The 60,948-nt window shown below is 34.7% G+C and overlaps 4 protein-coding genes and 1 long non-coding RNA gene across 15 annotated transcripts; 3 read left to right on the plus strand and 2 right to left on the minus strand.

Annotated features, from left to right (window-relative positions):
* Positions 1-6,406: 6,406 nt before the first annotated feature.
* Positions 6,407-8,118, plus strand: LOC123690553. Its single transcript, XR_006751177.1, has 3 exons — positions 6,407-6,503; positions 6,732-7,202; positions 7,673-8,118. It is a non-coding gene; the product is annotated as an uncharacterized LOC123690553 (long non-coding RNA).
* A 6,746-nt stretch (positions 8,119-14,864) lies between these two features.
* LOC110996270 lies at positions 14,865-28,590 on the plus strand. Its single transcript, XM_022263864.2, has 7 exons — positions 14,865-14,957; positions 15,532-15,596; positions 16,128-16,266; positions 18,208-18,304; positions 19,601-19,757; positions 25,134-25,250; positions 26,067-28,590. The coding sequence occupies exons 2-7, from the start codon at positions 15,540-15,542 to the stop codon at positions 26,250-26,252; spliced, it is 753 nt and encodes a 250-aa protein (XP_022119556.1). The 5' UTR covers positions 14,865-14,957; positions 15,532-15,539; the 3' UTR covers positions 26,253-28,590.
* Positions 20,589-22,865, minus strand: LOC110996260 (differentially expressed in FDCP 8 homolog). The gene has a single exon (XM_022263852.2). It carries the CDS (start codon positions 22,693-22,695, stop codon positions 21,379-21,381), a length of 1,317 nt encoding a protein of 438 aa, XP_022119544.1. The 5' UTR covers positions 22,696-22,865; the 3' UTR covers positions 20,589-21,378.
* Positions 28,591-30,422: 1,832 nt separating the features above from the next.
* On the minus strand, positions 30,423-42,316 carry LOC110996243. Of its 3 annotated transcripts, none has more exons than XM_022263823.2 (8): positions 42,204-42,316; positions 39,775-39,904; positions 37,551-37,675; positions 37,065-37,168; positions 36,505-36,653; positions 36,261-36,335; positions 35,758-35,873; positions 30,423-34,822 (listed from the first exon to the last, which is right to left on the minus strand). In XM_022263823.2, the coding sequence occupies exons 2-8, from the start codon at positions 39,896-39,898 to the stop codon at positions 33,944-33,946; spliced, it is 1,572 nt and encodes a 523-aa protein (XP_022119515.2). In that variant the 5' UTR covers positions 39,899-39,904; positions 42,204-42,316; the 3' UTR covers positions 30,423-33,943. The 3 variants fall into 3 exon arrangements, with proteins under 3 accessions (XP_022119515.2, XP_045490062.1, XP_022119522.2); XM_045634106.1 differs by lacking the exon at positions 42,204-42,316 and adding an exon at positions 41,781-41,845 and having other exon boundaries at positions 37,551-37,648; XM_022263830.2 differs by lacking the exon at positions 42,204-42,316 and adding an exon at positions 41,781-41,844.
* A 770-nt stretch (positions 42,317-43,086) lies between these two features.
* On the plus strand, positions 43,087-60,677 carry LOC110996278 (adenosylhomocysteinase-like 1). 9 transcript variants are annotated; one of them, XM_045634204.1, is made up of 11 exons: positions 49,866-49,932; positions 53,946-54,062; positions 55,085-55,287; positions 55,801-55,939; positions 56,221-56,391; positions 56,684-56,816; positions 57,358-57,484; positions 57,648-57,725; positions 57,803-57,982; positions 58,453-58,635; positions 58,878-60,677. In XM_045634204.1, the coding sequence occupies exons 2-11, from the start codon at positions 53,969-53,971 to the stop codon at positions 59,034-59,036; spliced, it is 1,467 nt and encodes a 488-aa protein (XP_045490160.1). In that variant the 5' UTR covers positions 49,866-49,932; positions 53,946-53,968; the 3' UTR covers positions 59,037-60,677. The 9 variants fall into 9 exon arrangements, with proteins under 9 accessions (XP_045490153.1, XP_022119569.1, XP_045490160.1 ...); XM_045634199.1 differs by having other exon boundaries at positions 49,874-50,037; positions 53,917-54,062; XM_045634203.1 differs by having other exon boundaries at positions 49,874-49,982; positions 53,917-54,062.
* Positions 60,678-60,948: the final 271 nt, after the last annotated feature.

Raw genomic sequence — 60,948 nt, forward strand, 5'->3', positions numbered from 1 at the left:
AAATTGGAAACAAGTTTCAGCCAATCACCATAGGACTTCTCTATACACCTGGCATCCTTTGTAACTAGCAGGGTGGCTTCCTGAGCATAGTGCGCATACTGCTGGAGTGTTTTCATTTATTGTGCATGTAGTAGTTTTATGTGCCCCAGCACACTTTACGCATCTGTAAGGCCTCATGCAGTTATTTTTGCTGTGCCCATATTGCTGGCACCTTTTGCATTGTACCACTGTCATTGTTCTTCGTGGGTCTTCTATAGAGACTTTCTGGTTATATATCACTTTTATTTCTTTGACAAATTTATTATTTACGTGTGGAGCCACATTTACAAAGAATGTATTTAGGGGCTCTTTGGTTCCTGGCTTCCGGGCAGTAACTATTTCTCCTTGTACTTTATTTCCAGTTTTTTCTACTGCTTCTATAATGGCATCTTTAGGTGTGCTAAAGTGAAGGTGTTTGATAACAATCCTCATGCATTTTTGGTCTTTGCGTGTAAATGTATGGCCTATAAGCCCTTTACTTCTTATGTGCTCGATTAGAATCTTATATTTGTCAACCGTGTTAGAGGAGATTATAAGCTGGTTTTTGGATACGATTTTAAAGGTGTAATCATTTTTTTCAATGACTTCTTCTATGAGTTGGGTTAGTTTTGCAAGGTCATTAACACCGTATAAAATTATTGGTGGAGGTTTAGGTGTTCTCTTAGCTGTGGCTTCCCCAACTTCGACATCTAACAGAGCAAAACTGTTGTTGGTATCTATATTCAATGAGGTATTTTGTTCAGGAGTATTTATATCTCGGTGTTTGTTAATGATTGCCTCTCGTTGCTGTGTCCTTTTGGCTTGAGGCCTTCTTGAGTCTTTTTATTCAGGAGACCGATTTCTTTTTTGCTTTGGCACTCGTTGCCAGGGCACACTAGGGTTGTTTAAATTTTGTTCCTGTGTAGGTGCCTGTGTAACAGGTATCAAATGTTCCTGCTGGACTTTGGAAACATCACTGAGTGAAGATGAACGAGTTCTATTAAATAGTGCAGGGTGAAAAAGCTGCTGAGTGAGAAGGAGTGTCCCATCTTAAAGCCTAATAAAACTGTGAATAATCCATCATCATATAGACCCATTTCATTATCATCATGTTTAGGTAAACTCTTTGAAAACATGCTAAAGATAATATTAGATAACTTTGCTGAATCAGAAGGAAAGTTACCAGATATTCAGTTTGGATTCAGGAAAGGTAGAAGTTGCTCTGAAAGCTTTGTATCTTTCATTGCTGATCTCAAAAAAGCTAAGATTAGTCACTCTAATGTTGTATGCGTCTTTTTAGATGTTAAAGGTGCATTTGATAATATTGATATTGAGACTCTAATCAAAGTTTTACATAAATTGAGTGTACCGGGAAAAACTCTAAATTGGATTTTTAAATTCTTGCACAACAGGACTTTATATGTTAAATTTATTAATAAGTTACATGGACCTAAACAGGCCAATAAAGGAACAATGCAAGCTTGTATACATCACAAATACTGGATCATGTATACCCCAGGTTAAAATATTGCAATTTGCAGATGACTTGCTTTTGTATAGTGAAAATCAAAGTTTAAACATAGCTGTTAATAGCATAAACACAGCATTAAATAAACTACAAACTTACTACGGGAATTTTTTGAAATTAGAAGTAAGTTCAGAGAAAAGCTCAGTATTAGTATTCAGTAAAGATCCATTTGCACAGACTACTGTAAATATTTCCTATAACAATAATAAAATCCCTATAGTTAATCACCATAAATTTCTTGGTGTAGTAGTGGATGACAAACTAAAATTTGATAAACACATTCAGTACATATGCCTAAATGCCATGAAAAGCATCAACGTAATGAGGAGCTTGGCAGGCACTTTTTGGGGCTCAGATCCAAAAACTTTGAACATGCTGTACAAAAGCATAGTCAGAAGTCATTTTGACTACAGTTCCTTGGCTTATATGAATGCAAATAGTACACTACTAAGAAAACTGGATGTAATACAAAATATTGGACTGAGAGTAATAAGTGGAGCTATGCGCACCACTCCTATAAACAGTATGGAAGTGGAAAACTGCATACCTCCACTGTGTTTGCGACGCTTACAGTTGGCTGAGCGATTTTGTTTGAAGGAGCTAGCAAATAAAAACAGTGTTATCCTTGTTAGAGTCTCTTATCCTATAGAAATAATAATTATTTAGAAATAATAATTTAGACTCTGTCAAAAATAAGTTTGACTTCTTACAATTTCTAAGTGATAAATCTGAGTTTTATATTATATATACTGATGGTTCCAAAAGTGAGACTGTTAAGGCAGCATACTATGACCCGCAAATGAAATCAACCAAATGCTGGAGATTACCTATAACTTGTAGTATATTCACTGCCGAGGCTTGGGCAATATTAGCTGCTTTAACATATTATGTAAATAATGTAAATATTTTGATTGTAAGTGATTCTAAGAGTGTCTTAACAGCATTGTGCAATTGTAGATTAGCATATAAACAAAATTCTATTGTATATAAAATTAAGGATTTAATCTACACATTAGAAAAGCATGTAGAATTTGTATGGGTACCCTCCCACAGTGGTATAACTGGCAATGAGGTTGTGGACGAGGCGACTCGTCGGGACCATGATGATGATTTAACAGACTCTTTCAAAGTGCCTTTCACAGACTATTATATGCAGATAAAGACTAATCTCAAGACAAGATGGAAAGAATATTGGAACTACAATATAGACATATTGAATAAAGGACATTGGTACTCAGAAATACAGAAAGATTTACCAAAGATCCCGTGGTATAACAGCTTTAAATACATAAATAGAAAGTTCATAACGTGCATTAATCGCTTACGTGTAGGACACTGCAATGTTCCAGCACATCTCAAGAGGAAGAACATCATTCTTAATGATAATTGTACATATTGTTCAAAGGAAAACGCAGATATTAAGCATGTCTTGTTCGAGTGTGAAACGTTTAACATCCAACGTTTATTATTTGTCAGTGTCATTGGTGATGTTGCTGATGAAAATTCATTAAGTTTTCCCCGCCGCCCTCAAGATTTATTATCTAATCGTGCCTTTTTCATACCTGTGTTTAAATTTATTTCAAACACAGTTGAACAGATCTAATTACTTTTCGATAGTAAGAATATTTGCAATTGTATAGTGTATTTTATTTATAATATAGAGTATTTTTGTATTGTCATTTAGTATAGATATCTTAAAGTTAATTTGCATTAACTACTTTATATTACTAATTGCTTAAGAATATTTTAAGTAAAAATGTTATGATTTAGAGTCCATTTCATACTTTTTAGAATTTTATGTAATTTTGTAATCTCTATGATTCCGACTGAAGGACTCTGTATCCATGGTTATGAAATAAATTATAAAAAAAAATGGGATAAGTCGGCCTCTATTCCTCCACAGTATGTACATCTGTTATTATCTATAATTTTAAAACGAAATAAATGGCTTGGAGTCTGACAGTGGCCAACCCTCAAATGAAACGATTAATAATGGTTATAAATTTACGTTCATGGGCTCCTTTAAATTTATCAAGGTGGCCCTCTCATAGGGGTATCAAGGGAAATGAAATTGTAGATGGTATAGTCAATTCTAATTATGATGAGGATCATAATATTTCATGGAGAGTTCCTTTTACGGATTTTCTTTTCGACTTAAAACAAATAAATCGCAAATTATGGGAAAGCTATTGGAAAAGTAAAGTTGATGTAAAGTTTACAATTCAATACCTCGATTTTGAGGTCGGGTAGGAGGAGAGGGAGGGTATACTTATCACCCCCAACCAAATTCAAATACCAGAAACAGTTATTTCAATAAAAAAAACAAAACATAATACCTATTACCTAACATTAACCGGGCCCATCGTCCTTAAAGTCATCCACATAAGCCGGACGTTTGATAAGCATAGTTCACCAAGTTTAAAAAAAAATCAAATAAAATCACGCATTGACAAGACTTAAAAGAAAAGATTATTTATTTACTCTATAGAACCAAAACAAATTGTTATTTTTACTTCTGTTTTCTTCTTCTGTATTAAGGAGGACATTTAAAATAACAGATAACAGAAAGTACTGCTCGGGGCTCAGTTATTGGACCATTACATTACCTTACCAACGATAACACATCACATAACATAATAAAGTATTGCCAGATATTACAATATGCAGACATTATCCTTACTGACTATGCCAATACGATACTTAATGTCGAGAAACATATACTGCTCAAAACAATTAGCGGAACAAGATTTTAAAGTAAAACTAAACTTTTTACTTAAGGATTTAATTATTACTGTCAACTAGATAATGTTAAGGCATTGAAGAAAAATCGAAGAAAATAAAAAACAAAAGAGCATCGGCGTCTTGGTAAGTAGTCCTATAATAAAGTGGCAGTGTGTCTAGAAATAAAGTGACGTCTTTGAATTTTCATTACTTTCTAATCACAGAAAACACATTTTAAGTAGTTTTTTTCAATCTTTTGAGTATTAATATAAATTGAAGTGAGCCTTTTGAGTATTGTTATTCATTGAAGCGAGTGAGTTTAGGTCATAATGCCAGATCTGACTGAATTGCATGTCTCCCGAGCTATCGCTTTGCTTGAAGAGGGTCGAACTATGCGTTATGTAGAAAATGATCTAGGAGTAGCCCCTTCTGTTATCTACAGACTTTGGAAGCGATACCGTGAGACGGGAGAATACTCACGAAGGCGTGGTCAACGTCGAAAGAGAAAAACTACATGTTTGCAAGATCGCTACATCGTCAACTGTGCTTTACGTAACCGCACCACAACTGCAAGAGATCTACAAAATACACTAAGGACGGCTACAGGTGTAGAAATTTCCGACCAGACGGTAAGAAATAGATTATTGGAAGCCAATTTGAGATCACGCCGTCCAGTTCGGGCTGTGCGTCTAACAATTCAGCATAGACAAGCTCGCCGACAGTTCGCGCAAAATCACGCTAATTGGCAACTTCGACATGGAGGCCAGTGCTTTTAACTGACGAATCACGATTTCGTCTAACACGTTGCGATGGTCGTCTCCGTGTTTACAGACGCCCAGGCGAGCGATACAGTGCAGCAGCAGTCCAGGAATATGACAAATTTGGATGTGGCTCTGTGAGGGTTTGGGGCGGAGTTAGTTTGGACGAGCGCACAGATCTCGTCGTTGTTCCCGGGCGCTTGTGTGCTCAAACTTACATTGAAAATGTGCTCGAAGATCATGTTTGGCCCGCAGCATATGGTATGGGCCCAGATTTTCTTTAAATGCAAGATAATGCCAGGCTACTGCAGCCATCACGTCAGATTACTTACGAAAGCAGGAAATCCGTGTAATGGAGTGACCTTCCATGAGCCCTGAACTAAATCCAATTGAACACATTTGGGACTTCCTTGACAGGCGCATCCGGAAGCGATTGTACCTCAAACACTGCAGCAGCTCACTGAAGCGTTGATTGAAGAATGGTAGCGAATTCAACAAGAAGATATTCGGAGGATCATACGAAGCATGCCGCGTCGTTGTCAAGCCGTGATTAGGGCTCATGGAGGCCACACACGTTACTGAAAGTCACTTAAGACGAATATTTAAACGATATAAGAATATTTCTTTGATGGACCTTTTTTATCACCAATTAGTTTTTCGTTTACAATGCACATTTTATTTTATTTTTTAATAAAAAAAATACAAATTGATTTTTTTTATTAATTGTAGTAATTAACAAATTAACAAGGTAAAAAATAGCGTACAAGTTAATTTAAATCTAATTATAGTTTAAGCAATAGACAGGAGAAAAATCTTGTTCCGCTAATTGTTTTGAGCAGTATATAATGACATGTAATAAAGTACATATCTATACTAATATTATAAAGAGGAAAGGTTTGATTTTTTGTTTGTTTGTATGAATTGAATAGGCTCCGAAACTACTTGGCAGATTTGAAAAATTCTTTCACTGTTGGAAAGCTACATCATTCCTGAGTGGCATAGGCTATATTTCATTTTCAAAAAAAATAGGCATCCTTACTAAAATTACGATAACATTAAAATTTGTTTATTATTTGATACAATTCTAACAGATGGCGCTGAGTTAAAGGTAGTTTAGTTTAGGTCCGTGTCGTGGTACCAACGTTTCACATAAGTTCTCCTACGGTTTCCCTTGATTAATTTACTACTATGTAATATAACAAAAACCTTAGCCACAGCAACGCTTGGCCGAGTCTGCTAGTTCAATATAAAACGATAACACATACACACATTGACATACAAAAAACCCAAGATGCACACTCAACGTCTAAAAAACGTCCCCAAAAAATGAGCGCAACATTTTAAATTGTGCGGTCATTTCAAATACTCTCGCGTCGCTCGCGTCTAGGAGCAGACGTTAAAAATGTCAAAGTGTTCTGTGAGAAATTGTAAAAATATTACGTCAAGAAGGCTAAAAAGGATGGGATATCGTATTTTCGGTAAGTAAAAAACTTTATTCATTAGTTTTTGTTGTTTTATGACTGATTAAACAAGCAATGTGTGATTTTTATTTATTTTTTCTAAAAACTTCATTCAACGCACAAACTTCTATACGGCCAACTTCAATGGCTGCTTGTTCAGTGTTAGAACAACGCATTACAGGGTCTATACCAGGATAAACTTTCCAATATGACCCGTCGATTTTAATGCTCAATTTTTTTTTGTAGATAGTACTCACCATAAGAAAGCGTTTTGTAAAGTATTAAGTTGAAACTTACGGTTCATGAGATATATTTATTTACACTTTCCATACAAATGGACAAATATCATGCCTAAGCACGCCAACAATAACAATTAACACGATGAATTTGACAAGTAACTGATGTCATACGTCAACCATTGCACGTATCGATTAGTGAAGGATTCGAAAAATTTGACGTATCGATACTACTAAACTTTCCAATATGGACCATAGATTATTTGTAACTTATGATCAAATTAATTTATGTATGACTGTGTTTATGATAATTGTGTAATGTGTACTTCATAATATTTTTTTTGTATATTTAATAATATTATATTAATAAAATGATTAATTAAATCTACTATTTATTCAATGACTGCCTAATAAAAACGTAGTAACCTTAAATACATGGCTAAGCAGAAATAAAAAATATATATGCTGTGTTTCTATATAGGTAGGTAAATAAAAGAACAGAATAATAACTAATACAACATGATTTAATGTCAATAATAAACTTATAACACACTACAAAATAACTTTCAGTAATACAAACTCAAACTTAAGTATTATAAAAGCTAATCAAACCCAGCCTCACATAGAGCTAATCAATTACTACCTACTTTATTTTGTAGACAAATATATTTATTTATTTTAATATATTTTCTAATCAGTTATGAAAAAGTAATTGTTATGAACAAAAAAATTAAAAAGCTTAATAAGTACTTAAACTATCATGTACATAATGATGGTATTTTATACTTGTGTAAAGCAGAATAATGTTTTTATTCAAAACCTTAATGTTATACCTATAAATAATTATAAATTTTGGTTATTCGGGCTGTGATATCATTTATTATAAATTGAAGAATAAACGAAATTCAATTATTTGATAATATCTGCACTATTGTGTCTTTCTATATCCAGGGTCCTTGTCGTTGATATAAATGTGACATTCTTCTTCAAAGGCAGAAAAATCTAACCAGGATTTTTTGAACATTGGAACCTACTTATAAAATAGGATGAATCTACTGGAGACAAGACATGATGAAGAGTGGATTGAAAAATTGGTTCTGAGATAAAAATTGTAACCTGACACCTTCAGGAGTGATTTGAGAGCGGAATCCACTGTGAGATTTTGTAAAGTGAGTTACAGAATCAACCGGCAGTCTTCTTTTTATTTTAGTCGCATTTTAAAAATGACCCTGTTCTAATAAGTGGTTGATTTTTTTATTTGTGTTTTTTAATTGACTGTGACAATTCAAAAGTGCCTGTAACTGGCCTACTTGATTTGATTTTTGCAAAATAAATACCATTCATCATTATCATTTTGAACCAAATATTTGAATAAACAATTTTAACAGTTATTATTGTTTTTTTGATATACCCATAGGCTACCCAAAAACATATTTATGCACAAATAAAAGTATATTTATGTGTTCAAAACACAATTTAACAAACTCTTAAAATACTAAATAGTAATGTATAATAACTAGCGACCCGCCCCGGCTTCGCACAGGTGCAATGCTGATACTAAATACACTACAGAAAATCTGTGAACGTTGTATATAAAAATGTGGGTTATCCATAAGAGATAGACATATACCATCTGGGACTTTTAGGACTTTGGGACTGTAGACCTTTTCAATGTGTACAATACTTAGTACATTATTTTGATAAAACTCGTAGGGTTCAGCCTGCATTTGCAATGTAAGCGGAAAAAATGTAATTATTTACGACATCACATTAGAAACCTCAAAAATAACAGTACTTCTCCACTATTTAATGAATGTTATTATATATATAAACCTTCCTCTTGAATCACTCTATCTATTAAAACCGCATCAAAATCCGTTGCGTAGTTTCAAAGATTTAAGCATACATAAGGACATAGGAACAGAGAAAGCCACTTTGTTTTATACTATGTAGTGATAAAAAAAGTCATGTTCGACTCCACTCAATACCTTGTCCTACCGACCACGGTCGGTCGTAAAATTACACTGCGTTGTAAGAACAACTTTAAACAATTCGCATAAGGTTGACTTTGCAATAAAATATGCTTGCAACTTATAGAAAGACAGAAATAGTGTTTCGACTTTCGGGACACTTTCAGCGTTACTTTTATTCGAGACTGTGCATCTTGGGTTTTTTGTATATCAATGCATACACAATATCGCTAGTGTGAATAGCCTACATTCTTACACAGGTAGGGCTATTCCAAATGAAAATTGAAGTCTAAATTTCACCCGCCTAGAGATAGCGTTTTCCACATTTTCCTCTGATCTTTATGATACAATTCTTATATGTTCTATAATATTCAATTCATACCAAAACAAAATTTCGATAAAAAATATAAAACTCGTTCCCAATCCGCTGTTTTGTTTACGAAAATGTGATTTGATCGCGCGTGTTTTTAGTTAGGGATCTATTTAAGTTTTTCGTTAGCCTTATCGGAGGGTCCATAGCTACAGCCGTAAGCGGTGTTGGTGAGAAAGCCGCTCTAAGTACTCGCCACCAATATGTTTGAAGCGACAAAGCAATCCATAATATTATATACACTGATATCTAATGCCAGAGAATGAAAGAGACTTCGGTCTCAACAACGCGGTGGTAACTGATTCGACCTTCTTTTGGCCAAAATCTTGAAGAAAGCCATTAGATGTCTCTGCGAATATGACTTTCTTCACTTAGCCTACCTTTTTAGTAGCCACATACTTATGGAAAATCGTATGATGTTTCCAATTTTCTTCTCCATAAAACATTCTTCAGAGTTCAAGGAATAAATATTTATTAGTAGGGACCGTTCGCTTTTCCGGAATTAAAAACTAAGTACTAAATAAAAAATACTTCGTTACTAGCATTCCACCCAAGTTTTGCGAACAATAAATAAATAAATATAATACAGTACATAATATAATAGAATATTAAATTTTATTATTGTGTTTAATAATTAATCACATAATATATACAATTATGACTACTGTAAATTCAGTCTGCGAACATAATATGTCGATAGCCAGCATTCAGCAGGCGCAACTCACGCTCTGGATAACGGGGATCTGTGCAAAAGACTAATTCTTGCTCTTGGTATTGCAACCTAGGCCTTCGCCACATATTATACAATTATTAAAGCAAAAGTAAAAAATTTCAAAAACTACACAAAATTGTATCAAAAATTCAAAGCTCGTTTATCAAATGCTGAATTTGGACATTGGTGAGCTTTGACTAAAAGTTTTCGGTTCCCCGAGAAGGAGGGACAAATGGAAGGATATCACATGACTGGAGTATCAAGAGGATTTACGAAATTCAAATTTTCATAAAAGGGGCAATCAATCTGATTGATAAATATATTAAATGCTTAATATACATCAATATACACCAATTTTATTTTATATCTTAAAGTAGTGAAATAAGTAATATTGTTGATAATTACATACAAAATAAATAAAGATTTTAAATAAATTATATCCACATTATCTAACCCTCATTTATTAATTTTTTAAACAAATAAGTCCAATCCCACAAACATTCTATTACTATGAATATTTAAATAAAAGTAAACATTAAATGTAGTTAGGCCTTTGCGTTATAAAAAAAGGTAAAGCACAAAGTTATTAAAAAAATTGGCGGCAAATTATAATCCTGTCACGCCTACGTCCACAGACTATTAACTTTTGCGTTGCAAAAAGCGCCACCTAGCGGCGTTTATGAGTTCTATACAAAAGTATAGCAAGAATGTGACGTTCTACTGGTGGAATAATTTAATAAAATCTTAGCGTCGGTAATCTATGCGTGTATGTTGGAACTGCGTAGAAATTTTGAATTCTGCTACAGTCAAGGCTATGTTTGCAATAAGAAATTGCAATTTGCATTCAATTATTTTGTAAAATATATTATTTAAAATTGTTATTGATAGGAGAATGATGACATGACAATTTAATTAATCGCATACAACAAAATAACTGTATTTTGGTGACTGTTTTAAAAATATATTATGTTATATAAAGCGTTACTTATTTTAATTAAATAAAACCTTTTACTAGAAACACGTAAACATGGATTATAGAGTGAGAATAAACAATGTTTTTGTAAATTTGCTTCGCTAATAGCAGTGTGTTAAGGATACAACTATGTATCCAAAAGATTTGCTCAAATATGATTTTATTTAATATACTTAAGGATACGTATCTATGTTACGTCTTTAACTCGCTCGTAAGTCGTACTGTGAAAACAACGTGATGCAACCGAAATATATTAGCCTAGCTCCGTGTTTCAGGGACACAGAAACTACGCGCATAAATCACCTGAGGCCCAAACCTAATAAATGGCGCAACTGGTTTTCTTAAATGTCACCTTGGATGTCCCAAGTTGGAACATGAAGAAAATGATACCAAGGGGTACAAAGCATTTTTTCGATTATTTTCATTTCAGTTATTGTATTTCAGTTACGGTATTTCATTCAGTATACGCAGTGGATTATATTTTAAAGCCGTGAAAAATCTACACCCGGTCTTCCTTAAAAGATCAAACCTCCTATTTTTTCAATAGTATCCCAACTAAAATGTGTCCAATGAATGCCCTTATGTGTAAACTACCTATCCTAAAAAAAAGAGAGTCAAAGGAGCTACTTCGGTTTGTGAGAAGAAATCTCAATATGCGTTTAAAGAATTGGTTTTTTTCATAATAATACCCATACATGACGAATTTATTCGGCACATCCAGATGGTGCTGCTTTACGGCCAAACACCACACCGGTTCCCCGAGTAACACGGACTCCCCAATTACTAAGCAGGCATATCTGTATATATCTTACTTCGTCGAAAAACTCTGTTAGCGCGATTCAGACGGCGTGCGCTGATAGGCCGAAAGGATGACGTGTAATAAAGCATGACCACTTTAAATAGGACGATTTCAGAAAACCCTATGGACTGGTTTAGTTATATGATGATTTTGTGTTAATCAGTTTTTTCTATGGCGCGTAAAACTATTATAATACAGGGCTCAAGGACGACCTTATATGGAATACTGGTCACATCTCTGGGCCGGTGTCTTTCAACTTGATCGCATTTATTCTCTCTCTACGCAGAGACATTGCGTCTCTATGCGTATTCTAGAAAGTTTACAAGAGTGAGTCTCTGACCCATCCAGGGGTGAAAGGTCATTGAATCAAGTAAGCCAATAAATGAACATATTATATCAATTCCTTGTATACTTCAGTTAAAAATCATGTTAATGTTAATCTATACTTTTAAAATGTAATACTTAACTAAAATATATTATTAAAAGGAGACCCTTTAGGCAAGGTTCCCCCTTTGAATAGCTAGAGTGAGTGATTCTCAACCACTGTGCCGCGGCACTATTGTATGCCGCCAAATTTCAAAAGTGTGCCGCCAAATTTCGCAATTATATAATAATGGTAATATTATTAAATGATACCATATTGGCAACATTTTATATAGATCGAGATAACTAAGAGCAATCTTTGGTGTCGGCGACATTGGAGTGACGTTGCTACTCTGTGGATGTGAAAGACAATAGGAGTAAAAGGAGTAATAGAGAATAGTACAGTTTTTAACTATGGTCAGTAAGGAAAGAAAAGTTACTTTGAAATTACGAGTTTTATTGTGCCTACAAATCAGTTTTTCTCACAATCATTTAAAAGGAAAATATTTTTAACATGTATATATATTTAAATCCACAAAAATACGGATATTCTTGGAAATCAAAATGAGTTCATCCTCTTCATTCAAAGTTAAGTCAAATACAGAAGTATCTGTTATGTATACTTCTCTCGTCAACTCATTTTGCTTTCCAATAATCGAGATTCAATTTTAAAACATTCAGAAGAATCAATTAATTCAGTTTGGATTAACATCAGATGCGATTACCTATCCAATGATAGCCAAAAAAGCTTTAAACATATTATTACAATTTTCTACATTTTATTTGTGTGAATTCGTATTTTCAGCATTATAGCCAACATTAAACCTTAAAAAAATCAAGATTATTAAATGCAGAAGACGATGTGAGCGTTGTCATTTTTACGACCAAATAAAAATTAAATTATCAAAAAACATCAAGCTCAAATTTCGCATTAAAAATATTTTTATTATCAGCTTGTCATTAATCCCTTAATAAACATTTACATAGTTATTATTGTATATATTAGTTCTTTTCGTATATTTAACATTTTTGTCATAAACTATTTATGCAGTGTGTTGTAGTAAGTAAATAATTTTTATCTTTTTTTTTATGTGCCGCCAAATTTTGAAATCGTTAAATAAGTATATGCCGCAACAAAGAAGGTTGAGAATCACTGAGCTAGACTAATTCTTTGTCCGAAGTAGCAGCCAGCTCTTCGGTCTCCTGAGATGTTGACTAACCTTTTTTATATTTCCCTAAAAAGCCTTATAGCGCTAGGACCCCACGGACCAAGGGTGTCGACACCGAATGGGACAAAATCATATTCGGTCTAGACCCCTGTATTTGCAGGCTTTAGCTTTTTCAGCCGCACCAGCTCTGTTGTTGGTTCTATGAAGATTGGATGTACTTATATTATCAATTTACATATTACACCTTACGAGAAAAGAGAGATTCTTAAAAGTCCGACACACAGGTCACACGCGTAACCATATCAACAGGTAATTGCTTCTCAGTGCTTAACATAATTTTAAAAAACACTAAATTTTGTCTACATAATTTTAAACATTATGGTTTCGTTTAGTTAAATTTTTATAAATACATTGGATGGATTACTATTGGATCAACGTAAGGGTCCAATATACCCGAAAGGGGGCGTTCCAGTATAACGTAAGCTGATTTAGTGCAATTTATACTCCTCCCCTCGTCTTTTCGTTATCATCGTTGTTCTTGAGAAAAGCGAACCGCAGTCAAATCTTTATTGCATTCCTTATATTGTTCATACTTTATAAATTGAAGTAAGTCTACGTGCGTTCAAGTATAACGTAAGTATAGACTTACTTCAATTTATTCCCTCCCTCCTCTTGTCAGCAAAAGTAAGCAAAGCTCTCAAAAAGTAGTACATAGTATGTATTCATTTTTTGTAGGAATTCTCGAAATGTATTTCGATTTCAAGCATAGACAATGTGTGGGTAATATGTGTAATAAAGTAAATACTGTTGAAGTAATCACCAAATAAAATAACCAGTCAGACTTCATTTATGAAAATATATGTCTAATTGGGTTCAATCAAAGTAATGTTTCGATAACAATATTTTGTTAGGCGAAAGTCAAAATGGCCATGTCAACATGGCTACAGTATAGATGTTAGTCACGCAAGTATTCACACATGGCCGTTATATTGCGTGATTTAAGTCTGATTGCGCTTGAACAAAGATACACTATAGTATATTATAATGAAACAAAGCCAGAAATATATTTCATCATACCGAACTCAAAGTAACAACAATTAAAAAGGAAATTATTTAATCGTAATGATAACTCTATACTCAAAACTCAAAATATCTTACCTATGATAGTTGCGGAAAATGAGTCCACCTACCTAACCTAACCTAGCCTGTCTTACCTATGATCGTCAAAAAATAAATTAGGTAAATTAATTGTAAATTTGCATTTAATAGTAGTTCGCAAGTCAATGGCATATAGCGGCCAAGAAGAACTGGCAAGAAACTTTCCTCCACTCTTTTTAATCGCTAACTTCAGATTAGTTGTTGCATACAAGAAATTTAATATTATATTATTCCTATACTCTACATAAAATTATTATAAGAGATAGAAGTGAATGAATATACACAATGACAATAATTAAATTTAAAAACAAACAATGATATTTGACAATTAATTAAATAAAAATTTTATCTTGCACCTACTTAATACCAAATTAAAAATATGTAAACTTTTTCTATTTTATTATAACGGCATCTAGTAGGATGGGTAGAATCTACAATAAAGACTTTAAAGAGTGCTTTGATTAAAAATGTTACAAATGATTGAGAACTACATATTAATTATATACATTTGAAAACATTTACCTACGGAAATTTATATATTAATACTTGCAATATAATATTATAACGGCGACTATGATTGGCGCATGCGTCAACATTGTCAAAATAATATCCACATACTCTGTGAAAGTACGATCAAAACAGGTGATAGTGCAAATAGATAAATTAAGATAAAACTAAAAAAGAAATACGAATTTTTTAAGTGTTTCTGTCTATGGGACTATGTAAGTAAAACTATTCCGCGCTTTTTATGAATACATTTCGTTTGTTGTGATTACGTATATTAAATCGATAATTTTTATTTTAACAGATTAACTATTGTTAAAGCATATTTAAAATTTCAGAATTATTAGTAAAATTATTGTCATTATCATGATTGTAGATACTATAAATCTCATTGCAAAATTTCTGTGTATGTAACAGTAAAACGTAAGATATATTTTTTTAAATTTAACTAAAATCAATTCTCTATTTATTTAAATCATATTATCCTGTAATGATAATAACTTCTTGCAAACTTTTTCTATTAACGCATGATTTTCCAGATAATATTTATTTTTTATTTTTATTATGACATTTGACACTAAGCAGCATATTTGACATTTCTGATTATTTTTCGCGGGAAGATTATTTAATTTTGGAATGGTTTTGTGCCACGAGTATAAAGTATCCGAGTATATTGTATTAGAAAAATAATTCTTAATTCGCGAATATTAAGAAACATAAAAAATAGATTTATTTTCTTTAAACATATAATTCCTCAAAAAAGTTATTCTAAAATCTCTGAATATTTTTCAGAATTAAACATGGCGAATAGCAACTCTAGCGCGGTATTTTTCTTAGGCACCAGGGCTCACTATCAGGTATGGAATCTAATTATTCATAGCAATATGTGTATTTTTTAATTATTATTATCATTATTATATGTATTAAATCAACTGAATTTATTATGAAAGTAACACAATTAATACAAAATTATACTTACGTTCTTATAAGTAATTATAACTTTATTAAGATTATTTATACCTATTTGTTACAAATAAAAAATATTCCACGTCCTGTAAAAGTATATCTCTTAAAAGGCCGGCAACGCACTTTGGAATTAAAAGTGTCTAGTCCCGTTTACCTCTAGTTGTATAACAAAAAAAGGTCCGTAACGCACCGGTGACTCCTTTGGCAATGTGAGTATGTATGGGCGGCGGTATAACTTAACTTGAGGTTAGCCTCTTGCCCGTTTGCGCCCAGTTGTACAACAAAAAAATGTTTTCCTTCACCGTTCGAGCGAATGTTAAATGCGCATTAAAAGGCCAGGTGCACAGCTGTTCTCCATCTCAGGAATGAGAGTCGCTGAAGTGATAGGCCAATGCTACTCTGAATGAATAAATATGTTCCAGGTCTTAGACCCAGAGACCTATGACAGTGGAAACACTTCCACAGAGACGTTGTGTCAAAATGATGAACTGTGGAAGGACCAGGATAACGAGAGCCCCAGTTGTAATCAAACTGGCTTGTGCTACGGGTCTGATATAAATGGTAAGTCAAAGTATTTCTATTCGACCTTCGAACTAATAAATTAAAAAAATATTGCCATCTTTTCTTTCGTTTAGTTGCTCTCTACACATCGTCGCATTCGATGGAACCACTGAGAACAGCAGTGCGCCCATTCTTCATCTCTCTTCTCTCTCTGTTTTATTCTTCTCTCTTCTATGGCACCGCATCTTTAGGGCTCGTAAAGCGAATACCTATAAAGTTTTAACTATTGCCATAAAATTAAAAAAAAGCGAATACCTCGATTTTTATCTTTAGTTCTTGGGAAAGTCGCAGGGCGCCAGGTAAGGCCTATATGGCGGATGAGTCATTGTCTCGACATCTGCCATTGTCAAATATTTAACAGTCCGTTTTGTAGTGCGCTGAAGCATTGACGTTGTGAAGGAGGACCCTGCTTCGAGGGCAAAGAATGAGGCAATCATCTTCTTTCATTGACTTCTTCTTTTGTTTACCTTAGTTGGCCGATCCTCGAAAGGAAAATCTCATTTTCCTGATAGTCTTTTGGTTTCGGGTTCGTGGCAATATATCCAGTTTCACCTGTGACGTCAAATACAGCATTTGAGTCACCGGCCTTGAACTGATCTAACATTTGGCGACACCAGTTCATGCGAAGGTGTTTCTGGTCATCGGCTAAAGTATGGGGAATCCATCTCGTACAAAGCTTCTTGACACCTAAATGTTCGTGTAATATTTTTGAACTTGACTCATACCAATGCCTAGGCTTGCCCGTATCTGCAGATAGGTCACTCTCTTATTGTATCACGCGGATCATCATTGAGATTGCTACGTGCGTAAATAGTGGCACGAGATGGGCTTCATTAAGAAATGCTAATCGCAGCCTATCATGGGTTTGTTGTTGAGTATACAACGAAAGTCATAATAAATCATTGACCGAAAACTTTCTCGCGTTAAGTTCATTTTCACGTGTAACAAGAGTTTTAGTTTTGCCGCCGAATCAGATAAACAAATGACAAATAAATGCAATATACTACATTAGGTTATTTAAGAGTTCTAAAATTGAAATGCCAAAAAAGTTTTCACTGTCAATGTTTCTAACTGGCCAGTTCTAAACATGTTCAGTGTTACCCACGAAATGAAACCAAAATCAAACAAATGAGCGTGCATATACATTATTTTTACCGTCATTAATACTAACTAGGTAACTCTTTACGTTAGCTTAGGATCGATTCATGATAGTGCAGGATAAAAAAATTACGGATCGTCATGAAGATGTGCAGCGTTTTTGTCGAAGAAAAGGGAGAGAGCGATTGAGAGAGAGAGAAGAAATACACGCTTTCAGTTGATGTATTCGTTTAGTGGTTACATATTAGAACTTTAGATGGAAATTTCTTGTTTTATTTATATATATTATCATTAGCAAGTGTACAGTGTGAATATAGATATACAATACATGGAGTGATCATATACTGCTGGTCTGCGACCCAAAAAAAATGTGAGCCGTAACTGGACGCCTGGCTGATGTGAAACATCGACATTATTTTGTAAAAGTAATATGCAGAAAAGAACAGACTGTGGAACTAAATATATCATAATGATAAAATAAAATATTACGATTTTTTTTCCAGATAACGATGACTATTGGTTGAATAAACATTATTTTTATTAAATATTTTTAATGTGAAATTACTACTGCATTTAGACTGTATATCATATAGCGTGGCGACGCGTCGCCACGGCATGCGTCGCCACGCCAAAAATCGGTTTTACGTGCGGCTATAGATGTTTCACATCAAAAGACTTGGCTTCCGAAATGAGATGGTGCTGGATGCTACTTCTCGCCAATTGCTTGCTTTCAGTTGCAGCAGGTCCACCTCCACTTTTGTTCTGTTGATCCAGCAGTTCCTTTATATCTTGTAGTATGTTGTTTTGTCTTTTATGGCTTAAATATGAGGCTTCATTTAACAGTAAACTTCGACACAGGCGTGAAGAAAAGATTGAACAGGCATGTGAATGAATCAGTTCCTGACATTGAACCTGCTCTTTTGAATGGGTCACAAGAGAGGTAAGTATCATTTTATTACAATAATAATAATAAAGCCTTTATTGCTTAAAAAAGTTATCACTAAAAAAAAATACTAATAATTAATCTGCAAGCCGGTTGATTTTATTATACAGCTTGTCCTTAGACATAGGCCTCCTCTAAGGACTTCCACTTTTCTCTGTTTCGGGAATCATCCAATGAGGGCTAGCTACTCTTTGCAAATCATCTTCCCATCTTTTCATCTGTCTTCCTCGGTTTCTTTTGTCATTGCGATTTCAATATTGCTTAAAAAATCCTTTCTTCTCAATCCTAGAGTTATAAGCCAAAATCATATCCCAAATTTAAGAGAAATCAAGATGTCTTGAGGGTTTTTAGGACATTTAATTTGGGAAATTTTAGGGATAAAATTTAGTGTTTTTATTATGTGTCAGGATTTTATCTATTTCTAACCAAAACAACAAGCTAATCCAAAATATTATGTAAACTCAAGCCATAAATGAAATATCAAATATGAATAGAATTCAGATTTTGATGCATATTTGGGACATAGTCCCAAACCGGAATTCCGTCTAAGAATAATTCGTAGGAGTTGAGTGTCAGAAGGTCAGACACTCAACCTACAAAATATTCCTTGGTTAAGTGCTACTTCCCAGGGACACTGACTTGAATTGCGTTGCCGGCCTTTTAAAAAATTGTACTGTAGGCCACTAACGCCCCAACCAAATAATTAATCCACAATCTTAGATTGAAAACAATCAGACCGTGACAGTCGATCGATCTCCTATCTGCATCCCAATAACCAAACACTACGAAGACAATCCGTTTTTAGAGACGGCTAGAATGCAATCTCTTCGCTCTTTACACTCGTACCTATTTGATAATCAATATAAACCAAATATAGTAAATAGAACCGTACAAATAATATTAAAATATATATGTCTGTTTCAAACATACCAAATAGCTTTTTAATTATTTAAAAAACTGGTGTAAGTTAAAATCTTAAGAATGTATATTGGCAGAGTGAAGAGCTGAACTTTCATTTTCATACAAAGGTCTATCCACAATCCACATACACCGATCCGACCTACCATGGATGGTTTGTTACGAAAGATGGCTACTATATTCCGTCGATTGGTTATTGGATTAAGATATCTATCTCAGATTGTCAAAAATAGATTGTAATAGATTATTGGGTTTGGGCGTGAAGCTTACTTCTTGTGAATAAGTTGATTTTTTTGTTTTGTTGTTTGTGATATACGCGAGTTGTATTACATATTTCTGAGGCGCGTTTCCTGCGATCTCATTTACCATTTCCAGTGAACTTGAGAAAGACAAACCCCGTCGCAAGTTCCTCTCTTTTCTAACATCTCTCACACGGCGTAAGAGACGGAGTAATGTGCAGTACCTGCAGCACTTGGAGAACGTTCTGACCACATGCACCTTTAGGGAGAGTTGCAGATGCCTGGATTGTCAGGTGAGTTGAAAATTATATATTATGTAACTTTTTTGCTTTTTTAAATGAGAATGTTTGTAATTATTACAATATCTCATGTATATATATATATATAATTCTAGCGTCACAATGTTAGTTCCTTATGTTAGTTACTTATACCTACTCCTCCGAAACGGCTCGACCGACCGGTTGCTATGAAATTTATGATTGCATACATAAATAATATGCAGTAGGTCTGAGAATCGGCTACTATCTAATTCTATTAAATATTTTATTGCATGCTCAAACTAATAACATTTTAAAGGTTGTTCAAAATAATTGAGAATTGTAATTATTTTTTATTTCAATTACAAAGTTATATTTTTATTGTATTTTAAAATATTTTCGCAAATTACGCGTTTTTTTTAAATATATTATCTTGCCTTCTCAATCGACCCGTGAGGAAACTGGCCATAGAACTGCGTGCCGAGGACAAAAGGCCTATTAGAAATATTATACAGAAATCGAAGGGCAAACCCTACAGTCAGAACGCACTTGTTTGTTTTTAAATGTTAGATTTGCCTAATTAATTAAATTATACAAGAAAGTGTTAAGAAAAAAAGCGACATTCACTCGAACAGTATGAAGAATGAAGGTGACACATAGTGAGGAAATCGGCTTGCCTCGGACCCAATTACGCCCGAACCCAATAATTAATCCACAATGTCAGATTGTGGATTAATGATAATCACCTACTTGCCTATTAGATTGGCAAATTATCATGAAACAGATACTAAATCTGAATCCCAGACCGAAATGGTAGCACCACTTATTTGTTTTATTTAGTAAATAAAACACATATTTGTTATCTTTAATAATGTATAATAAAACCAATTGTCAAATTGTATTCACAAGGATAAAAGTCATTAATATTTTATTCTACTGGTTAAAATGTGTTAGTACATGTATTGTTATCTAAGTCAAAGTAGTTGTTAATCACCAAAATCAACAAAAAAATCTCACCAAAAACTTTTTAAATTAATATGTATGTTAGTCGAATAATATTATGTTAATTAAAGCATTTATGCTAAATTTAATGTGGCACTTTGCATCTGTTTGTTGCATTTCTAGTGCTTATAAGCTGACTACCAGCATGGGACTGCCAATTTATATATTTAATTAGTTTCATCAAAATGTGTTTATTATGCTTTAAAATTAGCTTAAACTATCAGCACCAATTAATAAAGCATTTTATGAATTCAAAAGAGGTGTGTAAAATTATTTCATATGAGAAACATTCAACATTGTTCCACGGCGCACAAACAAGGCGCCTTATACAACAATCTAGACAATTTTAATATACAGTGAGAACATAAAAATGTGTGTTAGCGTAATAAAATTAAAATTAAAAAATTGAATTGCAGAATTCTAATAAAAGATACAAATTAAATTGTATGGTGTAAAAATGTTTACTACAGTAAGTTTTTGTATCCTAATGTTACAAATACAAGAGCAGTTGTCAAACTATTTTAAAATATAAGATATATATATATATATATAAATAATGCTACATTTGTAACAATAAATTTACCAATGAGGTAACCAAATTCTAAAAAAATCAATATTTATGAATCTAAACTGAATTTTTCACTCAATAGTACTACTACTGAATAAACTTATCGATATCATACTCCAAATTTGCATCAACATCATCTTCTACATTACATTTCTTCCTTGCATCTATACGTACACATTTCAAGCATTTCTGAGCTTTACGAAGCAAGCAACCTCTATGGTACATTGAATTGCATCTATCACACATTATTGCTCCACTATCAAAGGGATATAAAACCTCATTATTGCTGCACACTTCACATAAATAACCTTTACCAGAACATAATCGACACTTTGTTATATGAGCTCTACAAATCTCTGTCAACTCAGTCAGCTGTGTTTCTAAACTTCCATCATTGATTGCTTGTAAGTGGGACATACTGTACTTTTTATTCACATCCCCAAGTTGTACAAATAGTGGTGATAGGAGGCTTGTTCCTTCTGGACATGCACATAAATATCTCTTCATCCATTCTAAGTCTTTGCGCATTTTGTGCACCCATTCCAATTCAGCTATGAAGCTGAACAACTTGCAATTAACATTCTCTACATCTACATACGGCTGTGTCCAAGATATAGATAGCATTTGATAAGCAAGCCGAGATACACATCGCTTGTCCCAGTCCCAATTATGAATTACTCTTGCAGGTATAGCAAATAGATCATTCCAATGACATGTAGTACAGAAATACATGCCTGTGTAGTCACACAATCTAGGCTCATTCCAAGAGTCTTTAAATGTAAGTGTTGTTTGGCACTCAGCACACTTATAATCTTGGGCTGCAAGTCCCTTTTCCGGGCAGATATGCATTTCAAACTGCCCCTTTTCTGTCATAACAACATGTGCACAGACTCTACATACATCATCAACACATTTGTAATGGCACACATAACCACAGTCACTGCATATGTAAGAGCTTTGAACAATACTCCAAATAACCCCACTACAATGATCACAGTACTGCTTTCTATTACTTATATTCGTTTGTTGTTCGAAATGGTGTCCTTTAATTGTAACTTTGCTTCTTATTTGTCCATCTGCGTCTTTTAAGTCCTCAAGGCGTAATCTTAGTTCAACTAAATATCGGACTAACCATTTACGTTCATCGGAGCACTGGGGGCTGCTTAAAACAAGCTCTTTGCATTGGATTATCGCCTTTTCGATCTCTTCGCGCGTCGCTGTACTGTCGATTTTTAGGTTTTTGATTGTAATTGATTTTGGAATGTAATTGGAGTCGATGCTCTCTTCCGCCGATACACAACCGGACGTGGAAGATGATGATATTGATTCCTCCACGCTGCGAGGGCTGCAGCATATCAGACTGTTCCGATATTTTGGTGAATCGTTCGCCAAGGCTGCTGCCATTATTGATGTTTTATTAATAAAACACTAAACACTTAATGTGATGCGTCAATTTCCATAACGGACGTTAGATAGACAACTGCGTCATTACATATTTCTTTGTTTCAAATATACGATGACTGAGTACTAAGTGTATGTATCATTAATTATTATTACTTGTTATTTTTCTGGTCGAATCGAAACATTGATATGACTTTGACATCACGATATGTCAAGTCAGTCAAGGCCATTAGTCAAATGTCAGCGTTCCGTTACTCGCAAGCCAGATTTGATAAAGCTCATAGACATTAATTTATATGTAAACACTTCGTGAATAAGTTTTGTGACGATGATCAGAAAATTAAGAAACTTGTCAATAATCATTCGCACTTAAGTTCGGTTTCTTCAAATAATAAAATTGGCCTTAGATGGCATAAACACCTAAAATATATGAATATCACGTACACAGAAAATATACTTAGTCTGGCCATAAATACTGATACAACTAAAAATAAACAAAATATTACATTTGAATTTGGAATGTGTCATTTTTATATGATTGTCCATTAAGTTTTCTCATTTTGGCGCCAATACTTTGTATAATATTTTGCTATATTAAAATGCAGTGGGGTGATGAAGAGAACCGAATCGCTGTGATTGCATTACACAAAGTAGGTATGGAAGCATATACAATTTTTAAAACTCTCCATACGCTTGGTATTAGAAAAATATGTGTGTACCGGGCTATTAATAGGTACAATGAGACCTCCTCTGTTTGTGACAGAAAAATATCTGGCCGTCCACGTAGTGTTCGTACGAAAAAGATGGTCAAAGCAGTAAGGGAAAGAATCCGAAGAAATCCTGTCCGAAAGCAAAAGATTTTATATCGGGAGATGAAAATAGCACCTAGAACCATGTCGCGTATTTTAAAAGATGACTAAGACTTGTAGCCTACAAGAGACGTACTGGTAATTTCTCAAATGGTAATTTAAAAAAGATTAGGGTGATAAAATCGAAAAAAAATCTGAAGCGGTACGCGGTACGATTTTTTTTACAATCAAGCAACATTTTAACAAACAAAATCACCGTATTTATTCTCAAAGCTCTAGGGAAGCTTCCCAATTACTAGACAGAGTGCAACGTGGGCACTATCTGACCTCAGTGATGGTTTGGTGGGGTATTAGCTATGAAGGAGAGACTGAGCCATACTTTTGTGAAAAAGGTAGCAAAACTTCGGCACAAGTGTATCAAGATACCATCCTTGAGAAGGTAGTGAAGCCCCTTAACAACACCATTTTCAATAACAAAGAATGGTCCTTCCAGCAAGACTCGGAACTGGATCATAAAGCTCGGCCTACGCAGTCTTGGTTAAAACGAACGTTTCGGACTTCATCAGCGCTGAAGACTTGCCGTCGTCTAGTCCCGATCTTAATCCGCTAGATTATGATTTATGGTCAGTTTTAGAGAGTATGGCTTGCTCTAAACGGCATCATAATTTGGAGGCCCTAAAACAATCCGTACGATTAGCAGTGAAGAATTTTCCCATGGAAAGAGTGCGTGCTTCTATTGATAACTGGCCTCAACGTTTTAAGGACTGTATCGCAGCCAATGGAGACCACTTCTAATAAGTTTTTTATATTATAAATAGTTTTTTATTTATGTATTAAACTAACACACTGTAAAAGTAATAAATGTTATTTGCAACAGAAAAAAAATTGTTTTTCTTTGTTTCAGTATTTATGGCAAGACTAGGTACATATTATGCGAAGTTGATATTTTTCACAATAGTATTTCTAAATTGAAATAAGAATAAATAAATAAAAAGCCTTTTATTTCCAGTATTTAACCTAAATTTCTATATATTTTTTACTGGAACCCCAAGGTGGGTGTAGGCTTCCTCCAATGACACTCATTTATCTCTGTCTTCAGCTACTTTACTCCAATTTTGACCAGCTATCGCTTTAATGTCGTCTTCCCTTCGTCTACCGTCTACCTTTTGTTCTTTTGCCTTGTCGTGGGCCTTTAGTCAGCCGGGCAACATGTCCCGCCCACTTCCATTTCAATTTTTTTGCGTAGCTTAAAACGTTTGTTGCTTTGGTTATTTTCCTTATTTTAGTATGACGTATTTTATGGGTTCTTTAAAATACCATATTATGTAACGTTTACTGCCTACGAGTCAAAAACTTTTTATAGTTAATCTTTTGAAATTTTTAGGTTCCTTGCAAATCAGACTTATGTCGACTGTTGATGAAAACGAACTTGTGACTGCGTTCTCAAGTTCGTTTTCCGACAGTAAAAGTATTAATAGCATTTTGTTAAATAATAACTTGCAATGCAAATATTGAAACCGACAATCGAACAAATAAATATTCCAATCTCAAGCTACTGAACCGATTTTAATGCAACTTTTCCTTAAACTCATTACTTTCTTTTGAACATGGACTAAAAGGAGATTTTTTTAGAGCCGCTACTTCGATTATGACAGCGAACCCGAAGATGTATCTGAAGAAGACTATGCGTATTCATACTCGGTTCAAGATCAATCTCAAGTCATGGCTGATGATGACTCCGAAGATGAGGTGCGTTCTTAAAAGATAACATCAGTATGAAGAATCCTGCATTGCGCTATCAAAGTATTCCCCACTGAGCATAAAGAACAAACATTTCATAACAACATTGACCTCCGATACTTTGATTTAAAACACTTCGATTCGGACTGGCAATTCTAACTAGGATTCGGTAATTGCCAATCGGATTCGCATATTTTCAATCTTTTCTTATGTTTTTCTTGTATCGCGGAAAAGTCTATCGCCTCTTAACCTAACGCAGCATAAGACAGTGTAATTGTTTTGATTATGACATTATTATTTCAAATTGCAATTATTTAATGATGCATAAAGATGAAATAATTATAGGATTCTCCTAAACTTGGTTTTTAAACAAGACATCTTAAAGCTTATAATGAATCAATTACCTGAAATAATTATAAAACATTAAGAATTTCTTTATTATTTTAAACAATTGTTAATACGAAAATATTCTAACAATTTGTCAAAGTGAAGGGACAAGCAAAATTTGCGCCTTTTTGCAATGCTTTTTGCACATACAATCAATATAACTTCAGTTCTGACATAAAAGATAATTAACAATTACGAAGATTTTTTCTATTTAAAACTAGTTTTCTTTCGTAACTCGGAAGAATCTCGAGCCCGTCAATATATTGCCTTGAGGGCTCATTACACTACCGGGTTTTCTCTTGCGATCACAAAAATCTAATGCCGCATTTAAATTCAGGAAGTGTAAGTACTTACGACGAAGTATCGCGTTTACACACTCGTCCTGCCTACTATAAATGTAAAGACGGTATAAAAAATATATTCGAGTTTCCTTTTCAGGTTTTTTTAGCATACAACGGGGATAACACGTCCACAGATTTACTCATAGACGATCCAGAGACAATCACGTCAGTGTCAAGTTCCAGTGAAGAGCCTGAAGAGAAGCAAACCCAACTGGAAGTGGCTGCAAGCACTTCCGCCGTTCTAAATGTTTTATTATTTCATCCTGCTTGTATTGTGCAATAAAATTAATTTTGCGTTTATTTATTTATCGCACGTCGCGAATTAGGGCCAAGTTAAACGGCGGGTGTCGGCCACCCGGAAGGCAGCTTTGCAAATTCTCAAATTCGTTCTCGCTGGTTAAAAAATATCGAATCGGAAGCTAGAATAATAGTGTAGTCAGCCGCTATAAAATATTAAAAGAAGGAATTCAAAAATCGTCACAGTAACTAATAAATTCTGTGCAAATTTAACAAGGGATGTGATTTTTTTTAAATATTATTGAAGTTAGTAGAGTGCTTCTTGACGTGTTAGGCGCTACTCCCAGCGGAGCCTGCCTATACATATTAAACTGAGTCTATTGGGTTGTGCTCGCAAAAAATGTCTCGCCGCTTTTTAAGTCGTCGAGTAGTTTCTCGTATAGTTAGCGATCCTGCTAGCTGATTGGGGTGCTTTTGAAGTCTTAGTTTGTACTTATACCCATGTGTTCCTCTTTTACCATGGGCATATTAAGAAATTTATGGACTTATGTTGTTTTGGTCCATTAGGTGTTTGATATTTGCTTGAGTACGTAATTCTGAGCTCTTTGTATAATTATTATATTTAAGCACCAGTAAATCCGCAAAGCTGTATTCCATATGTCCACATTGGACATAATTGCGATAGTAATGTTTCTAACGTTTTTAATATTGTGAAATTTTGGCGCCTCCACTCTACGTCTTTGAGTAGATTGCTCTTCTCTGTTGATTATTTTCCATCTGTGATAGACTTGTCATATCTAGGGTAGCTCTATGGCAGGTACCAGCTCTCAACGAAGGACGCCTTCAAATTTGCCGCAAAGTGCAGCGCTACTTTGTTATTCTATGGAATTAGACAGCCCTACACCCTGGCTTGAGGTTGAGGATGAGAGTCGTCCAGCGATTTGTGACTCGAGGTCCCAAGTACAGCAATAAAATTGAAGAGAAAAAGTCATGGGAAGAAATATGCAACAAATTTATTGAGAATTTTACAAACAAAACCAAGTGAAGAAAATAAGTATATTTTTAACACAATTACCTATTTTATATTTTCATTTATTGCCATGACAATTCGCTTCTGGGCGAACAGAGCAGTGTTTCTGCGTCAGGGTCCATCGTAAAAATATGTACCAGACATTCTCAAACTTAGCGGCAAATTTGAAGGCGCCCATAAACCGGTCGTGCTAACTCCGAAATGTTCTTAGAAGTCGTTCAAATCCAAGCATCGTGTAAAGTATGAACAAGGTTAATAAATAATAAAATTTAGGTATTAATAAACTATTATGATAAATATATTTTATATATTCGACGCTTACAGAGGCCGATGTAGTATTAAGGTCATAGCTTAGTACTGTTTCTATGAAAGTCCCTACTGCAACGCACACTAATCGGCATCGGAACGTCATCGCTTGAGCCGGGTTTCCACCGCGAGCGGAACGGACCCATTAAGGACTCGGTCTAACTCGCCTCGGAACAGGCTCCGAAGTGGGATGCGGTGCGCGGTCAACTTGCAGTTTCCCTGTCCCCTCCCGCGACATTTCTGCCAAAAGCGAGCAGGAAGCGCGCTGTTGCCTAGCCGTAACCGAGTTGACGCAAAAGAGCTACCGTACTACCAAAGCGTAGGTACCTACTTTGGATACGTGAATAATATGTGACGATCCCTTTCCGTGTTGATGTGTGCTTTGACCTTAAAGGAAACGGAACACCGTACGAACCGTATTTCAATTTCATCAGCATCACCATGATGGGTGGATGTCTTGCTCGGTCCGCTTCTCAAGAATCAGCAAACTGTGTACTATGCAATTGACTTCGACAGTCTTCCCTGGGAGGTGCGACGTCCAACTTTTATAGAAATAGTATACTCCCCTCCTAAATCTACTATAAAATAAAATAAAAAAACACTCAATTGCGACACGGGTCCCCCAGTTTGTGCTTTTAGAATTTATTATTAAATATAAGTATTGTAACATTTGAAACAGCCTGGAAAAGTCGGATGCTTCTCAGATGGAAATTGTGAATGTAACATTGCGTTAAATAGAAGGAAAACTAAAAAGGTGTTTTTAGTATCGTGATTGGTGATGGATTGGTAATGACAATTGACGGCATTAATGCGCTTTAAATAGTACCTAAACTGTCTTGTTTTGTCGAGAAATACGTATATGTAACTGTTTATTAGTTATTAATAGTTTAATAAACAATTTATTAAAACTGGTAACGTCATTTGTCTACGTCTCAAATATCCTGGGAAAATGTAAAACAACATTGTTTTACATACATTATTATTTTCTCAATAGAAATAAAAAAAATATTGTTTAAAGGAATTTATAAGTCACTACATGGTATAAAACAAAGTCGCTTTCTCTGTCCCTATGTCCCTTTGTATGTTTAAATCTTTGAAACTACGCAACGGATTTTGATGAGGTTTTTTTAATAGATAGAGTGATAGATTCAAGAGGAAGTTTATATGTATATATAACATACATTAAATAGTGGAGAAGTGCTGTTATTTTTGAGGTTTCTAATGTGATGTCGTAAATAATTACATTTTTTCCGCTTACATTGCAAATGCAGTGCGAAACGTGCGAAGCTGGGGCGGGTCACTAGTTTTACATTATATATATTTCTTGTCAATAATAATATTATAAAGTACCTTTGTTTTATTAAAATTTATCCGTAAAACGGAACGTCGCAATTAAAAAACTCCTTGAATATTTAATCCTTATCATCTTATCAGGCTGAGCCTTATGAATCGGTTAGGATATTAAATGCTTTAGATAATTATTATGTAAAACAAAAATCCTGTTTGTATTGCAAATTGGTAATGCGATGGAACCTTGTCATATTAAAAATTCATTGAATTTCTGGACCAATACGAGTAGGTATTTTAGTCTTTCCTTGAAATCTGAGTAAGCCTTTTATGGACCGAGAATACATATTTAAAAATTTAGTCTTGTTCAGTACTTAGGTTTTTATTTTGGAAAAGTAAACAAATTAAGCCTAAAGGAATTTCGCGGCGAATTAATTGTATATTATTTTATTACAATGAAAGATTTGAGATTATTTTCTATTAATACATGTATTTAGCAAATAGGAAAAACACAAATGATGCAATTTAGTTTATAGTGACAGCATTTATGAAATCATACTATTTTACTTCAAAAGAGAAAATAATCATTAAGAATATGTGGATAAAGGATACTCTACTAGTAAACCAGTATTAGTACTTTTTTAACGAATGGAATCTCGCTGTTGGCCTTAGGGCCTCTATAGCTCAGCTCGGGTGATTTTGGCGTTTTCCCGCGACCAACGCCAAGGCATCTCCTGCAAGACTGGGACTTCAGCTTGGGCCAGGGTGGTCAATCGGCTGAAGCTCATAGAACTGACCAAAGTGCCAAGTAAAGGTCATAGCCTTCCCCGGTCAATGCAGTACTTTATTCATATCCTGATTTTGGAAAAACCGCGCGGGCGGCTTTTAATTTGTTATCGGCTATTGTGACCGGATCATCTGTTACTACATTTCGGGGCTTCCTTCGGGCCTTTTTTGTCAACTTCATCCATGTTGAGATGGATATCTTTTAACTAGCGGCCAGAAAGATGCTCAGCCAGGTGTTCAAACAGTATGGGTTGTATGAGTTGGATCGATGACGTTTTATTACTTAAAGCTGTTGACTGTTAATTTCAATTAAATTTTTATTCCACTTTTTGCCACTCTCAAACCTGAAACGAAACCCTTCAAACTGATACCAAATTTACATGAAAGACAACGAGTACAACGGAAGAGTGTAGTAAGTTAGTAACAATAAGAATGTGAATTAGTATTAGCCAGCAAGTTTATTTAATGTTGTTTATGATAACTCGAACTCTATGGCTGACTATCTTTCAGGCCACTAGTCAGACGGCGCAGTTTCGTTAAGAGGCTAGGGCCTAGGCAGTTAATTGAACGGCTAATTAGCAAGTTGGTTGCGACATACTCAGAGGGAAATACATCGATAGCGCGTTTTAAGGTGTGATGTCAGCATAATAATTATCTATAGCCTCGGATTGTACGAGGCTATAGATAATTACTGATCTATTACAATTTTTTTTTAAAACAGGATTTTTGCTAAACTCCATCTCCATGTGTTCGATTTACCTAATATACTTACCGTAATGTCACGTTTCAAAAAATAAAACCAAAATACGAAATGAACTCTTTTATTGACATAATTTCCAAAATAAAACTAAATCGGGGCATCACGCCCACGGCATATAACTAAAGTCTTAAAAGATACATTTACATTACAAAGATACATCTAACTTCGCGTCAATTGTCGTATGTCAACACGGCGTGTCACTTCGTTCGAGCTGTCAAAGAAGCCATTGCGAACGTAGTCCGTACTCCGTGCTAAGATTTGGCAGGATCGTGCTGTACATGACGTCACAAAGTCCAAAGACATCTTCAAATTTTGTATCCTATTACGAATAAATTATTATTTTTACATAATACTACGACACAGGCTCCATCCAATATGCCTATTGCCACTAGAACCACAAATATAATTGGCTAACGATTCTTATGTAAAAATAATTTTACAATAAATTATTATGTATGTTAAGAAATAATGCAGTTTCAACGGAACATTGAAAATAATTTTATAGTCGGGACTCTGTCTCAGTAGCAGCGCCCTCTTTATTATTAACTCTATCCTTCGTAGTTCAATCGATTAATTTGAGTTAAAAATAATCTTATATAATTGGAGAAATAACAGTTCATGCTTACGAACTGTAATTTCTCCAGTTAAAAACACCTCAAGGCACAATACTTAGAGGAAATTAAATTAATTCTGCAAATTTTATCGGATCAAAACGAAAATTATCCTAAAAATCATAAAAGGCGATGGCTACTAACGCACAATCGACATAAAACACAATAATCGTCAAATAAATTAATATAAACCATATTGATATATCTATCTATATATGGCTCGCTGTGGACGCCCTCTGCCCCACCTAGGGGTTATAGGACATAAAGAAAAGAAAGATATTGATATATCGATGACAACTAAAGGCATGTTTCAGATTTTAAAATAATATTATTCAACGCATCGTTCGCAATTTTTTTTTACCTTAATTCTCATAATATAATATATGATAAATTTTACATATACAAATACTTCCGAATATTTTTTCCGGAAATTTATTTTAAGAAAATTCCCATTGATTAAACATCTCGCACATGAACTGTAAACAATGTATTTACCTATAAACCATGGCCTTTCAATACTACAATTCTTTAATAGTAAGTCAGAGTCGTATCACCTGCTTAAAGTAATCCCATTTCCACAAATTCAATGCATGACACCATCTTGTCTTCGATATATCAGTTAATATCCAAAAAATTTAGAGATGTTCAATTCGTTTCGCCTTACAAAGAAAGATTCTGAAGAATATGCCGCTGCCAAAGGTTGCAGATGTTCAGAGAATTACATTGGAACTTTGTACAAAAAGGTCGGTATATATAGATTAACCTAACTAATCTAGCATTTAAAGTGAAATTGTGCTTTACAGGTACGAGCATATTCGTTTCAGTCCATTTTGATTTTAGTCTGCAATTTGACGTAAAACACAAAGGGCAAGATATATAGAGCGCACTTACATTTTGCTCAGACTAAAATTTCCAGTTAAGTCATATTTCGACTATGACTTAACTGGAAATAATAAAATAAATAACAATAAATAGAAGATATATTTGTACCGTTTTAATATTTGTTATTGTTATACTTTTTTAAAGGATAAAAAAGAAGGTATTCCATGAAATGAAACATCACTTTGCGTTAAAATGTCTATAAATACCAAATCATATGAGTTATATGAGTTTTTCGTAAGTAACGATTGAGCTAAGGCTAAGTGCGCTCTAAAGATCTTGCCCTAAGAGTGTTTTCATGGCTTTATCAAAAAACACAGATTGGTTAAAACGACTATAGTAGATTATCAAAATGACAAAAAGAAATTAAAATTTACCATCATATGTCACGTAGTTTAATTTTGTTTATAGTGTTTTAGCACGCGACAGATGCAACGCCATTTTATTTATAATTGCGGTAATATTAAATTTTAATTTGAAATTTAAAACCATTAAAAAAATGGTTAAACAACCACTTAGAGAGAAAATTTAGTCTAAGTTTAATTTACAGTTCAATTAGGTGAAAATTTTTATTTATTTTAATCAAATTTTATATTAAGTTCTTCCACTTCAGGTAAATCAGGTCCTGGTGTGAAATCCCACTCATTTTTTACTTCCAGGAGTCATTCACTCTGAATGTACCTTCTGTCCATGAATTAAAACTTGAACATACAAGTACCCTTTAATGATCATAGACAATTAAAAATCATCATTAATTTGGGCCAAAGCCATTACAACCAACTTTAAATAATTTATAACCTTTTGCATGAGAGGCGTCCTTTAATTCCTATCAAGACTTCAATGCAAAATGTCATATTATGCATTATTGTAAATTTATTGCACAAATTAATAGCGTTAAAAGTCAGCAAACCTTAAATTTAGTGGACCTAATTTAACTACATTTATAAACACACATCCATACATAATGTTATAATTTAAAATGACAAAATGTTAAATATTAAAAATTGAGTTATTTGTGACTAAATTAAAATTACACTATGCGTATGCAACAGTGGTGCAAATTTTCATATAAGACATACTCAAAAATTATTGAACATATATTGAATGAGCACAGATTGAACAATTCCCAGATGAAATATACTTGGTTTTATGTTATTTAGACAAAAATTTTCACACATGGGAACATTCAAAGATAATATTTTACTATCACCATTGTATAACCCTCAATTTTTTAAAATTATTAAAAAAACATTTCATTTTACCTGAATAGTCATTAATTAGAAAAATCAGCACCACTATCATTCCCACTAGTCAATTGATGAGTCCACTCAATTGGATCCAAGTGGCACACGGCGAATGTTACTTAACAATTATGTTATATTTCTATTATATCAGATAAGACTAATATTGTACACTTATAAAAACAAATTTCAAATGTCGGATTCTATATATCTAGAAACACCTAAATTTATGTCAAAGCTAACCACATTTGACATGAACTAAATTTAATTTGAAATAAGACTAAGTAAATGTAATTTGAACTATTGGAAATAAATTTTAGTATGAGCAAAACTTGAAATTAACCAAATGATTTGAGATCTTATGCCCGCATTCCTGTCAAAATTAAACCATGAAAGTTTTTACCGTTTTTCCTTTTCTAAATTTGACATTGCCCAAGTTAAGATTAGCTTTGGAATACGGGCCATAAAGTACAAACACAACCAAAACACAAATAGTGCTAATAAAAAGATTTGTGAATTAAAACATTGATACACTTCATTTTATTTGCACCAGTACTTAAAACATTTTGGGAAAGCAATCATTGCTAGGATCCAGGAAATCATTCTGTGAATTTTTATTAAACTAAAATTACTGATGGCTGACGTCCCAAAAAATTATAATGTCTACATTAAAATATTTGAGCAATGCATTTTGCCGGAAACTTAAAATAAATGGAATACATACATAAGATTTTCCTTTGGGGCGCGTCGGCCCCACCGTGGGCCAAGGGGACCAGCTCCGAACGCGCATATCCCTAATTACACTGAAATTTTGCATCACGAAACATCACTAATTTACTAACTGTTATAGTCTTTATCACAGCGGTCGTCGTGGTCCCAATATTTATGATTCCGCGGCACATCACTAACATGCCTCCTCTTCTCAATCTCACCACTATTTCTCCTATTTAATCTCTGCCTGGATCCATTTTTAGAACGTTCGTCAAACTTCTTATCGTCACTCCTTTTATCATTAAATTTCGTATCATCACTGCGTTTATCATTAAAGTTAGTCTCTTCATATCGCATATCATCATGTCTCTTTTCATTAAAGTTAGTCTCGTCGAAGCGTTTTTCATTAAATTTAGGGTCATAATTATCAAGGGACTTCTGCACTTCATTATTAACTTTCTCTGTTTGCACATTAACATTCATATTTTGTATGTATGTCCCATCTCCTTGTTGCAAATAGTAGTTTTCCGGATAAACTGGAAACTCTTGATAGTTTGGTGGTGGCACGTTGGGGTTAAAAGCTGGTTCCTTTTCCTCCTGTCTCCATGAGTTCAAATCGTATCTCTTAGTTAAACTTGGCTTCCAATCAACATCGGTGCTTGGATCTGTATGCTCCTGTCTCAATAGACCTGCTCCGGCCCCCAAGATTGGTCTTAATTTGGGTTTAGTATCATCATCAATGCTCAAATTGATGTTTTCCTTCTTCCAGGAGCCATATGACACCTCGGAGAAGTTCTCATCGCTTGTCAGGTCTAAGTGGGAAGCGTAGAACTGTTGCAATGTGTTTGGCAATGGTAGGAATTTGTTTAAGCAGAGATCAGACGACAGAAGGAGCCAGATGATGCTTATTGGGGGTGGTGTCAATAGTCTGAGACGTATGGATATTGACAATTCATCTAACTCTTGGGATAGTATAGAGAGGAGTTCTCGGCCATTTTGCATTAGCTGAAAATGAGAAATCAAATTAATTAATAATGGTTTTATGATTACTTTTGTATTTAATGAAAAGGTATTTTTAAAATCTGCAATAAGCAAACTATCAAGAATATGGCAAAACAGATTTGCTTCAAAAATTTCCAAGAAGAGGTTCAGATCACGAGTCCTGGGCAATTTGTGCATTGGGCAGCTGTGGTGTCGGAAGAGTCAGAAGTTGTATCCAAAAATTCTCAACCGACTAAACCGCCACAAGACTGACAACTATCATTTACAAATGGTTCCTCAGCTAATTTTACATTGGCAGAATCAAATAGTCTTAAACTGGTAATGGTGGAAATGATGGTAGAAGTCGGGTTCAATCTTTTACTTGTGGATCTGACCAAGTAGACAGTTATGGGTCTCAATACTGCCCTGAGTGTTGAGGATAGAATAGTTAGGGCTTTTCAAGAAAGAATGGTATGATGAAGATTTTACAATTTGTTTTCAACTGTATGTGGTCTCGGCGATTATTTTAGACTGTTTAAATAAATATATAATATGTGTTAGACTAATATTTTTAAGCTAAATTTAGTTAAATAGAATTAATAAAAATGCTATTTAATAAAGTTTCAAACTTTTTCCAGAACTAGATTTTTCTACATACAAGAAACAAGTGGGATTTTTAAAATCTACCTTAGCCTACCTTTTTAGTAACATACCAACATATGAAATTCCTATGCTACCCCATACAGACTGACATATAGCCTTTATACCTTTACACTTGGTGTAGCCTGGATGTCCACCGATGAAGGTTGGAGGTAAGACCTTCTTCGAAAAACCACTTAACCTACATCCAGACTAAAGGTACATCGTGCCCGTTTTCACGTTTAGTAGGAAACGATATTTTTTAACGTTAAGTGTCGGTTGGTGTGATGTGGAAAATGATGGGTGTCCGCATTCCATACCTGCGTAGCAAGACTCCGATGTGCCCTTATATCATCTGACGCGAGAAGAGACCGCATATATTGGACCAACGGACCAGCTAAGATGTGGACTTTCTTCCCATTGCATAGACGAGCCTCTGAAAAAAATATACCTTTGAAACCCCTACTCATAGAACTAAATTCCATCACTCCGGTGTCTCTCTCCAAAGAATCCTGCTTTGAACTCCCGATCTCTTCTCACACGAACTTTTTCTAAATTATTATTTTATTTATTTAGCAAAAAATAGTAAGTAGTAGTTTTTTAGTAGAAGTTAATTCAGGTATTTTTTTTAGATGTTTTTAGCTAAATGTAGTAGATTTCTTTTTAGAGTAGTCTTTAGTATTGTTTCAAATAACATCACATGTTACATGATACCCTCCCTTTTTAAAACGGTTAAAAATAGAAGCCAAAAATATTTTTTGGTCTGTACTTAAAACTACTGAACCGTCTCACAGTTGTTACCTAAATAAAAAATTTTACCTACCCGCAAAATAATCTCCCATCAGATTCGCAGCGTTGATCAAGTATAATGGATTCGCGCGTTCCAGCACTTCCAATTCTAAAAAACGTTTTGAATGTTAAAAACTGCTAATGTACCATCAATACAAACAAATCCTTCTGAACGTGAATCTACCCTCCAAACTCTTTGAACATAAATAGTATACATATAAATAACTTTGAATCTACCCACATTTTTAAACATAGGGTACCAATATTGCTTCACTTACTTGTAAAAGTCGCCTGCATAATATTCAGCAGGGAGGCCCTCAGCATGCCCTGCCTTTGTTGTCTGGTGAAGGCAGCCCCGACGGTGGCCAACTTCCGACTTGTCACTGAACTTTGTAAGGCCGCAGCGCGAAATGTCGCGAACGCTTGTCTGGAATGTATATATTTAAAATTGGTGATGCACTACCTCTTTAATCCACGAGAAGTTTGCCGGTATTTGTACCAAGTAAGGGACCACACCCTGCCATGTGACGGGGGTTGTACCCTGATCAGACTGCTTTGTCATGTGGCTTTAGATTTGTCATTAGCTATTCTCTCTCATTAGATATTCATATTTTCCACAGTTAGAGTAGCATTTATCATAAACGTTAAACGCCCCATAGCCAAGCCCAAGCAGATAATCATAATTGTTACCAACATCTCGTCTTGGTAACAATTATGATTATCTGCTTGGCTTTAATGATTTACTAGGAAATTGCTTAAAACAAAATACAGAAATTTTCTGATCTACTTAGGCTTAATGTTCTTATGAATAAAGAGTGAGTAAATGAACAACACCCACTGTAATCTTGCCTCGTCCGGACACAACTCCGTGACTGACGTCTCGAAATGTCTTAATTTCCTGTTGAACTGAATGCCGTCTTCGCCCGGCGTGAATTGTTCGAGCTAAAACAATAAAAAAAGTATTTCAACTTGTCATTGGGACATTTTACTTTCATCACCTTAACAGTTTAATCAAATCAACTGTCGCATGGAGAAATTAATTAATTCAACATATTCTTATAGGGCCATCACTTTGCGAAGGCTGGCAAAATGATGACTACTTTAATTTTGGATACAGTCCTGACTTTGACAAATTACTTATTTAACTTTATTAAAAAATAGTTAATGTCACGCGATAAAGCTTAATAATTTCTAACCAATTGCCCCTCAAAAAGCGTACAACCCTAAAAATACTCCGCTGAGAATATAACTTATCGTCAAATATATGTCAATAATTTTGGGGTGATAATTTTATAAGTTGTAAATAAACAAGTAGCAAACTCACCAGTACTAATAAAGGTGCAAACTGTTCATCAACCTTCAGCATCGCCTGTAGAGACTCTTCATCACCAGAGGTGTCCACTTCATCATCAGGCTTCACCTCTGAAATCATTGCCACCGTGGTTTTAGCTGGAATGCAATTGATTATTTAATGTTAAAAATAGTTTAATAGAACAGAGGGCAAACGGTCAGAAAGCTATGTTGCGGCGCTCGATGGACATACAGTGGCAACTGGCAGCAAGCACCCAAATGCTTTGCCGGTTTTTTTTTAATTGTTTCGGACATTCTTCAGTGGGAAGCTGGTTTTTAAAACTGGTTGTCAAAAAACCGCCTTAAAACGCTCAGTTGTGAAGATACGAGTGGAACATATGCCCCGACGTACGCTGACGAAACTCAGCTCCAAGTATTAATCCGAACAACTCCTCTGAACCCTCCATAGTTAATGCGGCCCAGAAGTTAAAAAAAGGTTAGGTTGGGAGTGAGAGGGGAGAGTAGGAGGGGTAGGGATCACCCCCAACCCATTTGACGCACCGGATACACTTATAAAAAAAACAAATTAAATTAAACGGCGCTACAGGAAATGTAGAACCTCTGGAAGGTCCCCGAGATACCTGCATTCTCAAAGAAACTAGAAACTCTGAAGGTTCATATATCCGAGTGTTTTGGAAACCTTCAGCGCCAGGTTTGTCGTCAAGATTTAACAAAAATTACATGGTACAGCAACAGCTGGTTCCACAAAGAGGTTAGAGGAAAAACCTTGGCGATTAAAATGGTGGTGAAGATTTTATTGCCAATTCTTCTCTTCCGTTCTACGTTCTTGATTTGAGAACTGCCGGTCTCTCTACAGTCGGCAGATCATGTTTGAGCTTCGTGGTCACAATTAAACTTCTGGCGCTTACAATTCTTCCCACCGTTTTCTGTCCAGCGTTTCTCAACTTTTATTTATTACAGTGCACAGTTGAATGAACTATATACTAATAATCATCATTTAAAGGTTAACGTGTGGAGAGGGGGGAGAGGAATCAATCAAAAACCTATCAGGAATCCATTACTAAGTATTTTTATGTATATTCAGTAAGTCTGAGATCAGTTTTTTTATTTCTCAGGCATTTTTATTGAAATGAACCTTCTTTATCGGCGTTGAAAAAAAAAATTACCGTCACATGCACCCGTTACACGCCATCTTATCCCTACCACGGTTGATTCGAAGCCATTAACAGCGAACATTTATAATAACGATAACAATGATAGTAATAATTCAATGAATGAAATTCTGTAAAAACTCAATCCAATGGTGGAAAGATTATTTTTGTAATACACGGTGGAATGATAATGGTCTTGTGATAACATCACAAAGAAGTAATCAATAAACAGGATCCGAAATCGCAGGACGCAGAATGAAGTTGTCGAACTGTGTTGTGAAACTAAAACTATTGAATACCAATTACAAATCGCTTGATCGATCGCAGGCTGAATCCGATGTTTGAAATAGAATGGTCTCGGGAGAAAACCTTGAAATTAGTCGGATTATTTCAAGTAAATGCAGCTCTTTACAAGGCAAAGTCAAGATTCATTTTTTCATATAGGTAACATAATGTACACTTATGAACGTCAAAAAAGGAAATATAAGTACATTAAATGCTTCTAACTTAACATTTACCACCAGTTTTTAAATCGTGGAAGAGAAGAACTGGCATCTCCGCCACTCATCTTAATCGCCAATTTTTTTTTTACACAACCATTACACCACGTTCCATATGACATCTTGAGTAATAAAGAATAATAAAATAAATTAAAAAAAAAAGATTTGTCCTCTATCAGCAGGAGGCAAATACGTAGTAGAAACAACTAATATCACTGCATACACGAATTCAAGTACGACCAGTCACCACAAGTAGCACCCGTTCACCAGTATGAAACATGGCCATCATCGGCCCGTTCGCCATATTTTAGGGAGAGAGACAATCTTAGCAATTGTGAAACTAGGCGCGAGAGAAAAAAATATAAACAAGAGTTTTGTACCATTGCATATGTATTTAAAATATCGGTTTTTGACAAAAAGAGAATACCTCTAATTACAAATTGGTATGCCTATGATTACTTACACTTTTTAAGACTCAAATAAGCCATACAGACCTGTTCATTCGGTTGTATTCCTATAAAAAGCACACTTCATGTCCAGCTAGTTCAATATAAAATTATCCGATACCTAGATGCCTGACACATACCTGTTGATCGCGGAGTCAACTCTGCCAGAGTCCTTGCAGCATTCATGTCTTCTGGGTCCTCTCCCGGCTTTGTCTCCCTCAAATGATGTCTACCGGTGTAGCCCCGACCACGACCACTTGACATTATAATCTGAAAGTTTAAGTTCTTTGAAATCACTACTCTCTCTATCGTACCAAGGGTTTGAGGTGGAGGGTGATATTAAGGCGGTCATGTGAAGATAATTAGTTCTAAAAAACATATGTTAAACAGTAAGCAATGGAACAATATGTAGGTCTATATATATTTTATGGACCAGTGGGGTCAAAGTTGCCTCCAAACAACTCCAGTAAATTCTGTCCTTTGTTGTTTCCAGACATCTTTCACCCACCACTATTACAATTTCATCTGAATATTGTGGCCTTAGTCCATTATAGTATATAGTCCATAGCTATATTTCTGTCCTGTCATTATTCACTGGTCACATATACAATTTGTCTTTCTTTCTTCCATTACACTAGCATGGTAATTGCATACAAAGAAGAGCGCCAACCATGCTTCAATCAACTTTAGGGTTAAAGCCAATAGCTCTTGGAATCACTAAGTCATCACACACCTATTGATCACACATCATTGATAAGTGGAATCCATATTATTTACATTTACTAATAATTCTCTAATCAAGGGCATAGAGCAGGTGAGCAGAAATGGCAGGAAACACTATGCCAGTAAAATTTCATTTAAACAAAGAATTATAGAATCAAAATAATTTACTATCTGGGTAAATGATGATGACACACTATTGGTTTATTAGTTTAAAATTTTTATATTTAATTTTAGATGGCAATTCCGTCCCATAATGTCATATACAGTGAACGCAGATTTCTTAATATTATCATAAGCATGAATACAGTCTGTAATATAGAAATACAAATACATAGAGCATCATATACTGAGGGCTATTGATAGATTGATCGAGAGATATTGGGGCTTGTTTATCAGATTTAGAAGATGAGACTACTCCCATATATTAAATTACTATATTTATAACTGTAATACCAAACAAAGGTGAATGAATCATAGATAAGACATACAAGATACATATTATTCTCGTTCCCTTGAGTATATAATTCAATATGCAGGACTTTATCAATTTTTATTAATAAATATTATATCTTATGCTTAAACAACAATGGTCTTACGAACTATAACCAGTTAGAAGCTTTTTTAATTTTATGTGCTACTATTTTATAACATTTAAGATAAATTTAATGGTATAGTTTGACTAAAACTGTGTATATTACATTAAAAAGAGAAAAGATTTGTATTTTTGTAAAAAAAATATTAGTATTCTACATTATCGCGGAGAAACTTAACCTATATATATATATTTCCAATTATATCCAAAATAATTCAGCAACTAATTAGAAGCCACTCAGAGAGCCAAATATATCCATGGCCAAATTAAATAATCAAAGTATGGACTTGCTATTAACTACTCATTGTATTCACGCTTAAGGTATAATTGATTTCATGATTTGAATTACAATATATTAGCATAGTACTTTTAAAAAATAAGGTTAAACATGAGAAGCCCAACCTGGATATTGTGTGTTCAAAACCTATCTCTGTGCTAAAGGAAGAACCTTCTTATATGTGGCTCACTTTTAAAGTGAAAGAAAAGTATGAACAGGACCAACTTCATAGTGCACACCAGACAGCAAATTAATAATAATATTTATTTTTAATTAACACTACAGATGAAGAAAAAGATTGCCAATTAAAGAAATTGCCAACAGATGTAAAGTTTATTCAGTGGAAGTAGGAAGTTGTTATGCATGTTAGTGTTGAGTCATAAAGATCAGCACAATTCTCAATAAAATCTGTTATGTATACGTATATATAATATAGAAGTTGAGTGAGGAGTAAATTTAACTGTTTTTTAAAAGTTTTATGATATAAAGGTAGCATCAAAATTCGCTCAGCAGTTCATGCGTGTAATCAAAGCAATTATTTTTAGACTACTTACAGCATTTGCAAAATGCAGTACAATTTCCTAACTGCGCAATTTCATAAATACAATAATATACCCTGTTTATAACATAAATCAAAGCAATATCTTTAAGATAACTCGCATAAACACGTAGATATTTATCCAAATACGAACAACAACGGAAAATGACACCGCTGAAACGTCATTGTAGGTCAATGGACCGTTTTGTAGACTACTTTAAAGGGACTTAATATACCTCCAAAATGATTTAAAATCATCCTTCATGATTTACTTATTGATAATTTTACAATTATACGACATTTAAATATATTATAATACCGGCAGAAAATGGGGATTGTTAGATACGTGTTATTTATAATATAGAAATAACATATGTCATGAAATAGATTCAGAATTATCTAAATTTTTTAACTTATATTTGATAAAGTATAAACTTACCAATTTATGATTACAAAAACAACTTTGTTTTATTTATAAGTAATTTCGTGAACGGTTGACAAGCATTTCACTACCATATTTGATAGAGATGTGCAATAATGAAAGCCGATGAGGAAGACCAACTTTATTCCACAGTTAAAATATTTGTTACCGATGTGAACTGAAGATGACAAACGTAATGTCAATTTAATCGGTTTTCAGTCAGTTTAGATCTGGATAGATAAAAATCAATAGTATTTTTTAAAATTAAGTATAAAAATAATTATAATCAGCTTGCCAAGAAAGCTATAAAGGACGGAGATGTAGTGCCATACATGAATTATTGTCATGATTTAGCTGCTCTTCCCAAAACTCATGGGAGTCATGCAATAAAAGTTGAAAAGCAGCGAGTTCATAGGTAAACATTATGCTGAAATTAAACCCAGGATGTTTTAGAACATGTAAATATACCACCATCATTTAGCAAGGCTTCGTATTGTTGACAGTACTATTTGTGAGCGTGGAAAATATATTTTTGACCTCGATCATTTTTTTCTTTTCTTGTTCCCAATATGACTGCACCTCCTTTCTAAATTCCTTACAGTTCTTATATGTACCATTTCCAACTAAAATCTCCTGCTTTGTGCTTTATATTATGTTTTTACCTAGCTTTTCCCTTTGTTCTCTTTTGATGTGTACCTTTATTTTTCTTCTATTTCTAGCGTGTAGTTTCCCTACCTTTTACTTGAAACTGGCTTAAATAAAGTTATTATTATTGCCATTATAAAAAAACAAGTGGCATATTGCTGAGAACCGGCTAGTTATTATAATAACCGGTAAACCGATGTACATTGATTCTAGTCACAACCCTTGAAAAATCGAATTTGACATTTCAAAGAGCTGGCGGGGTATATATTTTCGGTTTGCTAATTTGGGAATGAGAATTAATGTTTTTAATTTTATAGATAGAGAAGTGTTTCCGTGCATCTATTTAATATCAGTCTAAATCATCATAGGTCGTATTGTTGATACCTAACAAAAGTTTAAACCAACGCGCTAACATAACGAAATAATAATCACTGCGAGTGTGATATTTTTAAATATATATTTTATTTCATAACAAATGGACAACTACATTTTGTCTTATATCTATTTCGGTTCGATCTTCATATAAAATTTGTTAAGTGTAAAGTGTATTTAAGAGAAAACAACAGAAATGTCTGAGGGGCACGGTGAACCAAATATGTTGCGAAAGGAAAGTGTAGTCAATGCGAATGTTCCCAGTGACAGTCCTGTAACAGATCCTGGGCAAGTTAGAGGTGGAAACTCAGATGGAAATGCTGGAAAATTCGAAGGGCAACGCGTCAAATCAGGTGCTCTTAAGAAGGCAGCGCGCTATAGGAGCAGATCGCTCTCGGCCTCTTCTGCAGATTCATATAGCTCTACTTCCTATACTGGTAAGTACTAGTTTATTTTAATTTATAATCACAAAAAAAATCTACAACAATCATCCAATACCTATAATGCCGACAATTAACTAAATAATAGAAGAATACATATTTGGACAAATTCAAAGTTATTATAAAAAAACACAATATTCTTTTAAGGTTTACAATTCAATACCTCAATTTTGAGGTCGGGGGAGGCTATACTTATCACCCCCAACCAATTTCAAGTACCAGAAACAGTTATTTCAATAAAAAAATAATAAAAAACCAAAACATACATATAATAACTAACATTAACCGGGTCCATCATCCTCAAAGTCATCCACATAAGCCAGTCGTTTACCAAGCAAAATTCACCAAGTTTAAAATAATTCAAATAAAATCACGCACATTCACGAGAAAACAAAAGAAATGTAAAAAGTAACAGTTTTTTTCATGAATAATCCCCACTGTAATACTAACACACTGTTCTGGCGGATCGTTTACAAATGTCTAACATTGCACAAAATATCGAAAAAAAAAAATTATTAGTTAAAATTACAACTCAAGCAGCATAAATTACTCCAAATCTCATGGAGGTTTTCGAATCAAGGTCCCCCATGACTCCTACATACTCAGTATAATCAAATTCAAGGTATTGAATTATAAACCCAACCCGATTATATTTATAAACACTTAAATATAAAGGATCATGTCCTGGTAGTGTTTATTGACTATAGTAATGCATTCCACACATTAAGGCACAGCGTAATCCTACAAAACCTAAATAATGACTGCAGAGTACTAGAAAACCTACCAAGTGGTGTGAAAACTATCAGCAAGATAGAATTTGTCATGTTAAAGTGTGCAACAAAGAAGGTACGGCTCAGTTACTGAACCTTTACATTACCTTACCTATGTTAACACATAACCTAACTGTGAAATAGTGTTGACTGTACATTATACATAACATGATCCACTAGCCACTGTGATGCATGTCAGTGAGATAAAGCATTAGAATTATTTTTAATTACACAAAATTTGTATTTATATCAAAACAAAAAATCTACAAAGGTTTGGTATTTGCACATTCCATGATTAGGGTTTTATTGCCAGTTGTATTTGTACAATGTGGCAAGTACAACTGAAGTATTTGTTGTGTGTATATGTAAAAACAATAAGTTACTATGATGTATATATAGATAAATTTTATTTTATTATAACACTTTACAGTAAATAAAATGAATGTATGTAATTAGACTATTACCTTTATTGATTAACATACATATTATATTGATTGGTAATTGTCCTCTGTTGACATTCAATTACAAATAAATCATATAAAATAATATGAATTATTGCACATATTTTACAGAAATCAATTCATGAGTTTTTTTATTAAATAATCAATACAGTCTAATGACTGTATGTAATCATAATAATTCTTAAAAATACACCTATGGATTTTTTTTCTTCTGCCTCTGCTTCTGTGGTGCTGATATGTGGAGTGGCTTCTCATTGAAGGCATCTACTACAGCCCAATGCTTCTGCCGGTCATCTAGCTCTAGAATATGGTGAGGGTCAGTTGTCTCACATACTGTTATTACATACAACAAACACATACTGTTGTTTCTATGGAGAGTTGGCAAGCAAGTTCCGGGTGAAAAATTAGGTCGATCTAGTTCGTTTGGATGACAAATTATCCGCGTTCTCTGCTAGTCTCCAGAGTTCCTGTTTGATTTTTCTGATTTTAAAGCATTCATGAACTTTGTTGCTTATGTACCAAAGGAATGGAAATTTTTATAATGTTGATGGAAATTTTCGTGAGAACCTGCTCACAAAAGACAGAAGGCTCATCTATGGGAAAAATGATAGTTGATGCTTGATGTTACTAAAATGTAATACGGACATCAATGTAGGTCATTTAAACATTACAGTATTTGGTTCATGTTATTTATAACTTCTGGAATTACTCCAGATATATTATGTCGGTGTACTTGCAACTCGATAGCGGAACTTCTGCCTGAAATGTTTTTTCTTAGTGTCGGCCCTGGTCGTGTTCATAGCAGCAGGCTACGTGAGTGGAGACTTAGGCTGATATAGATAGATATAGATATAGGGTAAATGGACGGCAACGCACTCGCCCTCTGGTATTTAGTTTCCGTTCTATAAAAATATATATGTAGAAACATGAAAAGGCTTAAAGAGCACCTTCTAGATAGTAAAGCAGATGTAACCAGACGAAAAAGAAAACAATTTCTAACCCTGGACTAGGGAGCGTTCAGGTATTACGTCACGCAATTTTTGGAGATTCTTGACCCCCCCCCTCTCCCTTGGGTACAGAAGAACGTAACGCGCCGTTACGTTCTTCTGTACCCAATAGTAAAACGTTTCGTTACCACCCAGTGAATTATTACACCTTAAAGTTGCCTTTTATGTGTTTATATAATAACGCATAATTCAATCCCCGCCCCGTTTCGTAACGTTTTATAAAAGGACTCAAATCTCAAATGTTAAAGGACCTTAAATCGCATTTATGCGGAAATACTTCTGTGGGTTGCTGATTCCACATAGTGGATTGGAAAACGCTCAGTTGTGAAGGGGAGCCATCAGCCAACCCAGAGCAGGTAACGGCTGATGGCGCCTCTGGCGATTGATGGTGGCGCCGTGGAGTTTTATTTTTAGTGGTTATGTACAGCAGTGAGTCTCACATAATCCTTCACCATGAAGCAACCGTGCCGCGGGAGGGCGTAATCCATTTCTCCACGGAAAGGTCCTTGAGGATATTAGGTGGTATCGAAATTCGTATTTAATTACAAATGAGGGTAGATGCTGGGGGTGCACCTGCATTGCAATGAAAAATGTATAATGTATAGTTTTATGTATTGTTCTAAGAATTCTTAAAACGTAATCTACTAAAGAGAGCTTGTGGGGGAAAATCGTTATACAGATGGAGCCGCAGTTAAAAACTAGTCGTAATTTCTACGAAAGACAATGAAACAATACGCGCTTTGTTTCATTATACAGTTTTAATTTAAAACGTATGAAAATGGATGTCAAAGATATTTTTTATAATTATGATGAAAAATTGTGTTTGTTTTTAGGAGTTGATAGGAGTCTTTATTGGTAACTTTCATTTCGGTTTAGACTATCGTAATTTAATGTTTGTTAGACTTTTGAGTCTTCTATAAACTGTAAAACACTATTTTCTATAGTTTCCACAACATCTTTTTCGTTTGGGTTACACTAACAGAATTTTTTGAAACCTAACTTAAGGTTTCTCAAGGCGGTTTTTGCCGGGCTACCACCACCATCGTCCGAACCCAATAAGTAATTAATGTCGGATTGAAAACAATCTGAGATTGTGGATCAGACCGTGACAGTCGATCGATCTCCTATCTGCATCCCAATAACCAAATTCTACGAAGACAAATTAATGTCGGATTGAAAACAATCTGAGATTGTGGATCAGACCGTGACAGTCGATCGATCTCCTATTTGCATCCCAATAACCAAATTCTACGAAGACAAATTAATGTCGGATTGAAAACAATCTGAGATTGTGGATCAGACCGTGACAGTCGATCGATCTCCTATTTGCATCCCAATAACCAAATTCTACGAAGACAAATTAATGTCGGATTGAAAACAATCTGAGATTGTGGATCAGACCGTGACAGTCGATCGATCTCCTATTTGCATCCCAATAACCAAATTCTACGAAGACAAATTAATGTCGGATTGAAAACAATCTGAGATTGTGGATCAGACCGTGACAGTCGATCGATCTCCTATTTGCATCCCAATAACCAAATTCTACGAAGACAATCCAATTCCACGTATATTTGATAATCAATATAAACCAAATAAAGTAAATAAACGTAAATAAACCGTACAAATAATATTAAAATATACATGTATGTCTACGTTTAATACATATCAAATAGCTTTTTGATTATTTTAAAAACTGGTGTAAATTAAAATCTTAAGATAGGATATTGGCTTAATTGAACTGCCATTATCATACAATGGGGTATCCACATACACCGATCCGACCTACCATGGATAGCTTGTATCGACAGATGGCTTTTACAATCCGTCGATTGGTTATTTAGTATTGTCTTTTATTAACATAACTTTTGATCGGTTAAAAAAAAGTGTTTTATTATGATACATATTTGGGTTAAGATGCCTATCTCAGATGGTCAAAAATGGATTGAGATAGGTTTTCGGCGTTAGTGGAACCAGCTGCCAACTGTAGTATTTCAAAACTAATTCGACTTTGGATCAAAAAAACCTGTAAATAAATAAAAAATCTTAAGTTTCTCATTACTAATCCGTTTGACCTCTATATAGTTAACGTATATGTAATACAAGTTCACCTTTAACTCACCAATTGACACAGTTAAAAAGTTTTAAGTAATGGAATGGATTTGTAAAGATATTGTGTCCATGGTATCAGTTAACAACAGGTGAGCTTGTCCGTTTTCCGTCTGTTTATAAAATAAACATTTATATTACAGTATTGAGCTCGAATCTTTCGAAGAGAATATTTTTCTTAAATATATGTACAATTCGAGGCCGTCGTCTTCGTTGTAGTAATATAGTTCTTATTTGTAGGTGAATAAGTGTTAATATTGTGCAGATATATCCGGCCAATAGTGCCCAATTGATCCAATGCAGTGGTAAGTGGTAACATTGTATAGAAGCGGCTAGTTAATGTCAAGGACCGAAGTGTTTATTGACCCGTAACCTTGACAAATATACCCGAAAACCCTTCATCATGAATCGTTCAAGGTATTGTTGAAAACCCCAATAAAATCCGTGTAGTATTTTTGGAGTTTGACTAATTAAAAGGTATACAATTTGTATCTAGAACTCAATCATTCTTCGTAAGGTAGCGTTCGTAGGCCATATTTCGTCTTGGCCGTCGGGACTAGCGTGGTGCTATTTATCTTTCCGGCATATTTGTTTATGGCAGAACTTTTCCAGCTACGATCTGTGCCCAAGTACATGTTGAATTGCCTGGTATATCCTCACGGCAACGAGCTCGAGCTTCAGACCATACCTGGCTCTTTCGAAGGTCGGACTGTCAACACCGGAAGATAAGCCTCTTCATCTGTGAATATTGTCCCAATTATTTAAACGTTGGGTTCAACTGTTGAAAACTAGGGACTGGTCTGGTGGCTGCTGATTAGTCGTTCATCTCGTTCGGGACGCTGGCAGAAGCAACAGAAACAAATTATTGTTTGATTACATTTTTAAATTTTAATCACTTCTTGGCAGCCGTCAAGGTCTGATTGAAAAGCAAATGTTTAACTGTCTCTGTGATGTTTACCAAAGATAAAACGGGATAAACGTAACGGTCAATAAAGCTACGCAATTCAATTAAAAGACCGGCAACGCATTTGCTCTGTCACCACTATCGCTATCACGATCACGTGTCTTGTGACATTTGCCAGCCTCATGTGTTAAATAAAGACCAAGGTCACTTAAATGGGTGATGCTGCGCTGACCGGCTGCTAGGCTTGTACCTTGACAGATCAGGTCGGGTTCAGTCGGGCTTTGTTTGACTTTAATTGATTCTCTTTTTTAAATTCCTTGTTTGTATAATTCCAATGTTGAAAGGAAATTTTGAATAATAAATATTTAATAGTCCGTAAATCGTAAAATATTATTGTCTAGAGTTTATTTGTTCGTCGTGATTCTTACAAAGCCTTCGACTCGTTAGAGTGTCGTAAAACCTTATCTTAAATACTCAGTTAATGTTTAAGATCACTGAAGTCCGAACAAATTCGACTTAGGGTCCTTCAAAAAAAGAGAGTACCAATTCTGTAAAGGCTGGCAACGCTCTTGCGAGTATTCTGCAATGTGTTCATGAGCGGCAGTACCACTTAACATCGGATTAACATCCAGCCCGTATGTAACAGTATGCCTACTGTTACATAAGAAAAGGATTTGGTACTCTGTAAGTAATATGTAAATTTCATACAAAAATCATTTATAATAAAAACTAAAAGTACAGATAAAACATTAAAAAACCTTGAGTTTAACCTTATTGCCTGAAGGTCTACACCACAGTAAAAATTTAAATACGTTATATATTAAAATTAAAAATCAATAGAGAAATAGCATTTTTATATATACATATGTCTTAAATATATTTATTCTAAGCAAAAAGGCCCCAGCTCGGTTGATCTAATAACCTTTAAAGTTAAAAAGCCGACTCCGCATTAAGCCAACACATTTCACTTCAGTTGACGGTCAAGCACCGAGTGCAGCACGCGAGTGCAGTGTTTTTGATATTTTTATTTATTTAACACGTAATACGAGTGATCGGTTCACGATTTTTGTAAATAATACTAATCTGTTGGTTTGTTTTCAAATTTGGAATTTAATTTGGCGACGTGATCTGTGGATATCGATTTGTGTGTAGTATTTTTAAATTTCGAATGTTGTGGAAATGCTCTGTTTAGGTTTAACGAATCTGTGTTATCTGTGATTAGTTGTTGCGAATTTGTTAATTAATTGGTCGCGTTTCAGATTTGGAACGGCATTGAAATGCATGCATGAATAATAATTACAAATTTGGAATAGTGTTTTCTTTGTATTTGTTTCATAAATCTGTGATTAATACGCATTGTAAGCAAGTTTCATGGGCTTAATTCTAAATTTAGAACAGCAATTTTAAATTTGTATTACATACAAATTTTTGATTATATTAGTTATTAGGTGTTGCGAATTAGTCCTTTACTTGGTCGCGTTTTAAATTAGGAAAGGTATTCAAATGCAGATCTTAAATTTTTTTGACGAATTTGTTTTCTTCGATAAGTTCGTTCTTCGTTTCTTTCAAATTTGGAATAGCATTTCGTTACATTTATGAATCTGTTATACATACGCGGAGTCAGTTTCATAGATATGTGGGATTAATTTCAAATTTGGAATAGTAATTTCGCTTTCAAATTAGTTTTACGAATCTCTGGTATTGTCTATGATTAATGATGTTGCGAATTGTACGGATAAAAATTGGCATAGGTCGAATTTTAAATTTCGAATATAAATGCTATCGTTTTTTTATCGAGGCCCTTGTCTCTGTAATTAAGTGAAGCGATATTATTTAAATTTAAAAACAGTGGGGTAACATTTGATATATTTTTATTTTGCATAAGTTATAAAAATTGTTGCAAATTCAACTATATCATATAATAAACTGAGTGTTACATAATATTTTAAATTATTTTTTAAATGGTAACGAAGGTGTAATTCCACGTTAAGATTTTTTTAATAATTTTATGACGTGGATACAAGTCGTTTCGCCGTATATAGTCGGTTGTTTCAAAATGTGTTTAGTGATACTTTTTTTACAAATGGCAATCTGTGTATTTATGATCGGTATCTTTGGATAACTGGTTATGATTTCGCGGTCTCGGGTTCTAGGACTGGGTGCGAGTTTTCTATGCAACTAAATGAAAGCTGTCAATGTCAAGTTGTACAAGGCAGTATTTCCGTCGCCATGGGCTCCAGCTCAAAGCTTAGAGGTCGCCAAATAGTCCTAAAATGTCTAGATGTATGGTCTATATACAGATAGGGTCAGTGGGATAAACTTCGACAGCGCGTTTTAACCTATGACGTCATTGCATTTATAAGCGCAGATTATAATTACACATGCAATACTGTAGAATAGTCTTAAAATGTCTTTAAAATGAAAAAAGATTTCGGAAAATTCCAGTTAAAATATAGAATCGATAATACTGCATCGTGCACTAGCGTATTCGCCATGTATGGATATAATCTGTATTCAGAGGTAAAGATTGTGATGTAATCTCTGGATCTGAAATAATAATTGTTAGTAGGAAGCCCTGGCAAGGCACGGGTCAGGGTTCCCAGCTATTAAAAAAACTCAGTGGTGCTAGAACGGTTTTAGATCGGGGCCTCATATTTAGACATACGTAACATTTATTACTAACAAAACACACATACAGAAACACACAAAATAACAATAATCAAAGAGAAAAAAAAGAGTGAGAGGTAAGAACTTTTTTACAAACAAGGTATGTTTTAAGTGGAATGCGTGTGCGCTGTGGCTGTAATTTGTCATGGCTGCAGCATGCTGAGGAGCAGTGTTCCACGGCGCTCGTCATTCTGAGCCAGAGATCACGGCAGCTACCGGCGTTTTATCACTAATGTGTAGAATCATGAAGAATTAGGTGTGGCTCAACATATACCCATGTAAAGCCTGATAAGAGAATCAGCGATGAATAACAAATAACATTTCTATTTGTCTTGACCTTGTAAGATAATTGAATATATTCCTGGAAGTCAGTTAAAAAAGCCAGCCATGCAAAGATCGTATAGGCCGCTAGTAATTAATTCTGAAGGCTGTAGGTTGGATCTGTTTGTTATTTATGACTACAATCGGCGCTATCAGTCCTATGACGTATGTCGAAACATTTCCTATACGGGGTCTTCAAGTCAACGAGTATTTCAACTGATCGAGGAAGCTCACTTTAGGTTAGACGAACAGTACATATTCCCCACTTACATCGCTACAATCAGTCCTATGACCACACACATTAAAACGCGCTATCGAAGCATTTTCCGCTGTGCATATATACAGCTCGACATTTTGGACTAGTCTGTCCCCGCGACGGCCCAAGCCGAGGTTCGAGTCTCACAGGAGACGCCCATGCGCGAGTCGCGGGAACAGCTCGTGCTCGATCACATTTAAAGAAAAGGACTAGTCTGTGCTTTCTCTGGTAGAGAACCGTCTCAAAGAGCACCTTCTTCCGTCACAAATTCATCGTGATGATGCATGCCTAATTCTGAAATTGGCATGGGTATTACGTATAGGTACTTGCCTGATATAGGTTTAATAGTTATTAACAATCTATAAGTCATATCAGCGTAGCAGATTAGTTTTCCAACGTTAGTTCTAGGTAGCCTTGGATTAGGCCCGGTTCAATAATAACAGTAAAAATATATTTAAACAATAACGGGAAAAGATAGGCAGGCAACGGGACTGCCATAAGGCAGTTCAGTTACGGATGGAGATCCTGACAAATTAAAAGCATACGCGGCAAATAATACCATCAGACAAAACTTTTGAAAAGAGTGGTGGAGAATTTATTGCTAGTTCTTCTCTTCCGTTCCACGTTCTACTCTCTTGAGAGAACTGGCTGTAGCATAAGCGTACATTGTGTTACCTATATAAATAAATGTCACGGTCTAATCTCAGATGGGATTGTGAATTAATAATTATTGTGTTCGGGCGTTAGTAGCTACATACCACTATTATTATTATTACCACAGCAAAATGTTCCATATCAACATATGGATAATTTTGCTTAAAGTCAAAATAACTTTATTCATATTGTAAACAAGTGCACTTATGAACGTCAGAAAAGAAGTTAAATTAATTCTAACTGCATTGGTACATTTACTACCAGTTCGCAAGTGAAGGGCGGGTTATACAATGCTAGCCCATAGAGAATGTTCGCTTCCTCGGAATATAAAGCTTCCTCAGAGTTCAATGATTAAATAACACCAATTGGTCTTTGAGTTTTGAGCTTAGCAACACATTTTGCGTTTTATTTTTATTTATAAAAGGTATTGCTAAATTGGTTAATAACTGGTCGGGCCATTTTTCATAGTTTATTGTTGTCCCCATCTCTGTCAGAATGGCTCTTGTAATTACTTACAAAAATTCCAATACAAAATGTTCACGGGTAACTGTCAAATATTTTATGTTCATCCCGTCGATACGTTAAGCTTTTAAAGAACGTATTTTAGTAAAGCTTAAGATAAGGTATATCTACAAATTTCGGATAATGTAGTTCTTTTAGATTTGAATGTATCATAATGGTAATCCATTTGTTACTTTAGCCTCATCAGTTACACTTCGCCATCGCATTCTATCCAGGGCTTCCCGCGTCCCACTTCGAAGTCCTTGACAACTTCATCCCACCAACGTAGCTTTGGTCTACTGGGTTTTTCTCTTGCTACTGGGTATTGAGTTTAGTATGAGGTTCAGTCGTCCGCCTTTCGGTGCACATATGCTCTATGACTTGAACGATGATGGCTTCGTCAAGGATGTTGTAATGTTCCTCATTGTAGAAAATGCGCCAAAGAACGTTGTCGCAAATAGGACCAGTTTCTTCAAAGAATCTTCGAAAATAAAGAGGGAAATCTCGTCTTTCATTCTTATGGTTCATGTACCATAAGTGAGCACCAATAAGACATAAATATTGGTATTATTTATATTTCTGTTAATTTCTTAATGAAAAAAATTTCGTAATATCAAAATTCAGTTACTCTGTAACATGACATTCGTTGCTAGGCTTAAGTTCGCCAGAATAAACAATGCCTACATCAGGAATATTAAAAAATACAATAACAGTGGAAGACCCATCGTTGAAGAAGAGACATTCCATTATATCCGGGAGAAGTGATTTCTGTAAGTACAGTGCTATGATACAAATAGTTTTCGGATCTGCCGAATTCACAAATTCAGCAAAATCAGTTAAAACGTTTAGAAGTTTATTGAAACAAATGTTTTTTTTTATTTGGGGAAATCAAAGTAGTACAGACAGTAGAGTAGAAGACTCTTTGTTATATGATTGGTCTGATGATGACGGCTGAACAGACAGCTCCGATATCAAACGTTAGTAAATAAGTAATAACAGAAGAGTTGGAGTCATAATTATGGGTTTGAAAAATGTAAAAAAAAACATTATGGATTGGCACTTAACAGATTGGAGTGACACATACTGAATTATAGATTTTTAAATTAAAAAAATAACGCTTTTTATAGATTAGATGTAGATAGATGACTACTATAAAACTGTTATAAATTTCTCTATTGTCAATAAAGTCCGCCGCATATATCTTTATATCTTTATTGGTCTTTTACAATTGGATGACACTATCGTAATTTCATACTGTAACTTTTGAAATATATAGCCTAGGTTCATCACTCATAACGTCTCCTTTATAAGTAGATTAACGAATTGATTAAGCCTCATTTACACAATAAACACACAATATATATTTCTGTTTTTTTCAAGTCCTCTATAGAGTATAGGCCTCCTGAAATTGGCTCCATCTCTCTTTGTTTTGAGCATTTTTCAGCCAATCCTCTCCACCTTAAATAGAGTACACTGCGTTCCATTCCTCGTTGACAAGTTGTTATTTTTCTAGATGTGTTCAAGTCATATATCTCTGATAGCCTAGCCTAAGAAATGGATGGCAATATACATATAATACACATATATATTATAATATACACAGATTAATTAATACGAATGTATAAATGCCATTGCAGGAAGCCAAAGTGTTGCCAGTTACCGGTTTTAAACGAGTTTAATCAATCCGGCATATTGCAGTATGGCAAACTTTTTGGAGATTTCTAATTAAAAAAACCTCGACTCTGTATTTGACTTAAACTTTTCAAAATTAATGATAATATAAATGTTCCAGGGTCGTCGTCAGATGAAGACGAAGGTGTTCAGCCGCATGAGAAAGCAATCGCCGCTGGTCAACCAAGTCCACCATACTGTGTGCGCAATGTGGAGCAGCATGCTTTCGGAAGACGAGAAATCGAAATTGCTGAACAGGAGATGCCTGGGATTATGGCGTTGAGGGCTAGAGCGAAAGATGACAAGCCATTGAAGGAGGCAAAGGTAAGTCTTTTTGGGAAATTTGAAGTATTTGAAGTAACAGCATCAAAATTCTTTGAGTCTTTCAATTCCTATTCACGTCTTCTGACACGAGAAGGTACATCATAATTTTCCAACCCTTATCCCCTCAATCCACAACTATTTTTAAGGCAGTTTCCCGCGCACTGTTGCCCGTTGAATTATTTACGATCAAGTTCTGAAAGGTTCCTTCGAGAGCGTACAGATTCTTCGGTAATGCCTTTGCCGTTTAGTAATGTCCACTGTATTACCTAAAATCGCCCCCAGAAAAAAGGCCTGTGTGAAAATACATTTGTGTGTAAATGTACAGCGCACGTCATCAGCCACTGACACCTTCGGGCCAGTCAATAGCTAGACTAGTCGAGAATCCTTTCTTTAGATTGGAAGAGCATCCCCATCCCTACATATGTTGACCAGTAAGACTGGTAAAGGAATCAGTTTAGCTCGAAGGTGGAGCAGCAATATGATATGATATTATAATTGTGACACTTGTTCTAGATCGTGGGATGCACACACATAAATGCACAAACGGCGGTACTGATAGAAACTTTGGCAGCACTGGGAGCGACCGTCCGCTGGGCAGCCTGTAACATCTATAGCACGCAGAACGAAGTGGCTGCTGCGCTGGCGCATGCTGGTAACTTTATTTAACTCCAGCTCCTTCCACTTGACCGTATTCAACGAAGAGCGATTCGTCGACGTAAAGTCACCTTCGATTAGCTTGATCCCTTGGCGTTGCCTAGAAATGTGTTACATCTTCTACCGTATTTACTTTACTTAATTGTCTTACAATTCAATTTTCAATTTCCATCCAACCTGGGCTACTTTCCAACTTCGGATCGGTTATGTGTACCCTCACTCCAGCCAGGGATTAAAATTATAACCCTTGGATTTTGGCTGATATTTTTTATTTTATAGGTTTTGCGATTTTCGCCTGGCGTGGCGAAAGTGAAGAGGCATTCTGGTGGTGTATTGATCAATGTTGTACTCCGACATCGTCTTGGCAGCCAAACATGATTCTTGATGATGGAGGTGACGCTACACACCTCATGCTTAAGAAGCACCCAACTGCTTTTAAACAGATCAAAGGTAAAAAGATGTTCTTAAATTTCTCTATATTTCACATACACTTACTTACCTACCTACATGCTCACATACTCACCCATTCATCTTCTCATTCATTCACTTACTTACTCACTCGCTCACTTACTCACTCACTCACCTATATATTTATTCCCTTACTCCATTACATTACCCACGTTGAACAAGTAGGCAACCTACTTACTCCGCTCGCGCTCGCGACCCAATATGAATCTTGGCCTCCGTTCTAATAATCCCAACATCATCTTTTTAGGCTAATACAAATTAAAACAAATTCCAGGTATAGTAGAAGAAAGTGTGACAGGCGTTCACAGACTATATCAGCTGAGTAAGGCGGGGAAATTGTGCGTTCCAGCGATGAATGTCAACGATTCGGTCACTAAAACCAAGTTTGACAACTTGTATTCTTGCCGGTGAGTTTATTTTCAAGGAGGTTAACACGATGACTCGCTAGCTTGATCTATTGTGACTTTTATTGGAGTCTTGATCTATAACAGCATAACAATGAAGGAAGCAATACTTTACTGTCAGGTTATAAATTGACGACTCAGTTCAATCAGTTTAAATGCCGTTGACTTTTATTTTGCCACAAATATATCTACAAATTAATGGTTATTCAATCTTCATATTAATAAGTAAAAGTAATTAAAAGTAATTGTACTAAACCGTTGATTCTTGTGTTTTTTTTTTATTTTCAATGTTTATGTATAACGATTAATTACTCGATGTCGTGTAAGAAGTCGATAGTAACAGTGATTCTAAAGTCATTATTACTTTATAGTAGTTACTATGACTGCTATTTCGAGTCTAGTCCCTTCGGGTATTGCGTGGTATTACTGGAGGACCTGAGAGATGGTGCCCTGTGTTTCATCAAAATTGGTTTAGCCGTTTAGGATAAATAAGTTTTATTACAATCAAATATTATATTATACAGATTTTTGTGTTTTTTTACAGGGAAAGTATAATCGATGCGCTGAAACGTAGTACGGATATAATGTTTGGTGGGAAGCAGGCTGTTGTGTGTGGCTATGGTGAAGTCGGGAAGGGGTGCTGTCAGGCACTCAAGGCTCTGGGATCTGTGGTAAGTTAAATGACGTTTTTTAGTGTGGTGTGTGGCTCGATGGGTGTCCACTGGGTTTACACAGTATACGTAGAATGGTGTGTCAAGAGCTGGTCGGAGTAAAGTATATTATATGTTATATATGATGGATGTGATCATTATCATAAATGTTAATATGTTCCAGGTGTATGTGACGGAAATAGATCCCATTTGCGCCCTCCAAGCGGCAATGGATGGCTTCCGAGTTGTCAAATTAACTGAGGTGTGAGGCCTACAAATTATTTCCTTTCATCAGTAATTCATAAAACAACAGTGTGTAAAAACATGTTCATTCAATAGGTGATACGACAAGTGGATATAGTGATCACGGCGACGGGCAATAAGGGCGTGGTGACACGTGAGCACATGGAGCGTATGAAGAATGGCTGCATCGTGTGCAACATGGGTCATAGCAATACAGAAATTGACGTGCACGCGCTGAGAACGCCAGATCTATTATGGGAACGGGTTAGGAGTCAAGTGAGTGTTTTTAAGCTATGTGCATACATTCTCTGCGGGCTCTGAGCGTGGCGACCGAACCAAGAGATTCCGTAACGAAAATAACCTAACACGATGACCTAATATAGGTGCAGCCGGTAGGCCTTAGAGTGAGACAGACTATATAGGCGTGTTATTCTAAGTATGGTAGAGTGGTAGATTGAATTAATATCAAAGAAAAAAATAGACAGTCCGTGATTTGTCACGTGACGTCATCACAAACAGCCTATTACATAATTTTGAATTATATTTATTCTTCTCGCCTTAATATATAAAAAACAAGGTTTTTATTAAGTCATTGTAGTGTACGGACTTTCGCCAGCGTAACGAAACTTAAGTGAACTCTCATGTACTTTCATTAACATTAAAGTGCCTTAGCGAATTTTAAAGTATTTTAGCGAACTAAAGCGAACTTTAGTGATTATTCAGAGTACTCAATAAGCTATAATCAGTCCCATTCCCCAAAGGTGGACCACATCATATGGCCGAACGATAAACGCATAGTACTTTTGGCGGAGGGCCGCCTCGCCAATCTCTGTTGTTCCTCACTGCCGTCTTTCGTGGTTTCCGTAACAGCTGCTACCCAGGCCTTGGCGCTGATCGAGCTGTACAACGCGCCTCAGCATAGATATAAGGTGAGATATATACTGTTATATACTACTCCTTTTATTCGAAATCGGTTTATCCTTTCGAACGATATCATACAAAAAACAATTCAACTAATTATTTGGCTTTAATTTCTATGTCAGCTGTCTTTTTTTTATTTGACGGTAGGCAAACGGTTACAAGGCCCATAAACACTTAATGCCTGAGAGGTCGCGAGTGCCGTGCCTGCCTTTAAAACGGCATACAATAATTATATTATTGACTTTTTCAGGCTGACGTCTACCTCCTACCAAAGAAAATGGACGAATACGTCGCATCACTACATTTACCCACATTTGACGCTCATTTGACGGAATTAAACGACGAACAAGCAAAATATCTTGGCCTCAATAAAGTCGGTCCGTTTAAGCCCAACTACTACAGATACTAGCACAAACAGAACGGGCCTAAAGCGCGGGTAACGCGGAAGAAGACGCCCAAGGACGTTTAGATATTTGAAAATGGAACAGCTTAATTTGAATATAGTTTTAACAATGCTTTTAAATTTGTTTAATATTTGTATTTAACGAAATATCTAAAGAAACAAGCGAATGTAAAAGTACTAGTAGCTGCATTGAAACTGAACTATTCACTACTATGAGATACTATCAAAACGCACGCTTAGACATTTGAAAATGGAACAGCTCAATTTGAATATAGTTTTATTTCCGTTATCCTAATCAAATGTGTTGGAAAATTTGGAATGTCTATAGACTGCAATATTGTGCAAAGAATTAAGAAATTTGAAAATGGAACAGCTCTATTTTTAATATGTAATTCAATTTCCGTTTTCTAAATATTTGAAATCTTTTAAATTTGGAGTGCACGGAGATTACAATTTTAGCTGCAATAATATTATTATGTAGAGTAAGTTTTTATAAATTTAACAGCTTTATTTGAATATAGAATTTTATTTGCGTTTTCTTAATCAAATGTTGCAATGCTTTTAAATTTGGAATGGATGGGGATTGCAATATTATGTCAATATGTTTGAAAAAGGAACTCAGAATATTTATTTGTCAGAGACAGAGTTGTTTTTGCATTACAACCGAACTATTACAGATACACTCATAGTCAATATGTAATACCCTCCCGTACAGTAGAGAGGATAGTAAAAAACATATTTGAAAATAATACCAGAGCTTAACTTGAATATAGAATATTGTTTGAGTTTGGAATGTATCGTTTAGTTTAATTTTAATTATGTTAATTAGTAGTGCGTTATATGTAAAGAAATGTTATATGTTGGTCCATTTAAGGCGAACTTAGGTAAAGCTTTTTAAAAATAGAACATGTATTTGCATAGAATTTAATTTGACGCTTGAATTTAGAATGTGTTTGCGGTAGCTTGTTTGAATTTGGAATTGCTTTTGAATGTGGATTAGATTTCAGTATTGTCAATTTAAATTCAGAACTTCAGTATTAGCCGTGAATATTTGAAAATGGAATTGTTTATTCAATAACTTTAATATTTTGATTCTGTATTTCTTACATTAACAGTATTTTTGAACTGGCTGGTTTTATTTGTGGTTAAATTTAGAATTTCAGTATTAGTGAATATTTGAAAATGGAACGTGATTTTTTCTTATTATTAATTCATACATTGCCATTGGAATTGTTTGTTACCATAAATAATTAAATAAAAGTATTTTATGTTCTGTATTTTTTACCATAACAGTATTCTGGAAATGGTTCTATTTCTATTTAAATTATGAATATTATGTTTTATTTAAAGAATTATTTATTTGCCTTTCGTTGATTATAGTTTTATCATTCCTAATTTAGTGTACCTGATTTAATTTAAATTATTAATACAATAATAAATCGGCACAACAAAGTCATTTTTCTAAAATCAAAGAATTCGTGTCGATGACTTCATTAAGTATGAACGAGGCTTCATGTATTTCTGACGTCTTCAGATCGTCATCAATCTCAAGATAAAGTCGAAAGATGTTGCCATGTAGAAGTACAGCCTAAATGTAGTGAATGTAAGATTGTTGCCATGTTTTAATAAATAAAGTATAGAAATTCAGTTTGTTTTATTTTTAAGTGTATGTTTGTTTTCTCAGAAAAGATGTCTTAGGAAACAGTCCAAAATTAAATTTAAAGGGCTTCAGCTAAATTTGAGATGTCCACGAAATTCTGGAGACATAAGTTTCTCATTCCTACTGCCCATAGCGATAATGGAGGAGGATGGGGCTATTTAACCCTGGCCACTTCTCTTCTCACTGGAAAGGTCAGCTCGGGCTGTTTGACCTTGTCCAGGTGGTGGGTGGACCCCAGCTTCATCCATTGGGCTCTGG

The sequence above is a fragment of the Pieris rapae genome, chromosome Z (genome assembly GCF_905147795.1).
Source record: "Pieris rapae chromosome Z, ilPieRapa1.1, whole genome shotgun sequence".
Lineage (NCBI taxonomy): Eukaryota > Metazoa > Arthropoda > Insecta > Lepidoptera > Pieridae > Pieris > Pieris rapae.

Coding starts and splice junctions, on each gene's coding strand:
- LOC110996270 (XM_022263864.2), top strand. CDS start 15,540: ATGGCGAATAGCAACTCTAGCGCGGTATTTTTCTTAGGCACCAGGGCT. Junction 15,597..16,127: donor GCACCAGGGCTCACTATCAG/GTATGGAATCTA, acceptor AATATGTTCCAG/GTCTTAGACCCAGAGACCTA. Junction 25,251..26,066: donor ATGATGACTCCGAAGATGAG/GTGCGTTCTTAA, acceptor TTTCCTTTTCAG/GTTTTTTTAGCATACAACGG.
- LOC110996260 (XM_022263852.2), bottom strand. CDS start 22,695: ATGGCAGCAGCCTTGGCGAACGATTCACCAAAATATCGGAACAGTCTG.
- LOC110996243 (XM_022263823.2), bottom strand. CDS start 39,898: ATGTCAAGTGGTCGTGGTCGGGGCTACACCGGTAGACATCATTTGAGG. Junction 37,169..37,550: donor TTGCACCTTTATTAGTACTG/GTGAGTTTGCTA, acceptor TTATTGTTTTAG/CTCGAACAATTCACGCCGGG. Junction 36,654..37,064: donor CCGGACGAGGCAAGATTACA/GTGGGTGTTGTT, acceptor TATACATTCCAG/ACAAGCGTTCGCGACATTTC.
- LOC110996278 (XM_045634197.1), top strand. CDS start 43,399: ATGTCTGAGGGGCACGGTGAACCAAATATGTTGCGAAAGGAAAGTGTA. Junction 55,940..56,220: donor TGCTGCGCTGGCGCATGCTG/GTAACTTTATTT, acceptor TTTATTTTATAG/GTTTTGCGATTTTCGCCTGG. Junction 57,983..58,452: donor GGGAACGGGTTAGGAGTCAA/GTGAGTGTTTTT, acceptor AGCTATAATCAG/TCCCATTCCCCAAAGGTGGA.